The following is a 72,089-nucleotide window of genomic DNA, read 5'->3' on the forward strand; positions in this document are numbered from 1 at the left end:
GTGCTTGTCCTCTCTTTACTTCCCTATATTTTTCTCTCCTTCCAGTTCAAGCAAACAGCCATGCTTTGCTTTCCCTTTGTCAGAGGAGTTTTGTAGTTGGTTTAGTTTAAAAGCAAAAGTTGCATATACTCAAGCTGTTTCCATCTTTTGTAAAAGTCAGTATTCATTACAGACATTACAGTGGCAACCACATTGGGGAGGGGAGGAAGGGTGGGCAGAAAGAGAAGTATCAACTGGGCAGGCTAGATCAGAGCTTCCAGACTGCTCTGAGTGTTACTGGTTAGAGTTGAGACCACAGTCAAGATAAGATGTTACTTCCAGGCTCATTCTACCAAAGTTGTAAGTTAATAACCCATGGAGTCCTTATTGAGACTTCTGCTTTCTCTTTTAGTATTCATGTTATCTATTGCTGCATAAAAACTCCCCCAAAGGTTAGTGGCTTTAAACAACTATAATTTTATTATGTCTGATGATTTTATATGTGGTAAGTTCAAAAAGGGATGGCCAGGAGATTCTTCTGCTCCATATGGCTTTGATTAGACAGCCATTTGGTAGTACTCAGCTGATGGCTGAGCTGGGCTGGAGAGTCAAAAACAATGTAACTCACCCACCTGTGTCTTGATATGGATACCTAAAGGCTGGGTTTAGGTGGGCCCCTCTCCCAGGTAGTCTGTCCTGCACAATATTCAGACTTCTTACATGGATGCTCAGAGCTCCAAAAGGCAGCGTTTCAAGAGGCCCAGACAGAAGCCCCTAGGCTTTTTGTGACCTAGTCTCAGGAGTTCCAGAATATCACTTCCACCATATTCCATTGGTCAAGCAAGTCACTAAGACCAGTCAAGATTCAAGATGAGGAGGTATTAGGCCCCTCCTCTCAATGAGGAGAATGTCAAAGTATTTGTAGCCATCTTTAATCCACCACAGTTGAGCTCTGCTTGTTGTGTCAACTGATAGCCCTATCTATACTATGCTGATCCTCCAGACCTTAGTTTCCCAGGAAATCATGTTCTTATACATCTTTTCATGTTTCATATTTACCAAATTTTTACTGTTTGTTCATATCCTGCCTTATTCCAAACATTATTTTATGCCTGTTACCAAACAAATTGTCTTGGTTTTATTCCTTTTTAAACTTTAACTCTCTTATTGTTGGTCATTATTTACAAAAGTTTCACCTGGGACAATAGCAATAGATTTGATCTCTAAATTCTTATTTATATTTTATAAGAAGGAAAAAGTAGTTATTATTCACATTTTACAGGTGATTAAAGTAGGTGTGGAGAGGAAATTATCTAGCCTTAAACCGTATGTTAAATCTGTTAGAAAGACAAACTAGATAGAGTACAACTGCCCCCACATCTCCCACCTGAACCATTATCACCCTTATCACCTGGTGGCCTTAATAACATGTACCATTTTTTCCTCAAATGGGATCTGTAGACCATCTGCAGCAAAAGTCATGGTGCTTTTCTGCTCCAAAACCAAGGATTCAGATTCAGGAGATGGAGCTCAGTCAGGAATCTAACTTTTAACAACTCACAAGGTCACTCTTTGGTACAATAAACTTAAAAAAAAAAAGCCACTGTACTAGCTCTACTTCCCAACACAGTGAAGGAATTAGTCCTTTCTTTGCATGTATTCTATGTCTGGTGTTATGTGTTATTTTTACATAGGCATTACTACATGATTTAATTCTATAAAAACCTGTTGAGATAGGTTTTTTAAAAATCAGTTTTATAGCAGAGAAACTGAGGTTTGAGTTAGAAAACTTCCCAGTTGGTTACTGGAAGAAACAGTCTGGAAGGGTCCATGTCTGACTCCATCACCCTGGATTTTAAAAATTATGACATGCTACATGTTTTAAATTTAGCATAAATACCTGTTAGACATAATAAATGTTACCATATATTTGGGATTATATTAATCTCATAGTGTACTGTAAACTATGACAAATTGATTAAACTCATTGATGTGTGTCTTTAATTGAGGTATAATTGACATACAACAGATTAGTTTCAGGTGTACAACAAAATCATCTGAAATTTGTATACTTTGCCAAATGATCACCACAATAAATTTAATTAACATCCATCACCACACGCAGTTATAAATTGTTTTCTTGTGATGAGAACTTTTAAGATCTACACTCTCTTAGCAACTTTCAAATATATAATAGAGTATTATTAGATATATTCACCATGCTGTGCATTATATCCCCAAGACATTTATTTTATAAGGGAAAGTTTGACCTTTTGACCACCTTCATCCATTTTATCCATCCCGCAACCACCAATCTGTTCTCAATGAATTCAATTTTCTTTTATTTTTTTTTAGATTTCACATATAAGTGAGATATTTGTCTTTCTTTGTTTGACTTATTTCACTTAGCTTGTCCTCAAGGTCCATGTTGTTGCAAATGGCAGGATTTCCTTCTTTTTTATTGCTGAATAATATTTTATCCATATCCATTTTATCCATATGCCACAATTTCTCTATTTATCTATTGATGGACACATAGATTGTTTCCATATCATGGTTATTATAAATAATGCTGCAGTGAACATGGGAGTACATGTGTGTTTTTGAGTTAGTGTTTTCATTTTCTTTACACAGAAGTAGAATTGCTATATCATATGGTAGTTATTTCTAATTTCTGGGGGACTCTCCACGATGTTATTCCATAGTGGCTGCTCCAATTTACACTCCTGCCAACAGTGCACAAGGATTGCTCTTTCTTCACATTCTTGCCAACACTGGTTATTTCTTGTCTTTTTGATACTAGCCATTCTAACAGGGTTGAGATAATATCTCATTGTAGATTTGATTTAAATTTCCCTGATGATTAGTGATGTTGAGCACCTGTTGGCCTTCTGTATGTCTTCTCTGGAAAAATGATTATTCAGATGATCCTCTGCCCATTTTTTAAATAGGTTTGGGGGTTTTGTGCTATTGAGTTGTGTGAGCTCTAGGTATGTTTTGAATATTGACCCTTTATCAGATATATGATTTACAAATAATTTCTTGGTAGGTTGCCTTTTTGTCTTAATGATGTTTTCCTTTTCTATGCCGAATATTTTTAGTTTGATGTAGCCCCACTTGTTTATTTTTGCTTTTGTTGCCTTTGCTTTTGATGTCAAATCCAAAAAATCATGTCGAGACAAAGTCAAGGAGCTTACCAATTGTGTGTTTTTCTAGTTTTATGGTTAGGTCTTATGTTCAAATTTAGTCCATTTTGAGTTGATTTTTATGTATGGTCTAAGAGAGTACTCCAGTTTCATTCTTTTGCATGTGGCTGTCCAGCTTTTCCAACTCCATTTATTGAGAGACTATTTAATTCCCTATTATATAATCTTGGCTCCTTTGTCATGAATTAATTAACAGTATATGCATGGGTTTATTTCTGTGCTGTCTATTCTGTTCCATTGATCTATGTCTGTCCTTATGCCAATACCATACTATTTTCATTACTATAACTTTATAATATAGTTTAAAACCAGGGAGTGTGATGCCATCAGCTTTGTTCTTCTTTCTCAAGATTACTTTGGTGTGAGAGTCATGATTTTACCTCTCTTTGCAAATTATCTTTCAACATAAGAAATTGTGTAATCAAACATAATGAAAAAAAATTGAAAATTATGAATATGCTAATGATGCCATAAAATCATGATCAGATGCTCATAAAAATTTACAATGAAGTGTTCTGGGTGGGGCATGCCACTCCCTCCTTTTTTTTTGCTTCCTAGACTGTGAATGCAATAGATGGAGGTAAAGCAGCCACCCTCTAATCATAAATTAGAGACTGAATACTGAGGATGGTTAAGAAGAGCTATATATATATATATATGTGTGTGTGTGTGTGTGTGTGTGTGTGTGTATTTTATATATAAAATATATATGTATATGAATAAATATATAAATATAAATATATAAATGTGTATCTATATAATACCAGCTCTGAACTGCTTTCTGGGTTGTATATGAGAAAGAAACTTCTCTTTTATTTAAACCCTTTAATTCGGGCTTTCTGTCTCTCACTGTTGAACCTAATCCTGAACAATAATTACTTCTGATATAAAACTTTATCACAATAAATTCTAATGATTGTAAAAGTTAATAAAGCTGTATTTGGCATCATTTCAAAAACCTAAGTCAACAATGAGAATGCAGTATTTTATGACAGTTAATACATATATTGCCATTTTCTTAGTTATAATTATTAAATGTCAGCTTTGTGGTTAGCAATCCAACATAAGAATTGTTTGTAGTACACTTCAAATTTAAAATAAACTCAAGATGAAAATGATATAGCTCCATTGTTAAAATAATTATTTTTGATTCAACAGTAACCTTTTAGAGACAGCTTTGCTGTGTCAAAAATAAAATTTGAGTTTTATAGGATGAGTAATATGTTGGGACAACAGAGGCACTCTCTCTTTTCCCAAAGTTTCCAACCAAGTTCCTGGCTCTGTTACATCAAGCCAAATGTTCCATATCCGTATAAAGTATTCTAGCAGATTTAGGATTGAAATGCCAAAATCACATTGTAATACTGGATAAAACTGGGGCTAATGGGAAGAAATATGAACTCTTGGAAAAAGTTCAAGTATCAATTAAGTTAGTCAAGGAATTATAGTTTATCACTTTAACTGGTACTTAGAAAAATGTCTTCTGAAGAATGAAGGTGAAAACCCTGCATTCCGTTTTCTAGAAGTTGACTCATTCTACCTTATTCTGTTATAGTAGAATTTATTTTTTGTCTGTTTAATTTTTGTCATTTTTGTCACCATTCCCTTCCCAGAGGGGCAGCATCACATAAGTAGGAGGTTGTATTGTTGTTTTAAATCTATATCCATTGTATGTTTAGGGGGTGGGGAAGTAAAGGAGGATTGGATTTAGGAATCCATAGAGAACATGAAGAATTTGATTTAAAAAGGGAAAATTGAGTGTTTTATAACTAAGGTAGCAAATTTTAAGCAGTTCCGCTTTCTTGTTATTATTCTTGAATGCAAGATACATTGAACAAGGCGCAAGCAGGCAATTGAGAAATGGACTTAATGCAGGGCTAATTTCTGCATTTAGAATAGATACTACTATTTTCCTTGGTGTTCAGGTTTAAAAAAATACATGTAACTTTAATTTCATGAATCTAATAAGTTGGATTTCCCCCTTTTTAACATAAATTCACTGGACAATCTAGAGGTACTCTCTGAATCTACTAAAACTATTGCAAATCACCTCACAAGGATTCCATTTTAAGATCTCACCTAAAGGACAAATTAAATGAAAGCTCAATTCTCATTTTCCTCCTATATAATGCCATAAGACCAAACTGACCCTGTTGGGATTTGATCTTTTAGCTCAGTGACTTCTCACCTGAGATTTGGACCATTTAATCATGCTTTGAATACTTTAGCATGGCATTCTTACACTGCATTTCTAATCAGGGAAACATAAAACAAGATCTGTCCTTAAACTGTTTTACTTTGCTTTATAATGACCTCCATTTCCTTTCATGGGGCATTATCTTGATAAATTGCCTATTTTAAAGATCACTTTTGTCTGGAAAGTGTGCGATAGATCAGGCACAGAAGGTTCTTGTAGGGGTTGAGATTTTGGCCACATGTTGTATAACCTTACTGCGTGTTGTATGAATAGCCCATGATATTCCTGATTTTGCTCTTTGTTGCTAATTTGTGTACTGGCCATTTTAGCAAATTACACTGGGTGGCTTCTCTCAATGGTAAACAAAAGACTAAAAAGCATACAAGAATGTTATCATACTCAGAAAAATCCGTAGAGTACTGAAATTCTGTTTAAAAAAAGAAGAAAGACATAGAACAGTCCTAAGTCAGGTCACATTCCCTGAATTCAAATGTTAATTATTCCCAGTGAAAATTACCATGGTAATTGATTTATAGAGGTATATAGAATTTGAATCACTTACCTACATTCATCCCTAGAAATCTAGCAGTACTTTAAAGAAAACTTACATGGTAATTTGTCTGTACTTATTACACTTGGAGGATCACTTAAAAAACACTACACATAAACAAAATACAAAGAGGCACATCACTGTGGAGTACAAGTTCCTTAGAGTGACAATAACAATTAGTATAAAAAGAGCAGTGTTGGCTCCGCTGAGGATTACCATTTCCTCAAAAGCAAAGGAGCAATTTAGAGGAAAGCTATTGGAATTAGTCACCATATCAGTGAGTTGATTGTTAAATTATGCCCTGAGCTGACTGTGAAATAGCACATGGGTAGAGCAATGCTACATGCAAATGGTAAACAAACATTTTCTGAATTCACTTATATATACCTGGCCTTTCTTTTTGTCAAGTAAGCTTTTTTACCACAAACTCAAGAAAGCACCTGTCCCTCTGTTAATTTTCTATAGGATTAGGTTTATACCTTCAATAGAGGATTAAGAGACTACTTTGTAATTATCAAGCACAAATCTCAAATTCATATTTAAAAATAAAGTTAGTCATGCCCAAAGTCATGGAGAAATTTAGAAGTGGTGTTTAAAATAGAAATTTAGACTACTGACTTGAAATCCTATGCTCTGACCACCAGACCACATGCCTGCCCATGGACACTTAGATTTTTTACTGAGATATTCTTCTTTGTAATTAGATGCAGTGATTAGAGTGTCTTTTGCATTAGTCTGCATTTTTCTTTTAAGTCAGGATTGTAAGCCACATAGGGCACTGTCCGTTACAAAACTAAACAAGGGATTTTCAGTCTTGCAATACAATCTCTCCATATTTGTTTATAGGGTTCACACATCAAAAAAACAATGAAATCTGTAATTTTTCAAATTACAATCTTCTCATTCTCTAAGTTATGTGCCTATGAGAATTTGCAAATCTTTTGAAGAGAATGTAATCTTTATGCTTACAAAATGTAGGTTTTCATATTTGGGTACAATTACAAATGAAGGCCTTTTTTTCCCCATAATAATCAGTTTCTCAAAGTTGTGGGTTTTCCTTATTTGAAAATAAATTAATGGGAATTAAAAAGTATAATTCATCTAGTTATTAAATCTCTTCAATCCTTAAAATTAGAAACTATTTCTGTTCTCAGTTTCCAAAGAAGCAGTGGCAGAAAATGACTTATATTATCATATTATAATTGATTTTTGTGATTGAAAAAATAAAAATAAGCAGCTAAAACCAGTTTAACTTACATTTAAAAATGCAGAAAACTTTTATGTGACTACTTATTGTTTTACTTTTTTTCATAAGAAGTATATATCATGTGCTTAAAAATTGAGTTTTCCTCTATCAAGTACCTGTCAAGAGAGAAAGTCAATTTTGGAACAGTAAACACAGGTGGTTCTCTAAAGGAATTCAAATGAGATAGTATTCAATGTTGCAAAACCAATGATAACTTTTATAGCTCTAAACATTCGTTTTTTTTAAATTATAATTCATATATAGGGGAACTAATTTTGCATCATCACTCATTTTAAAATAAGACATCATAGTCACTAAATTAGTTTTTTACAGTAGTTTTATGTAGAGACTTACACATTTTTCTGAATGCTGTCATGTAATTATTTAGAAATTTCATTGTCAAAGCCATGAGCTTTGGACCGAGGATACATTTTTTTTCTGTTAATACTTTATTTTGAGATAAAAGTACAGTCATTTCCATTTTTTCTGGCCCTTCCTGGAGCAATCTGCAGGACAGGGATTTGAGAGTTAGGGAAGTGGGCTGGCAATAGAAGAACATAAAAGTTGTTAACCCTTATAGAAGAACCATGGGCTGTTTGTGAGGGTGTGGAGTTTCCTAGCAGGAAAATAAAGTGCAATCAGGAATATCAGGCCCAAAGAGGTAGTGTTCCTCATGATGGTTATCTCTTTGTCAAAACTAGAAAATAGGTTCAGAGAGCAGGTTCTTTGTCTAATTTGTGCAACACCTCTGGTGTCTAGACAAATAATATTTGTTGAATTAATGAATGAATGAGTAGTGATTCTCTTGGACACCTTTAAATTGAATTGCCAAATGAACATTAATAATCATGGATAAACTGAAGGGTAATCTCACTGATCAGTGAGTGGTGTATATTCTCTGATACATACTTACTGTATAGTAAGTATACAGTACTAAAGATAGCTGAGAGAACAGAACCATGGCTGGGATCAGGAATTCTTGATTCTGAGGATGAATGGCCACTTTGGTGAGCTGAACTTTCCCAAAGCAGATGTAAATCATGGAAAAAACAGTAATCTACTGATATGAAACCTCCTCTTAAATTTATGGATGAAAAATGATAGCTGGGCTTTCCTTTAAAATCATAGGGTAGGGTGGACAGGATGGGAAAAATAGATGGGGTATAGATGAAATAAAATTATCTACATGTTAGTAATTATTGAAGCTTGGTATATTGGATCTATTGTACTCTTCTCTACTTTTATGTTTGAAATTTTCTATAAAAGTCAACAAACACACAACCTCCAATTAAGAATTTGATGTAATAAACATTTTTACTGCCTGATGTGTAGATAGTCTAATCTTAGAAGACCCTCCTTATGCAACAAATTATGATAGAAATTGTTTCAATGTCACTGATACCAAGTTTTTAATAATCTTGGAGAAAAGCTAAGGAGCCATGCAGACTTATCTTTACCAAAGCCCAAGTTATCCTCAACAGATATTCACACTCACTTGGATGAGGGCCAAGGAAGTCAAGGAGATTACTGGAAAAAGTAACCAAATCATCAAGGTAACCTTGATAATGCACCTGTTGCTTCCCATCTGCAGAAAAGATGTCGGCATGGCCCTTTCCTCAGGTGCTGGAATTTATTACTGTATAGTGATTTTATTTGTTGGTTCTCACTGCTTCATCATGAGCCAGATTTATTTATCAAATAATATTAATCTTAGATTCTGGCCTAACAACCCTGCATTAGTCCATCCTGGCTGCTATAACAAAATACTGCAGACTAGATAGCTTGTAAACAACAGAAATTTCTTTCTTTCTGAAGGATGCAAGTACAAGATCGGAGTGCCAGCATGGTTGGGTTTTGGTGAAGGCCCTTTCCCAGATTGCAGACTTCTCTCTGTATCATTTTATAAGGGCACTTGGGGTCTCTTTCATAAGGGCACTAATCCCATTCATGTATTCCACCACCTCCCAAAGGCCCCACCTCCTCATGCTATTACCTTGGGCATTAGGTTTTCAACATATGAATTTAGAGGGGATACAAACATTCAGACCATAGCAAACCATTTAATGATTTTTCCCTTTCTCTTAAAGTTTAATTTCTTAACAAAAGACATAGGTATTTCCATGCCTCTTTGAAGAATTTTTTCATGTCTTTTTCAGCTCAGTGACTTGTGACTGCATAAATAAACAATCTAATATATACATTAAGTAATGAAGGTAAAGTGAGTTTGAATTCTCACTTTATCTTTATGCAGCATCACAAGTGATATGATATGTTCAAATAAGAGTTGTTGAGAGGAAATGAGGTGATTTTTCTAGCCCAATCCCCATGCTTTCCTAGTCAAAGGATATTTTCACTAAGTTTGATTTGTGAATCTTTGGCTTGAAAACTTAAAAAAAAAAAGCCCAGCTATATATTACGGAGTCCTAGATGGCTGGGATTATCTCTCCACAAATACCTTTTCCATTTTTTCTTTGTACCTAATAATTCTGTTGCAACTAGACCCCAATATCTTTGCAACTATTACTATCACTATCACTGAACAGCCTGACATGAAAATAATGATTCCAATTTTAATAATGTATAGCTGACATTTTTAAAGCTTATCTTGTTACTGAATTAAGAAAACATACAATGATATCAGTACTAAGATTGAAAAGTCATTACAGTAACAGAACAAGGTCAAAATTAAGTGAGCTGTTCACTTCAAATTGTACTTTAACTCTAGTATTTATACGACTTATTGCAGTTTCCAGATGACCCCTCACATTTATTTACAAGAAGACAAGTTTATAATTCAAATACTGTGGGAAGAGGAAATCTAATTTTGACCTTGAGTCAAATTGATGCCAAGGAGACTTTATGGTTTTCTTTAGTTTATAAGCTGTAATTGCAAATACAGTTTCCTTCATCTGAAAAACTATTCCACCCTGAAATTTTCAAACAAAAATAGTTTGCAGAAACATTGGCAAAAGACATCTTCAAAGGAAACTAGTTTAAGTTAGAAAGAGAGGGAGAGAGAGATGGTGAATATTTTTAAAGGGATTATGTTTTCAATATTTTGGGCACTTGTCTAATTTCTGTTGCTTTTTTAAAAAGCATTTCTCATTTAAAATTTAAAAGTAGATTAGTAATTTAAATGTGCTTAATTTGTAAATAAGATAAAAATAACATGTATATGACTGTAAGAAAAAACATAATATGAAAATTTTTTCTTTCAATATTAAATAGAAACAAAGTTGTCATCAGTAAATGCCATAAAATACTAAGCTATGTGGTTCCATATTACAGCACTAATAAAGATATAGATATAGTATGAAATTCATTTACCAAAAATATTTTATTTTTGTCAGAATATTTTATACTATAACTTCATGTTTAATAGCAATAAATAAATGATGTTGGTTGTCCCCACGCTGTTCATTATAGTGTGTATCATAGGTTAAATTTAAAACCTTGCCTGTCTTTGAGATGAGCTGACTCATCACCTTTGCCACAACTATTGCCTAATGTTCAACATAAGACATGTCAGGATTCTGGCTTTAGGAAATCAGTATATTATTTCAGTTTGTGGGGGTAAGAGGTTAGCATTAAGTAAAAGTGTTGTTCCCTTTTCACTTCCTATTGCAGCATGTTCTAGGTCCTTACCCTTCTCAGCTCTTGTAAATAGCTAACCTCTCTCTCTCTGTGTATTTTTAATTCCCACACTCAAGTATTTTTGATCTCAGTAAATTCTGAACATGGAATTCCATTACCAAAACCATGTTTGACAAAGGTAGCACAAAGGAACCCATGAAATTAGTCTCAACTGTTAGGTTTACCTTTGAATTAAATGTGTCAAAGACTTAAATGATCATTACAGTAATGAAAATGGGAGATAACTGAATCATTGAGAGTACCTAAATATTGGACTAATGTAGTTAATTTATCTGATAAATGACCAATCTCATATTAAAGAGAAAGTTTAGAGTTTATCATTTGTTTGTAGAAAGAGATAATTAGATATAGTAAAAACAAAGAAGCTAGAAAAGACCCAGAGAAGCATCATATCTCCCCAACAATGGTCTTCTGTGTCCAGTCAGGCTAATATGGTAAGTTTAGAAAGATAAAGCCATTTCCTAAAGTAATAGCACCCTCCCCACTGAGAAAAAAGAAAACCTGCTAGATTAATCAAGCCAAATAAACTATACCAAAACAACAATAATCAGAAAATAGAATAGTAGAAGTAGAATTTAGGAGCTGTCCTCTGAAATTCAAAGGAAATTTTTACAAGTAAAATGAAATTTTTCTGCAGAGATGTGGTATATATGAAAAATAAATGGTATTAAGAAGAGTTAAAAAACTTAACAGATAATACTTTTACCATCTGTCACTAGGAGATGAAGTTAGAGATGGTCTTATTAGATCCCTAGACTGTGCAGGGCACCACGATTCAAATTGTCCCATTGGTAACCACTCTCAGAAAGAGAGCATGGAGCCTGGGCTGTTCTCCTGCTCAACAGGAATTCACAGAATCTTAACCTATTAAGCTGGATATGTCATTATAGGATACCTCATCCTGCTCCCTCATTTTACAGATATGGGAACTGGGGTTTAGAGAGCCTGAGTCACTTATCCAGTGTTATGTATACACTTTGTGACAGGCTGGAATAAAATACAGCTTCTTGATCTCTGGCGGAAAGTAATTTGCACTATGCGATACTGACTAATCAGGGACATCACTATATCCACAGAAAGCCACAAATGTCCTATTCACAGCATTGATTGATTTGTACAGAGGTAATGTCTGTCAAAGAGAACTAAATTTGATTATAATTAGTGTTGTTAGATTTCACTGCCCTGAGACACCTGCTGCAGCTGTATTTTAAGCCACACAGGCAGCCAAAGTAGACTCTGTCCTGTAACATAAAATAATTACTTTGGAGTCAAAACAATTATGTGAAAACTCTTGCAGGAACAGTTCTCTTTTTAAACCTGTGCCTTCTCCCATTTCCCAAAGTAATGGTACATTATCTTGGAGAAGAATGGAGGTTGGATACCCATTTGCACTGGGCTAACCTAGTTGGCAATTCTTGGTGTTTCCATTGGAATAGATGAACAAAGGAGATGATCATGTAACAAAGTATGTTGGTATGTGGCTTCGCTAAATTTATCTCAGAGAGAAACGAAGGCAATTATGTATTGAGATGGAACAAAGAAGAACTATAACCAATTAAACATTTTGACTATAAAATTAGATTTTAATTACATCTGTTAGTAGAAATGCTGTTTCCATATCAGTGATCCCATATAGGCTCCCTGTACCACTCTTAGCATTTGATACTCTGGGTAGTTTGTGCTCAGTATTTTCTTTCAAGTCGAAAAGAAAACTTAATGTGTTTGAAAAAGAAAGAAACTTCAAATCTATTATGTTTTACAGCATCACCTTTCCATTTTACTCTCCTTTCAAATTTAGAACAGAAGTATATAAATACATATTTAGGTCAAATGTCAAATGGCTTAGTGTTATACCAATGATTTTTAGAGGCTGAAGCTAGTTATCATTATAGAATGAACTTTTTGGATATAAGAAGAAATGTGAAATGTAATTGCAATTACAGTTTTCCAATTAAAAAACCCATTAATAAAATTTTTAAAGTTTGATTGGTATAGGAACAAATATTCATATTATTCTCAATCTATTTCCCTAGTTCTCAGTTTAATATCTTAAAGATTCTTGTTTTCTGTATAAAATTATTAGCTCTCACACAATCTTCCCTAATTTTGTAACACTTTGCTCTTCCAGTACATCATACAAGAAAGTTTTAATTCCAAGTTATGTCTGTACATTCAAAGTGAACATTCAGATATCAGCCAGTACTTTAAAATGGCCTTCCTTGCTGGCATTATGCCCCTGCTTTGCTAATGACACATGATACAGTCATGATGACGACACAGGTATGTGGCTATTTGACTTTCCAAAGGCCAGAGGGGAGGCTGTAGTTGAAGCCAGATAGTTGGCTAAATTCAAAAGTGAAAGTAAAGAAAATCCAAGAAAGTCTTCACTAAATCCCTAATTCAGAGTTTGATAGAACATTTCAATAAGCAAAGAATGTTCTAATTTTTATAGTTTTCCATTTTTCCTTTTTTTCTGGAGAAATAACTAGACATTTTAAACTGAAACCAATGAATTCCTCTAAAATCCACAAGATGGTGCTATGAAGTGGCATTTAGAAAAAAAATTTAAAACCATATACCTTATAGGAGCAATTTTTAGGCAGGACCAAATAAGTACCATTTAATAAACATCAACTACAGATAAATGCTATTTTTAAAAAGTAATATAAATGAGATTAGTTCATAAGGGAGGCATATCTTTCCTCCTAATATTGCTTTTTAATACTTTATCCCATAAACTACTTCTATTAACTCTGTATTGATCTAAGGTTTTAAGATATTTTGTGAGAAGACTTAAGAATTAAACTTGGACTCAGCAGGGCTGAATCATAATGGAAAATGTGTGGGACTGAAACACAGACCAGAGTTCTATTCTCAGCCTTCCACTTGAATTGCTGCATTCACCATCCTTTCATCTATCCCAGCTATTCTCAACCAATGTAGATTGTGCCTTTGGAGGACATTTAACAATGGAGACTTTTTGACTGTCACAGCTGAGTGTGGTAGGGGAGGTGCTACTGGCATCTAGTAGGTAGAGGTCAGGAATGCTGCTAAACGTCCTGTAATGCACAAGAGTGACCCCACAGCAAAGAGTTATCCCACCCAAGACACTGAGAGTGCCGAGGTGGAGAAACTTGACCTGCTCATTTACTCCTTTGTTGATTTGTCTCTTCATTCACACAGTCATTCTGCTGTGCATGTACTTATGACCCCATCTGTCCATTCATTCATCCCTTCAACAAATTTTTATGAAGTCTCTACTATGGTTCAAGACTGGACTAAATTTTAGGGATTACAAAGACAAGAATTATCCTATTCCCATTCAATCTAACAGGGAAGATAGACGTGTAAGAAATAATAAAACGATATTATGTGATCTGTGTATCTCAACATATAAGATGTTCTGTGATCACAGAAAAGAGTATGAATTCCAGAGAAAAGGACAGAATTCAGAAGGCCTTCATAGAGGTGGAGGTTGTTTATTGGGAGTGTGGAGGGTGGTCATAGAATGAAATTTCGAGCAAAGCACAAGCAAAGTCAGAGACACATAGCTGTCCAGAGTGTGTTTGGTGAGCAGTATACTGTTGTTGTATGAGATTAGGATGAGGAGGAGGGTGGGAAAAGGGAAGGGGAAATTTTAAAAAATAGAATGGATCCCCACTGGGAAGGGCCTTGGATTTTATCCTCCATGCATTTAAAATTTAAAAAAGAAGAGTGATATTGTACATGTGGCAATAACTTAATTTCTCTAGGCTTGGGTTTCATACTCTTAAAGTGTTTGATGAGATACATTTCAGGTTCCTTTAGCTTTAAAACTATTTTGTAATTGTAAAAAAATGTTTTGCAACTATAAAGTCAATCCATTAGATCTATTAAATATTGAATATTCTTAGATTTATAACTGTCAATAAAAATCATAATATCTATGAAGAAAATATTTTGTCCATAACAAAAATCATGTCACAGATATTTACTTTCATTATGATGAACAAAATATATTCCTATTAATATATTTAGTGTTCAAGGATGGACCTACTTAAGAAGACCAAGTTATTCTTTAGAATATACAGTCTTCCAATTGGTTTAGTCCAATGTCAACAGCTATTTTAGGGTGCACTTAGGGTCAGTTTTTACAATATATTATCCTCAACCTTCTCTACTATTTGTGTTTTTATCAGTAAGTTTTAGACAGTCTAATCATATCTCAGTAGTTTAACAGGTTTTATAATTTTGAATAATTACTTCAAGAATATCAGTATCTTAGGGAAATAAAACATTGGGGCCTTTTATGTCTTACATTAATAAATGAAGAAAACACAAAGAGTAAGAACTGTTTGAAATTGCTGAAATTACCGCTACAGACCAGTTCTATTTTTATTCATAATTTAAGCCCACAGATCACATGACATAACATGAGATAAGAGAAAAAAACATTGGATGGGGGTGCAGAAAAGAAAAATTGGCCCCATATCTCAATAAAATATAGAAATCTCCTATGAGGAGACTGCAATCCTTTTGCCCCAAATAGAGAAATAAAAAAACTAATGTTAGAAGTGACAGAGGCACGGGGAAGGGCAGGGCTGTTGTTCAGTCCACCCAGCTGGTTAGTAACACTGTGCTTAGATGCTTTCAGCCTTGCCTGTTATCTGTCTGTAATTATCTATTCTTGTGACTACAGATTTTTGAATCCTTTTTTCTCTTTCCCTCAAATCTTTGTCCTTCTAGTTTCTATACTACATTTCCTTTAATATTAATTAAAGCCTTTGATGGATTGTTTTAGACTTGAATATCCATTCATATCTGTTTTCCTCCACGGAAATTATTAAAACCCATCCAATAATTTGAAAAGTAGTTGCTTGCATTTTGAGGCAGCATCATGTACTCATTTCAAGATAAAGTGTCAATCTTCAAAAGATGAGAACTTTTTATGATGTTATAAAAAGGGTTTTTTCAAACCTCAGAATAGTGGTTGAACTAGTTGGTGGTTTTCAAAGACACCTCCAGGTTCCGAGAGGGGCCAAGGAAGCAGCAGCGGGACAGAGCGCAGGACTACAGGGACACCCCATCCCACCTCAGCCCCGGCTCTGTTTCCACCTCTACTGCCTCATGGTTCCAGGTCCAGCACTGTTTCAACCAGGTTACGAGGAGGTACATGATGATCCCTAAGGTCCCTCTGACCTAGCAGCTATGAATTTTTATTTCCAATCATTTCCAAGAACAGAACTTCAAGCTAAAAGAGTTGTGTAATAACAGAGGCACGTGGTAGGATAAAGAAAACATGAAATACAACAGCATAAAAAATTAATCTTTCCTATGTTTTCCTAAGAAATTAGACATTTCTAATTAAATAGAATGAAAAATACATTTAAACAGTTAAACCCCTTCAAACACTGAGATATACAGTAAAAGACAAATCAGCAGGAAAAATTATTCAAACCTTGTCCCAGAGAGACAGAGCTTGGAGATCTGCTTAACAGCAGAAGCACTGATTTTCTCCGAAAGGGCCCCTTTTCAAAGCAAGGGAAGGCTCAGAACATAAATGTGAATTAGGATATGTAGACATCACATGACTGCTTCTGTTCAGGACTTTGGTTCCTGTGCATACAGGAGGTTACCCTTTTGGTGTCAGTAAGAGTTGACAATCACCTGCATCTATGTAGGAAATCAAACAATAGCAGTACGGAGGTGGCTACAAGAGCATAGAGCATGACTGGCTACTATTGCACTGTCACAGATGTGCCATCTTTCTCAATGAAATTTGGCAGCCATCATCCACTGGTTGGAATTTTTAAATACTTATTCATAAAAGCTTATAACACAACAAATATTCATGTTCCTTAGGGGAAAATGTTTCTAAACATTCTCAACATTTTTCTGGATATAATAAGATATGTTTTGTGAATTATAACAGCTTTAGAAATAATTGTACTATAGTCCCATAAGTTGAAACAAATTTTTAGCAAAATATTTTTTCAGTGTATTTTAGGAATTGCTTTTCATCTGCAATGTAACAGCTATAGAAGAACAGCTTGTGGAGAGGCTCTAGGAGACACTTCATTCAATGCCTAGGTTCCATAATCAAAGAATGCACAACTGAATGACCATGGAAGGTATAAAAAGGCAAGGAATGAATTAAGGGGTGGGTGGATCATAGACTTAACTTTTGCCTAGTTACGTGAGATATTCTGAGTGTGAAAGAATAGAATGCAAAAAAGTGATTTCCAATTTAAGTTAATGACTATGCTTACATTCTAGTCTACTGGTCTTTCATGATAAAGAGATAAGCCAATTAAAGAGGAAGAATTCAATCCATATTGTGTAAAGGGGAAGACATTTCTCAAATACTAAGGTTAAAAAAAGTTAATTCTCAAAATTTTGCAGGTGTTTTTCCTTCTTCATTAAGACAAAAGTGGCTAGAGATCATTTTCCATAATTAAGGCAGAGATGTTTGGGCAATGGAGGTATTTCTGTTAGTGGCTGTAACTTCTTCCTGTACATCAAGCTCCTTTACTTCATTTAAAGTAATTGAATAGCATAGCTTCCCCCATTCCAAACTAAAAATGGCATCAATGAAACTCATTTCCTATTTTAGAAAATGACTAATAGAATACATATTTCCTATCACATGATTCAAATAATTTAATACAAGTAATTAAAACCACTTCTGCAGTTGTCCTAGAATGACAACTAACATACTTCGTTGATCGTTCATTTATCAGACCACATATATATGAAAGAAAGAAAATCTTTTCATGTTTCATGAAGAGGGAGGAAGATAAAACAAGATCTTACACAGTGTAAAAATATGGTGAAAGTGAATTCTCCAAAGAAAATACTGCATTAGGAATTAGACTTGTGTCCTTCTGAGGGCGATTCTCTACTCACATTTTCTTGAACACAGTTAAGTGCTATAACATGAAAATATAAAACAGATCCACAGCATTTATTAAAATGCTCTTTAAAATATTTTTTCAAAATTCCACATAATAGGAAACTTTCTAACTTCCATATTCTGAAATGTATTAGGTAAGTAGGTAATGAAAGGTATTAACTTAATAGAGTTGATTCTTTTGCCTGTTCTAATAAGGATTTGCTTTATGTTGAGATAAGTTGGCAAAGTCTTCTCTACATGGAAGTCTAGGAAACTCCTGAACAGACTGTAAATTATGTATCCACTGACCAGGAAATTTTACCCTTGACATTTCTGGTTTTGTTGCCCATTTTGGGGGCCTGAAGAGAGGATGCAGGCAGGGCAGAGCAGTGCAGTGTCCTCTCAACCCTACAATCAGGAAGATTCTGGCACAAAGGGGAATGCAACCACCAGGCAGGGATCAGGGTGGGGCGAGTGAGACTGAGCTAGGCAAGTGCAGGGGAAGGGCCTGTCCTCACTTCAAATTGCGTTATTTTGTACACCGTCTGATTTCTTATTTTGCATTAATTTTGACTTTCTAAAATATTGCACTACCACGGTTTTTGTCACTCAGTTGAATTCCGCACCTGTGGTGAGTGCCTCATTCACTCACCCTACTCTGGTCACCATGCTCTAGCAGCATGTGGGCAGGTCTGTGGAACCACCTGGAGTGTGACCTGCCTCAGTCCTGATGGGCCAGGGAAGGGTCATACAAGAACTGCATTCACCCTTCTTGCAAAAATGAAAATGAATGTACAGACAAGAGTCCTCTTTGTCTCATAGGGAACCAACAGGAATGTCAGGAAAAAGGTGTCATTGATAGAACTGACTCGGGACTTTTAGCTGTGCTCTCTTCAGTGTTTGTTTCTGAACAGGAGCCATAATGAGCAAAGGAACTAATGCCCAAACGTGGAGATGACAGGAAAAATGAGTCACAATAACACATTCACCTCACAAGTCTCAAAATCCCTCCAAAGCGTAAGTACGTCGACGTACATACATTGTAAATGGGACATAAAGCCCCCTTTAAATCATGAAATGGGCAGGATTACATGTGACTGAGCTAAGCTAACAGCAAGGGTACGTTTCCATTCTTAGAAAACAAAATAAGACTTTCAATCTTACTGCTAAACTTCTCCTCAGACTTTCTGGTATCTGTCTCCTTGCCTTTTCACAAAAGACATACTTAGAGTACTCAGGCAAGGGCTGAGGCTGACCCTCTGCATGAAGAAAGCTGGGGCCCTGCTTTTTCTCCATTCTTGTTTGACATCAGTAGAGAGGAGAAAGGGATGAACCTTAGATCCTGAGCAGCTTTGGATGTTGATGATTTCAGAAACGTAATCTTAAAGTCTCCCGCAGCCCTGTGACAGAGTCTCACAGAGAGGATGAGGAGTCAGTGAGGAAGAAGTTTTAGTTCTTGGCTGTTGCTATTTAGAACCATGAAGCCCCTTGGAGTCACACTGCTTTCTCTGAAGGGATACGATAAGACTAGAGGTAATATTACTAGTCTGTCTTTCATTTCAGCAGGTAGTTTCATTGTAAGATTGTTTGGAAAGATGAACTAGAGAAGCTTCAGGTCCATTGTCCAACATGGAAGGAGACGTTGGGCTCTGTAGTCCTTTTTTTTTTTTTTTTTTTTGGAAACTGGGAGCAAAAGCTATAGGCAATAAAAGCTCTCAAAAGGAAAGAAGAGAGGGACATCAATCTGGTTAAAACCTCTCGAAATTATCTGCTGACATTAGGTGGGGATTTAGATGGGGATTGGTTTTTTAGGCATTAGCCTGGGCATATATCTATTTTATGTACTTCTATGCAGATTCAGTAGAAAAAAATACCTAAATATATATTTAATTCCATAGGATCCCAAAGCACTTTAAGGATTTAAACTGATAAGCCAACCTCAAAGGGACTGATTCTTGCAACTAAAACACAGACACCTCTGGGGTGAAATGTGGCAACAGTTTGACAGGCATAGCAGTAGCTTAGGCCAGAAAGGATTTATCCAATTAAAATTATGGGATGAATTTTGGCTGGCAGAATGTAATTACCAGCCTTGGAATGAATCCAGGATCCTGAGGTTAACACCCCTCCTCTTGCCAACAACCCTCCTACCTGCCAACACTCCGAGATGGAGAAGGCTGGATCTGACACAATCGCACATAATACTGTTGTGACATCTAAGTACAATGATGATGATGTGAGAAGCATCATGAACCTGATTTTTTTTAACACTCATTATGTTACTTATTTTTATGCCACATTAGGCTAGAAACCAAATGTCCACATAAATGTTAATTTCCTCAAATCTGTGTTTAAAAAGTATAATTAGAAAATAAAAAATAGATTTAAAAATTAATTTATTCCGTCAAAATAGTTACTTAGTGATTATTTCACTTCAGGAACAAAATTGGATCAAATGGTGACATTTAATCCTTGCTATATTAAAAAAAAAGCAGGTCCTGATTTTCTGGAAGAGAAATGTGTTCTCAAGGTTCACTAGCCTAGAAAAAAGGGAGATGCTTAATGTCTGGTTCATATTGGTTGTAACTTCGGCTAAACGGGCATGTGCAAGTACTGGTTTGGTCCTGGGGTGGGTCCAGTTCATATTCACAAGTGCTCACGGGCACTTTCTCAGGGGGGAATTTAGTAGGGGGAGTGTGTGTGTAAACAAGAGAAAAGAGCCCCCTGCTGGCGTACGTTCAATGGGTAATGACCTCATCGTTAGATTCTACTGCCCTTTAAAAAAGTCACTCATTTACATGGGGACTGTGGAGAGTTTGAATATAAAGCCGAGGAGGCGAGAAAGCAATTCTAAACTCAACGCCAAGCCTCCAGGGTCGCAGGCCCGCGGGGTGGGATCCGGGTCGGGTCGGGGTCTGGGAGGGACCTGCAGAACGGACTCCCCCAGCGCGCGGCGGCTGGAGCGCGCCCGGGGCGCCGGAGAGGCGGGGCCGGCGGCGGAAGCTGCGCGCCGGTCACGCGCGACAACTCGGCCGGGCGCCGTGCTATCTGCCGCTGCTCCGTGCGCTCAGGTCGGTTCCCCTCCCAAGCTGCGGAGCGGCCGGCGCAGCCGCTGTCCCAAAAGCCGGGACCGGGGCAGCGTCGCCGCCGGTCGCCCCTCGCTCCCCGTTCCTGCCGCTCGCAGATGCTACTCCCGGCGGGCCTCGTGGGGCAGCCGGGGGCCTCCGGGGCTCTCGCCGAGACCCTCGCTTTACTCTTGGCCCACGTGGCCCTGGGACAGTCCACGGCGGACGCGCACACGGAGACCCAGCGGCGGCTTCCAGCCCCGAACACGCGCTACCGCGGCGGGTCTATTGGCGACCCCTAAAGTGCCAACGGTGGTGCGCGCACACGAGGCAGGTGACCCGGCGGAACGGTCCGGAGCCGCCTCGCTCCCCGCGGGTGGAGAGGCAGGTTTTTGGTCTATTGCCGGAAGTAGTCGAATGGTGACCGAAAGAATGGGCGGACTAGGATCGCATTCTCGCAAACCAAGGTGTTTGGGGGGTTTGCTCTGGGTCACTTTCTTAGCGAAGGAGGGAGAGAAATACTTACCCTTTGTACTAACAAGCTTGACTCTCCAAAAGCTTGGTTGCCGCTAATTTCCGCTTTTGCTGTGAAGGTAGATTTTTCTAACACCATCTTTGTGTGATTTAGCTGTCCACAGGGAATCAAAATGTGGAATGAGAGGATGAAACTAATCCTTTCTTTTGCACTGTTAGGGGTTGCCATAAACACCATTTGTTAAAAAGCATAATTATGTTGGGAAAGTGCCTGATGAGACAATTAAGCTACATAAACACTGAAAACAAATGAAAGCCAGAAGACGCCCACACCCCTTGTGTAAAGCAATTTTTTGTTTACATAGAAACGAGAGCGGACTGAGCTGCTTTATTACAACAATGTTATTAATGGCTGGAAAAACCTAATGACCTTATTTTTATGAATTTTCAATTATGAGATGATGGTCACAATATGAAAGCCTGCCTACAAACCTGAAATAGCCACGAAGCCCTGCATTCTCTCTAGGTTAGGATTAGGCCAATGAACAATCTTAACGAACAGAAGAGCCAGAGAATTTATGCTTCCAGAGCACTATTATTTGCACCAGCATAGTTTAGCTTAAATTTAGAAGCTTAACGTTTGTCCCACAGTTGGACACCATTCACTGCAGTATCGTGGAGACCATTACGTGACACAAAATGCCCTTATCAAGTATTTGTTGAATCAATTCATGAGGACCACATTCATTTTTCGTTACATTTAAAAGTGGTCAAAATAGGAAGGTGTAACCTTGAAAAGGGAAATTATTTTTATTATTTTGAAATATTTAAATTTCTGTAGTTCATAGTATCATTCAAAGTTGAAAATGTTTAGACCTGAAAAATGCCGTTCTGAAGTACTAAAAAGGAAGCAACCTCCAAAACCTTTGTAATTAATCCATTTTTGACGATCAGTCAGTCACATTTCTGGCATTGAGTAACATAACTATGTGTCAGATTTCAGTTCAAAGAACAAAGTCCTGTGAAAAGGTTATAAACCGATTTAGAAACTTTGGAGGTCAAAATACAAGAAGAACTCAGACAAGTAGTTGTCATGTAAAACACCCAACAAGTCACTTTTGTTTATACTGCCTATGGCATTACCCATAGAGATACCTTTTCTTTTTTGCTGGAAGAATAGTTTTTATAAGAATCAGTACGTTCAATAATCTCCCTCATTCCTCTTTTCTGCGCTTCCCCAATAAGTCTGATTTAACAAAAGGATCATGCTTAGTTGTTAAACAGTACAGAAAATCAGGGATAAGCTACGGAAGACGATGCTTAAAAGGGAATAACATATACTTCAGTGCAAAAGTTTCACTTACATGACAGAATTCAGGCTGCGTAACTTGCCTTACACTGTCTTGTATTGTTACTGTGTTCATATGTGCCCATGTGCATAACCTCATATACATGGTTTTCTGGTTGAATCAATCTGAGGATTTTAATCTCTTAGGTGTTCTCTAGAAGTGAAATGGTCAAGTGTTCATAACTGACTGGTTTTCAAAAAGCTGTGGGGTTTTTTGTTGATGAACATGAAAATATGAGTGAGGTGTACAAACTGAAATAAAGAATCATTTTTCTTCTATTCTAGAAAAATCATGTCTTCCTCTAGACTGGGACTCCGTTTGGCTGCCTGTTTACTAAACATTTCTGAAGCCAGAAGAAAATACATTGTTGAGAACATAGCAAGAGCAGCTCTTCTTGAAAAAAAATGGTAGGAATAACAGACAAGTGAAGCAAATATGTAGTGTTTAGATAATACAGTAATTTTTGTACTTGGCAGGCATTATCTGTAAAACATTCTTTCTTCCTAGATTTTCCCTGTTCTTATGTGCTGAACAGCACAGTTCTTCACATGGGAGTGTGAGTTTCTAAGATGCCCATTGTTCAGGATTTCATGCTCCTGAGGAGGATATATTTGCATAAAGGTTCAATGTTACCTTCAGGGGCTGTTTATTTGATCATTAATGAATGAGCATAATTGTACATTATGCTTTTTATTCAGCAGATTAAATAGAAAATAAAGTTGCCAAATACCAACTACTTTTCAAAGCACTCCTGCCAGCAAAACCCATACTATTAATTACAACATTGTTATTTCTACTCTATTTACTCCCGGTAGACTTGGGAATTGCGTTTAAGTGATGTACATAAGATCCCTCAACAACTCAGAAGACTGAACCTCAAGCTTTCTTACTCCCTGGGCCAGTATTAACTAGTGATACTACTCTATTTTGCCCTTGTTAAAATGTTCATGTGATGACATACAGTTCCAGATGTCATTTGTTTTTACTTTCATACACATGCAAAACACAAGAGGAATTTACAGACTTCCAATCATTTAAGTAAACAAGCTTCGTCATTAAATAAACAACTTTTTGGCAACAGGTGAATATTAGGGTCACAGCCCTGAAGCATGTGAGACAGTATATTTTTAATTTTTGATTGTCCTTTTTGATTTGGTTACTGCTTTTCATGAGAAAGAAGTGTTTTCTCTCAGCCAATTTCTAACGATGAACACATTGAAGTTACTGTCTTGCAACTTTGCAGGAACTGGAAATGTCTGAAAATTCCTGATAATTGCTGATAAGAAAATTTCTCTGGAGTCAGTATGCACCTGTGCTTTTGCCTTCTCTTTGCGGGAAGAGCTAGTCTGGCCCTTCATTGTCAGATACGGTACCCCTAACGGGATTGGGTTACCTGTGTCTGTGAGTGAGTGAGTCTGCAGAGACATTTGTGGAAGCCATACACTGATGAATGCTTGGGTCTGAACTCAAAGTTTTTATCAGCTTATTAGTGGCAGCAGCCCAATGGAATTATAGCTATTATACTCCATTACAAATACCAAACAATTTACTTCTGCTGAGATTCACAATGACAGCTCCTCCTGCCAGCAGTAATTTTTTTCTGTATGTATACTTAAGGAATTCCAGGAGAGAGTGTCTCATTCTTTCAGCATTTTATTCAATTGAATTATATGAAACTAAGAATAAAAGCTTTTCAGAAGAAGATTTAGGATGAAAAAATAATATAAAGTCATGCATGTCTTTTCTTCCAGAAGCTAGAGTATGTTGAAAAAAATTCATAAAACAGGAGGTTGTATGATCTTGTTCTTGCTTCATCTTTTATAGTTCTAAAAATGCAGGGAAGGTAGCACTGGTTAAGAAAATGACCTGTTGTTTTACAAATATTTTTAAAGGCATTTATTTTTGAGTGCAATACAACCTATGTCACTCATATTTTTTTCTAATTAAGCAATGTTAAAACATTCAGTGGCCTAGAAGGTCTGAGGTAAAGGAACCTGTGTTACAAACTTTGGGCCCACACCAGGGCAGGGCTACAGATGCTCATTTGGCTATGAGTGAGTGACATGTGTTTATCCTTTCACATTATTAAAATTAATAGTGTAGGGCTGCTGTAAATGCTATAGTTCTTGCATGTAGCTTATTTTTCCTCTCTGAAAAGATTAATTGTTAAGCTGCCAGGGGACAGGGTGACAAAGGTATAATAGCATAGCTAACGGTTTAATTACCCCTGAAAACTTTTGTCCTTCACTTTGAATTTGCTTTTGTAAGCTTAAGGGGGACTTTTAAGGAGCCTGAACCAGCCTTGTAAACTTTAAAAATAACTTTGGGGTTATGTGTGGCTGCCATACAAGGGTATGGCAGCTTTCTCCTGCAGGTTACCCATTCAGTTGAGTCACAGTCCACTGAAAGCTGGAAGTCATTAACATCTGAAGGCTGTTGGTGGCCTCTGAAAAGGAGATGGTGGAGTCAGAACAGTTTCTAATAGACAGGTGCAGGCATCCCAGAAACCTCTGCTTCAGGCACTAATTGGTTTATCCTACTTTTTCCAGATGTCAGATTTTGCTCCAGACAGTTGATTTCTGAGTTTGGAAGGAAAAATTGGCAAGGCCTACAGGTTGAGATTGATAAGGAGCAGAGTTCAGAGTGATACATTTGACAATTGAAAGAAGAGGCTACTAACTTAGACTGAATTAAGAGAACTTCGGCAAACTCAGTAGCAAGTCCAGGAAAAGATTTCACGTAGACAAAAAGGCTGGTTTATGAGCTGAGCCATCTGGTTATACAGTAAGATGCTATAACAAGTGAGTATTATCCCTCATGAATTTCATGATTAGCCAAAGTCACTTCAAAGGTAAAATCCAGAATTTTTCTATTAAACTAAATTTACTTGTATCTGAAGAAGTAAAGTATTAGGATTGCATCACACACACACACACAAATTCTTGCATTTGTTTGTTATTTTCTTTACAGGGCAGCACCATCCTGAAGTATCAGTGCTCAATATATTTTCTGATCAAGACTACAACAGATCAGTCATTACCATAGCAGCTTCTGTTGATAAATTAGGTAAGATTTCAGGTTCTTTCTTTACAAATAAACTTGGTTTCAACTTAGCATATAATCGTCTTTCAAAAGGTATATCTGTTTGGAGAGCAAAGAACTTACTGATAACTACTGGTCAACATTGGACAGATTGTCTTTAATGTTAATCATAAAATGTGAAGTTTTCTTTTGTTTATTTCTAAAATGGTCATACTACACTGCCAATGAAAACTCAGAGTAATAACATAAAACTCTTCGGTGTCTAATATGCACTTAGATATAATAATTTGATGAAAAATCTAGTTACTGAACAAGAGCAAAATTTATATACTTATGCTTAAAAAGGTATGTTTGTGTGTATACTTTTATATAATTATAAAATGTTCTGAAAATAATTTTATCAACTTGATAAAATTGAAAAAATTCAAAGTAAGCAGTTATAAAAAATATAAAGTTGTTTAAGTCTGATTAACATTACACAATGCCTCCACTTTTGGGAATAAATTGCTGGAAGAAATGTGAAACTTTGTGACAGTTGGGAGGTGGGGGTATGGAAAAATGTTGGATCTTTTTTCTCCCTTTATTTTGGATGAAAGAACAACCTATGCAGATTACAAAAGAAAAACAAGTAGTGGGACAGTAAAATTAGAGCTGCTCCTTTAGATGTGATTGAAAGTTTTGTGATTATTATTTACAATTTTACATTTTAAGGCGATTCTGTTCTGGCTGCTTGCAGTGAGGCCTTTGAGTCTATTGACATGGAGGATCACGAAGGGATCCACCCTTGCCTGGGAGCAGTAGACCTGATCCCTATTTACCCTCGCTCTCGTGTTGGAATGGAAGAGTGTGGAGCTGTGGCCAGATGTAAGCAAGGTTGGGGTCATGTGTTATTCCTTAGTGGAAACTGTTTTTACAAATGAGAACAGCTTGTGACAATGTAATCATTCCTCACCTCCTTGGGAAAACGCGATTGTGGAGGCTTTATCAGCAGTAAGGCTGCGTGGGTCGCTGTGGCACACCATGTCTTTGTGGCTCATTCTTCCACTACCCGCTCAACACGATGGAGCAGTAAGTGATGTGGGATGCAGATCAACCATTCTGTCCCTTACAAATTCACGACAGATCCTGAGGAAACAGCAGTAGTTTCTAATGAGTTCCTTAGACTCTTCAGGGCAAAACAACGGTGTTCTGCCCATCTGTGTCCTATTTTCTTGAGCAGGAGTAATGATGAGGTTGAAAAACCACTTAAATGTTAACTCCTACCCCTTTTTCCTCTGATTTTTTTCCTTTTTTCCCTATGCACAACTCTTTTTAAGATTTGCTTTAGAACTGAACTGTCACATGCTTGATTTCAGCTCCAGGGGTTAGTTTAATTTGGAAAGTTTGAGCTATGTCACTTGAGGTGTGTTTGAATTAGGCAAATTGGGAGAAAAGAAAGACCTTGTGCCTGGACTGTCTAGCTGCACTATGGTTAATTATGAGATGCAGAGGCTCATAACCTTTGGGGAAAAGCCTGCCTTAGGATAATTGCATTCTTCTCTGTGTGACCTCAGAAATCCCGCTATGATGTTGCCTCATTTTTATTTAATAGTGAATTGTCCAGCATTTGGTATGTATACTTGGACTCTAGCTGAGCTACATCAAGTACTAGAAATACGAAATAAGACTTGTTTCCAAAGGCGTACTTCACTGCTTGTGTTGCATTTTAATGTGACCTGACAATCTACGGAATATTTCCCAGGGAAATCTTGGCCCCAAAATTGCTTTACTTTTTATCTGAGAAAGAGTTAAAATTCAGCATGAGGGAAAATATATTTCACACAAAAAGGAAGAGTTCAGAATTGTCCACACCAGAATAATGATTTTGTCTTCAAAACAATTATGTTCAATTACATTAAGTCTCAAATTAGCGAGTACATGAAGTTCTTCATTACATCAGCACTAGTCCACCCCAGATGTTCTTCCTGTGTAGGAGACGGTTGACAATCGGAGGGTCTGGCCACAGTATTTCTCCCTTCCCTTGCCCTTTTGCTTCATTGGCAGCTACTGTACCTCATGATTTAAACATGGACATTTCTAATTAAATGAGAGCTCAGCTGCATTCTTGAACTAATTTATAACATTTGATTTGAAATGTAATAGCTTCAATCTTCATCTGATTAAAAACAGTCATGTACTGTACATGGTTACTATTTTGATGCTCCAACATGCAGTTTTTATTTTTACATTCCCCTTTCTACACAGCTGTTCATCTAATATCATCCAAATTAAAAAAAAATTTTTTTTTGTACAGCATGCCCAGGCATTCTTATGAGACAGAAGTATTCAAATTCTAGGATCTCGCTGTCCTCAGAACAGTGAAGGGATGTTTTCATAGGATAATCCCTTCTCAGGGAAACCAACTTTCAGATGATAATCTAACTAACTATCTTTGGGAAAAAGGATGATGAAAAATGTTCTAGTGATATAGAGATAGTTAATATCAGTATGCAGAATTCATACATGCTTTGTATGCAAAAATTCTGAATAATGTATTTCAGAACTTGTTGATAGCTTGCTTGTACGTACCTTAAGGTAGTAGTTCTTCAAATGAGGCTCAAAATTGCTGTTCAGATCACTTATAAATAATGTCAAAATCATTTGCAAGTTTTTATGGGTATGCATTTGTGAATGCATGCATAGCCATACACACTCACTGTATAATTATAGTGTAGGAGCAACTAGAATGAAGGGTACAGCAATGCAGAGATACAAAGGTAAGAGCAGCCTGTGCTTGGGACCTATCAGGGTGGTGGCCAGAACTTAGCGATGTGGTGGAGTAGGAAAGGCATTGCTGGGAATGTTAAGAAAGAAAGTTCCCAAGGTTAGATCATGAAGTCTTACATACCACGTTAAGTAATTCACACATTATCCTAAAGACAAGGGGAACTACTGGAGAGTTTTAAGCAAGAAAGTAGTATGATTGGCTTTGAATTTTAGAAAGATTACTCTTCCTGCATGTTGGAGAATAGACAGGAAGCAGGCAGACCAGTTAGGAAGGGTAATGGTGGCCTCAGATAACAGAGAATACAGGGAATGGAGAGACTCCATAGGATGTTGGGGGATGGGAACAAAGCAGTGGTATGAAAATGTCATCACCGATGATGGAAGAAAGGGGATTTGGGTGGAATGATTTTTTTTTTTAACCTGCTGTCACATGGCAGTTAGATATATAAAATTGAGAGCTAGGAGACACATAGATGTAGTTCATATTTATTTAAACTTTGTAATTTAAAAAACTGTTTTAGACTTCAGTTTTCATTTTCTATAAAAACCGTATTTGATCTATTAGGCTGCATCTCATTTTCATCTCTGTTGTTCTTCTAAAATTTTCCTCCCTTTTCCCCTTTCTCCATCCTTCCCTCCCTTCTTTCCTCCCTTTCTTTATTTAGATTGTTATCAGAATGATACGTGCATGAGGCTGAAAGTCAAATACTGCAGTGTTTGTTACCCAAACTCTAAATACCTATGTAACTTCCCTTTCCCCCTCACCATACACACACTTCAATTTCCTTCTCCCAAAGACAAGTACTTTCAACTCTTTTATTATTTGGAACTCAACTGCAGCTATCTACCTGTCACACTTATATTGGTACTTCCTGGTTTTTCAGTGTTAGGAATTGTCTGTTGACTTCTCACTACAGAAAATGAGAATTTAGCTTCTTTTCTCCCCACCCCTAACCCCCAACACACTCTCTCTCTCTCTCTCTCTCTCTCTCTCTCTCTCTCTCTCTCTCTCTCTCTCTCTCTCTCTCTGTGTCTCACTTCCCAACCCTTTCTCCCAGTATAGTTGTATCAAAAATTGAGTCTGGATTTCTTTAGGACAACTGCCATCATGGGATCTCCCTTTATCATCATCTCTTTATCTTTCTCTATGTTGGATACCCTGCCTGGTGCCTGAATACTGTATCTTCTTTTTTTCTCCCCATAGTTATATCCTGTTTGCTGGAACATGTCTTTTGCTAGCTTTCTAAAAAAAAGGGGAGAAAGTACATTTTGAGACCTTGCATATATGAAAATGTTATTATTCAATCTTCACACTTAATTTTTAGTTTGGCTAGGTATAGAATTCTAGTTTAGAAATAATTTTCCTTTACTTTGAAGATACTGTATTATTGAATTCTCATTTCCATGTTGCTATTGAGACTTCTGAAGCCATTATGATTCTTGACATTTGTATGTGATCTGTCATTTCTCTCTGGTAGCTGGTAGGATCTTCACTTTGTTCTCAGTGGTGCGATATTTTTGTGACATGCATTTGTATAGTTCTGTTTTCACCCATAATATTGGATATAGGATAGGTCCTTTGAGTCCTTGAAACTCTTGTCCTTCAGATTCTAATAATTCTCTTGAATTATTACATTGGGGTTTTCTTCCATTTTCTTAATTCTTTCTGGAAGCCCCATTATTTGAATATTGGAACTGTCAAACTGGTCTCTAATTTATTTTCTCTTTTTTCCATTTCTCTAATTTACATTATGCTTTCTGACAAATTTCCTTGAGAGCACAAGTTTTCAGTAAGTTTTCCTTTCTTCTGTATTAGTTTCTTCCAGTAGTTTCTTCCAGTATTAGTTACTCTCTAAATGTACCTTTTATTTTATTTTATTTTTAACTTTCTAGTCATGTCTCATAAATGCACTATGAAGGATAATCTTCTTCTTCCTACATGGTGTGTATTCTCCACCTACCCACCCCACATCCCCCCTATCCCCACGCTGAGCTTTTTCTTGTTTGTTTTAAAGGTTCTCCTTGGATGTCTGATGATCCTTGGCTGGCTGCTTACTCAAAAAGGATAATAAAAGGCTGAGTGGATACTTTGAATTTGTAGGTGGGGTTTGTCAGCTGTAGGCTGATCTGTCTTGGTCATTTCTTTGGGGAACTCCTGTTTCAGTGTTTTGCTGGTCTCTTGGGCTGTTCAGGTTCCCCAGAGATCTTCCAGTCTTCAGCCTGGAGCATAGACACAGCTGTGCATGTTTCAGGAGCTGAGTTGTTCAAGAATGCTGGAAGAATCTCAGCAGTTAGGTTGTAAATATTCTCTTAATTGCCTTCTTTTCATTAATTATCCCTGCCCTAAAGGTGCCCAATATTCTCCAGCCCAGACAACATGAGTTTTACGTCTTGTGTCTTCTGTCAGGATGGGAGCAGGGCAGTTGCCTGCCTGTGTGGAGGAGGGGTGAGATCTAACTGCTGCTTAAACAGACCCCCACCTCCAGATAGTCTCCCTCATTTGAACCTTGCCTGTACCTTCCATCACAAAGTGAGGCTGCCAGTTCTGGTTGTTTTCAAGTACCTGTGGTATAAGTCAGATTGCTCTCTGCTGTCCCTCCTGCTGCCATGGGTCTGCTAAATCACCTACCATTCTTACATTATCTGCTCTCCAAGTTCCAGTGCTGTTGCTTTCTTTTCCATTTCTATGTGAGTGAGTCAATGCTTTTAAAAACTCTCTCTTTACCATCTTTTTCCTGAGGTTTTTGGAAGAAGTGAAAATAAACATAGCAATCTGCATTCCATCTTTACTTGAAGTCCCTACTTCCTAACTCTTCTTTATGATTTTTAATTATCTTGGATCCTTTAATAACAATGAATTCACTCACCTTGGAATCAGTGGTAAATTTACAGGAATATTATTCTTTAGTCCAACATCTAACTCAGTATTGAAGATTTTAGTCTCAATTTCTGGACTTCTATAGGTGTCTGATAGACAGTTCCTCTGAAGGGTCTCTATGGGTCACAGTGCTTCCTCTACTTTTTTCACTTCTTCTTACTCAGTGTTTTCAGTGTATCTCTGAAACATGACCCTTCATGAGAAGCATTGAGTGAAAATGGAAGGGAGTAGTCAGGACAGAAGGTGCTCATGCAAATTCTCCCAATGATTTGCCAGTGAAAATGGGCTTACCTAACATGTAGGTTCATAATACTCAGCTTTAAAAGTCTGGAGCACAGCTGTGAATATTGTAAATGGTATCAAAACTTGCTTTTTTGTTTTATGTGATTAAGCAAATGAAATAATGTTTGTGCAATACCATGTAAATTTATGTTATTTAGAAGACTGGAAAGATTAAATACTAGCTAAGTAAGTCATATGAGTAAAGAAATAGCTTTTACATGATTGATTTTTAAATTTATCTTAAAATAAGAAAAATTAATGAATTTGATTAAAATTATCAGCCTTATTAGATGTTTTTTCGACTGTTTTTATGACTTGGAGGACATGTGCCATGGCACATTCACACAACATCAACACTTGCGTCATAGTCTTGAGACCCTTTGATTATCTTATGCAGATTGTCATAACTTGGGCCGATGTGGCAAATCAGGAACACTTCATGAATTTTCTACTCTGACTCTCTAGTTGCTATGGAGATTGTCTTATGATAAAACAGCCTTGGATTTGGTTGAGATTAGTCACTTTAGATTCTGGGTTCTGACAGAGTTCGTGCCACCATCAGCACTACCCTCATTGCCATAGCATAAAAGCAATGGTTGATTTTACCAGCATATGTTAACATAGTTTTAGGACATAGAATTTTATTCAGAAATTATAGGATGGTGCTACTATATAAAAAGCAGAAAAAAACCAAAAGCATTGTGCTTTGGGAAAGTACTTAAGATTGATCTCCCATGACTTTAGTACATTTCAACTACAATGTAGAGTTACCAGGTTATCCATAAATATATATTGTTACAGGCTTAATAAATTCAACAGGATTAGATCTACCATTGTGAAACAGAGGTACTAATGAGGAAAGAAAAGGCCAATGGGAGAACTGGGATAAACTAATCTATTCTTCCATGACCAGCAATTACAGATGAACCCAACTATACTTGAAAAAGCTATGCTCTTTTCTCTCATGTTGGCTCTGCTGTAACCTGAAGTCCAAACAAGTTAACACCTCATGGGACAACACTTAACCAGTGGAGAGGACCTGAGCTGGTAGATAAATGCTCTCATCTTTTGTCCCTGAGATGGATAATTCTGAGGCCCATTCCAGCAAGATCAAGCCCCGGTTGCTCACAGTAATGACTAGCTTGATAACACACTCTTGTATTGGCTTTCCTTCCCTCCCTATTTCACTATGAATGTATATTGAGGAGGGTTTCTTGAAAATACTGACAAGAATAAATGCACAAAAGAGTCTTCTAGTTGGAATGAATAGGTGGAGTGCATGAAATCTTTGCTGCCTGACTGTACACTTGTAATTCTTTCCTAGTCTAGAAGTCACAAGATTTATAGTTAAAATTTGGGAGACCCCCCTCTGCATTGCCACTTCACCTAGGGAAAGGGTTTCTTAGAATACTCAGGATTAAGCCATCCATCACTGTGGGAGACATTAACAGTCACTCCTTACTAGCAAAGGCAGTCCTGGGGGCCTTAAACTTTAGGGGCTCTAGGTTTCTAATTTTGAGTAGTTATCTACTTTGAGTTCTGTTTTCACCCATAATATTAATTTTATATGATTAAGTTTATATGATTGCTGATGATTTTTTAGAGAATGTGAATGTAATAGGTGACTTATAGCTGATGACTGTTACCATGCTTTTTTTTAGCCCAGGTCGCCTGTGCTTTTCCTGAATTCCTTTTTCTTTGTATCCTTGCTTCCTGGCATTTGCAGTGACTTCCAGTGTCAAGGCCACTGGGATTAGAAAATTCTGAAGAAATGACATAGTAATAATAGTGGCATTGATGATCCTGTAACATTAAGTGCATCGACCCAAGTCTTGCCACACACTCAATGCACCCACTAGCCCATCCACCTTGTCTCCGCTGGTCATGTGAGGGTGTGCTGCTTCAGGGAGAAGAGAGTATGTTATGATGATAATACAACAACATATGTTCTAACATCATTGTTAGATTAATTATTGTGTATTATTTCTGTCTAAATTGCATATGTTAGATAACTCATTCTCCAATTTTAATTAACCAAAATATATAGTAAGATAATATGGAGAGATATGAATTGTTGCATGTTTCTTTCCCCCATAGCCCATGTGTGACTGTTTCCTAGATGGTCTGAGTTATCTGCTACCTTGAGGGGCATAGTGAATTGTTATAGTGAGAATGAGGAAGTGATAATCAGTGTTCATTTTGAGTTTTTGACAACCAAAAGGAGAGGCCTTGGAAAGCAGGGCACAAAGTTTATTCTATAGCATTAGAATAGAGAAGGAGGCCTTCCCATCCCTGCCCTGTAAAGATAAGGACTGGGGGTATGGTTTGAGAGGAGGGCATTATAAACAGTATACTCCTTCCTTTCCCAGATTTTGAACCACTGGGACAGGACAGAAAGGCAATGAGAAATGAAAATACTAACTTAACTACTGGCGAAACTGAAACTGACAGCTGAGTTTATCCAACCACAGAATTAGACAGACTCATCCAGGCGGTCACAAGCAGCATCAGACAGGCAGGCCTGCACGGGGAAAGCTCGGGGCGGAGAGGAGTGTACAGAATGTGTGTTCCCTGCTGACAGCTAGTTCCTAAGAAGGAAGAGGGAGGAAGGGGTAGGCCTATGCAAATCCAGCTTCTTTTCCAAACTTCCTATCAGAAAAAAATGAATGTTGGGAGGGATCAAGGCCAGCGATTTAATTTCCTAGAGCTGGGTGGTTTAAACACCAGAAATTCATTGTCTTGCAGTTCTGGAGGCTAGAAGTCTGTGACCAGGGTGTCAGCATTGTTGCTCCTGTGTCCCCGTAGGGGAAGGATCTGTTCCATTTTGACTTGTAGATAGATGGCTCTTTCCATGTTTCCATGCATTCTCCCTGTATATTGTCTGGGTCTCAATTTCCCCTTTCTATGAAGACCCCAGTCATACTGGATTTACACCCTACCTTACTCCATTATATGACCTTACCTTCACTAATTATATCTGCAGTGACCCTATTCCCAAATAAGGTCACATTCTGAGGTCTTGGCTATATCTTCAACATATGGCAGGGAGGGGACACAATTTAACCCATAATGGCCAGCAGGAAGCATTTTTCCTAAAAGGAGATTCAAAGAAGTGAGCATGGGGTATGTGGAAATGGGCATCCCCTGCGAGAGGCAAAGAGGACAGAGAATGAGGAAAGCGAAATGGAGGGCTTGACCTGTGTGGGGCAGGTGGCGAGAGTTAGGCCTAAGCCTGAGGCTACACGAGGGTGTTGAACATCATTTGAAGTCAGTGGCCATGAATATGTGTGGGACACAAACACACACAAGGGAACCAAACCAACTCATGCAAACTATTTGTTTGCCATTTGGGAATCACCAGTTGGGTGAAGAGCCGAGTTAACTCTTGGGTGCTGTGGGAAATGGGCTTTATATTGAAGGCTATTTAAACATCACTGATACGTTGGGTAGCAGAAGGCTCCATCCCCAAGGCTTTGTCATGTCCAATCTGACCTACTCTTCTGGGCAGCCCTGAAAAAGAGCAAGAGGTCCTTACTAAGGGGGAGCACCATACAGGGGTGACAGACCCAATAGGAATCCCACCCACCCATTACACGTGCCGTGTATGTGCCTGTGAATTTTTGATCAGCATGAACTAAACAGTTACATCACATTGAGTGGCTAAATAGGGGAGCCAAAGGTAGGTAGGCAAAATAAAATAAACGTTTTGGAACTAGATAAACCGGACTTCACCTCCCAGATCTGCTGCTTACTTGCCAGCTGACTTCAGGAAATTTTTTTGGTCTCTTTTACAGTCTTTTTTGTTTTTGAATCTATATAATGGGGAATAATATCACCCTGTCAGGTTGATTATGAGAAATAATGCTTGTAGGTAAAGCATACAGGTCCTCTGTCTTGCACTAGTGAATAGCTGTCACTATTTTATGTGATCCTCTGTGGCCTTATGGAGGAGGGTGCCAAGCACCTGGGGACCAGGCTGTTCCCCTGCATCATAAAAGGAGTGGATTCCTCATCTCTGTTTTATGTTACCAAGATTCCAAGTAAGGTGCGTTTTGAGAAAAGGGATTTCGTGACAGGATATTTGAAAACCACTTGAGCAGAAGATCTCTGAAGTGCTTTCAGCTCTAAAAGTTTAAGTTCTATAGCAGACAGCTTTTCCCTTATCGGCTCTTCATTTGGAAAATGATATTCAGTACCTATTTCAGAGAAATACTGTGCAGATAAGTGAAGAGTTATGGGTGAACATCTAAACAGTATTGGAGTGCCTGTTGTATTTCCATTTACCATGGTAAGCACTATTGTGACTTTCAAAGAGGTATAAAAGAGTGCCTCCCTGCAAGAAAGCTGGGGCCATGAAATCTGTACCTGAAACAATTAGAGAGCACCTAGGACACAATAAAGTATTTTTTATTACTGAATACAGTATAAGTTACATATGTTAGGTCACTCAGGAAAGTGTAATTCTTCAAATGAATGATAACATGTCTGCACAAAGTGGTAATTATATCAGCATATGCACTGCAAGGGAATAACAAGCTCTTTGTATACACAGCTCCATGCAAGTATGTTACAGATAATAAAATAATAAGATTCTTGGATATGAAGAGATACATCTAATGTGTCCCAAACTATTAATGTGTCTTCATGGATACCTATATTTCCATTGAAGTGTATGGTATATTAAGAGTTTGGGGGTACATAATTCTTATATTTATAATGAGGATAGAGGTAAGTGAATTTTTTCATTGCATAGATGGAAAACAGACCTAGAAACATTAAGAAACTTACTCATAGTTTTCTATCAGGAGAGTAGCAGAACAAAGGATCTTCATAATTATTTATTTATTAGAACTTGCCTGGAACTTTTTATTCTCTTTTTCAAAATTTCAAATATTACAGGTAAGATAGAAATTCACCTCTGACCATCACTCCTATTCCTGGTTCCCTGAACCTGCCAAGTCATGGTATGAGTATGCTCATAGAATTTTCTCTGTGCTTTTACTTATGTTTCTGTATCTGTAACTTACAAATCCAATATAGTACTGCTTGTATGTGTTTATAATATAAATCCTGTTATACTATCATTTTTTTCATTCAGCAAGACATCTTGAAAATCTGTCCATGTATTACATAGAGTTGTAGTTCATTCCTTTTAATTGTGCTGTTATCATAGTATAAATATATTACATTTTATCTATTCCCCTATTTGTGGACATTCAGATTGTTTCCCATTTTTTCTACTGCAAATAATGCAGCAGTGAACATTCTTGAGTATTCTTTTTTGTGCACAAATGCAAGACTCTGTGGAGCAAAAAGAAAGGAATCATTAGGTACAAGTATTTAAAAATATTTTTTCAGATTTTTATATAAAAATCAATCAAGTACTTATCTTTGTTTCACTATGACCTCATTTCCATAATCTGTAACAAGTTTTTTCTTTGCATTTCATTTTTCACCACCATGCCAATGATAAACTCAAAGACAAAGTGAAATCACTTTTTCTTAGCAAGTCTTGTTCATTTTGAATCATAGATGCTGTTATCAGCAAATCATTTTTTGTAATGACTTTTTTGTCCTTTAGAAATGAAGGACAGTGTAAACAGTAGCATCCCATGATGTGTAGTAGAGTTTTGTTTTCCCCCTTTATATTGTTTTCTGCTATCTCAAGGAAGAACAGGCAACAGAATGTGTCAGTAGAAATGAAATTTAGGAACTGCACTTGATCTTGTTTTTCAGCCTAATGTTTCTGTTCTTTCATCATAAAGATCAGCTGCATTTTATTTTTTTCCAGTCCCTTAGAATAACATCCAGTTCTAGTCAGCATGTTTAATGCACTCCTCAATGATGTTCTAGCACAATAAATTTTTGTATCTCGTGCATGTGTACATACGGTAAAAATTTCTTCAAGTTCTAGCCATGTGGGGGATGAATATTGTGGTTGCTTTGTTAATGCAGTGTTTGTGTTGGAGCGGTTACGGCCCCGTGCTTTAACTTGCAGCACTGGGCATAATGAGATGGCTCTGATGGTGGCGTAAGAGTCTAGTGGGATGGTCACAGCTTCACACTTCAAAGCCGAGCATATGGGGTGAATACTGGGTAGCTTTATGCTCTTTGGGGATGGTTGGGAGACAGTCCTTAACAGCTCTGTTTAATGAAGACATTGGAAAAGAAATGCTCTATCTTTAAAATAATTTTGAATTGCAAAGAGAGAAATTTCCACCACCTCCCCCCTCCATAGACTGAACCAAGAATAATTTTTCTTAGTCTGCACTTAATTAGAGGCAGTGCAGGATCACACTACTAAACTGTATTTTCAAATGTCTTCTTTTTCAAAGTACTGTAGCAAGATGAATCGGCCAGTTTTATTTTAGGTATGTGTATGAGTTTAGGCAAAAACTTTTAGGGCTATCTGTTTTACCATCTGAAAGATTTTTATGGCTTCTGGTAGAGAATCTTTTTTTCTTTCCCTTTGCATTAAAAAATACTTAAATAAGAAAATCAACTAAACTAAAAACTTGGCTGTATTAAAAGAGCTATACTAAAGCTAGAGGATGCTTGTAATATTTGAAGTCTAGCACTCAGTTTAATTTTTACATTCTGTGCTTTTTTCCCTCTACTTGCTGTTGAGTATGAAGCGATGGTTTGGAAAACACTTTTTGATTGCTGTATACTTAGGAAAAAAGTTGATACTCTTTTGGGTTCATTAGAGGTCTGATTTAGTAATAATAATAATAATAAGCCACACATTCATACTATGGGTCAGAGGAAAGAGAGTTTATTCCTAGAGAAAATGGAATGACAGATTTGAGTTTTTTTCTCTACTTATGCCTTTGGCTGCTATTGAATGTAACAAAACTGAGCTTATCAGTTATGTTTCTTGATCTGCTGAAATGCAATTAAATTACATTAAATTTCATCTTCATTTATGCTAGCAGTCCTAAAATGCTCCTGAAAGAAACAAAAGCAGAGGGGGAGAGGATTATGTTAAATACCACTGTAGAAGTATGTGTTGTATAAGGCAGGCTTATACATTTAATTAAGCAGATTCTTAAATGCTGTCTTCATACACTACTTTAACTATTATATAGTCTCAATAAAATAGGACATTTTGGCCATGCTTATGTCTGTTATAGGCTCAGGGAAAACATTTTGTTAAGAATATGAAGCTTTAAACTTCTCATTGCACAGAGAAATATCTCATTGCATTCATCTTCCTATTGCAAAGAGGAATTAAGAGTGATAAGCAGACATGTATAAAAACAGCTAAAAATCAGTTTTAAGTAAATAAAAATCATTAAGGTTTTAATGTATTTTAAAATATTGTCACTAAAACAACCTTTTCAGAATGTGACTAGTGAAAATGGAACGATCAGAACTATTAATAATAGTGGTAAACCAAAAAAAAAATGCTCTTTTACTAAAAGCAGTTTGGGAAGCTGCAGGGTTTTGCTTTGCCTGTCTCAGTATGGCATGATGGCATCATACTCTTTCTGTACAAGGTGATTTGGGTGTTTGCCTTGTCTAACAACACTAACTGGCTCAGGTAGCCTACAGGTACAGGTGGCTTTGATGGCTACAGATGGGACAACTGTTCGTAGAACCGCTCATAAAACATAAAGACAGTGATAGAAACTTGACCCCATGGTTTTTCTCACTAGGGATACATTCTACATTGTACTGTCACTGGTGTTAAACCCAGTTCTCATTTTGTTAGCAGACTGACCCCTTACTTTCATTTGTAGGTTTGGAGTAGACATCACTATTCCTGGTATATAATACCGTACAAAGTACAGCAGGCTGTAAAGTGCTTAGGAACCAAATCAACTCATTCAGCGGAGCAAACATTGATTAACTACAAGACACTGCCATCAGGGAGCATAAAACCTAGATGGAGGAGCAAAAGTCCGCAATCAGTTGAATAATACGAGAAGATTAGGTTTGATGTTATATCCAACAGAAGCTGTAAAATACTATGGCAACGTGAGGGAGAGAAATGCTTGTCAGTGGAGGGAGAGCACAGATAGGAAGCAGGGATTATCAGTGGGATGTTCTGGTTTCTTGGCCACTTACTGAAAATGCTGAAAGTCCCTACTCTGGAAACGTTGGATACCACTGTAGAGGGAATGGTGCCTTTTCAGGAAATGCACACAGAATGGTTGCTTAAAATAATAATAATGCTACTTACCTGAAAACTGAGGCTTCATTTCAATAGGCCTGAGCTTGAAGTATTTGAAATTTTCATCTTCTTTAAGAGGCCTATTTTATTTACATGATGTGAGCATTTGAAGTTACATGGGATGGTTTTTACATAGATTAATTGTGAAAATAAAATGATAAAATTAAAACTAGCTCTTTTGAATATGCAATTTATGTCATAAATAAAAAGCTTGTAAGTATTCTTCTGACTAAATTTGAGACACTTTTTTGAAAGGCAGGAAATTAAATTTATTTCAACAAAACTACAAATACCTACCTGCCATAGACCCTTAAGTTAAAATAATTAGAAACACAATTATCATTTCTCTATGAAGAATACAATATACTCACTCTCTCTATTACTAAATATATTATCTTTGGTTATTTTTCACTGTATTTGAACAATGAAATAGTTCCTTTTCTGGTATCATAAGAGAAGAAAAATTCAGTTGGTTTTATGTAGAAGAAGTAGTAGACGAAGAGGGTTGTTAAAATATATCCAGATTTCTTGTTAAGTGGGACATACAAGTTCAAGGAGGTATACAGAATTTTCAGAATTCAGAGCAGTTGTATAGACTTACAAGGGAAAAGGAAACTAGCTTTTACTGGGTGTACCGTGTACCAGGCATTGTGCTAGATCCTTTTCTTAGTTTATCTAATCTTAATCTCTCCATCCAGTTATGGAATCCATTTCCTTTCTTTCTTTTTTCTTTACTTCCTTTATTTTTCTCTCCTTTCCTCCCCTTGCCTCTGCCTCTTTTTTCCTTTGGTTTTACTAAAGTATTTTAAAGCAAGTTCCAAAGACAATGTTGTTTCACCCCTACATATTAAATATGTATCTCTAAGCAAAGTGGACATTGTTAAATAACCCCAATGCCAGTACCCCACCCATCAAAATGGTAATTCTTTGGTACTGTCTAGTACTTAGTATATAATCTGGGCAAATGTCTTTCCATGATGGGCTTATTTAAATCTGAATCTGTGCATGGCTCATATACTGCATTGATTATTGTATCTCTATTTCTTTTGCTCTAGATCATTCCCCCCACTCTCCTCCCTCCCTGCCTTTTTTTTGTGCAATTCACTGGTTGCAGAAACTGGGTTACTTGTCCTATAGAATCCCCACATTTTGGACCTGTTTGTTCCCTTGTGATATCATTTCATTCATATCTTCATACTTCACATTTCCTATAAACTTGAAGTTAGCTCTAGAGGCTTGATTGGTTTGAAGTTCTGTATTTGGGGCAGAAATTCTTCAAAGGTGAGCAGTGTGCTTCACACTGCATCATATCCAGAGGCCACAGTGGTTGGTTGTCTCACTTCTGGTAATGCAAAGATGAATTAACTTTGTTCCTAATGGACTTTTTGTGAGGGTGTCATCCATTGATGATCTTTGCTAAAACAGTTATTTTCTAGGTGCTGCAAAAGGGTGATTTTCTAATTGTTTCTTTACTTCCACATTTATTAGTTGGATTTTTTTCTGTTAAAAAAATTTCTCTCATCATTTTGGGCTATATGACTTCCCTGAAATACAGTTTATACAGGAATGGCAGGATAAATGCTTATTTTCTTTTTAATTGCCAAATTTCTAGATAAGGAGGTGGTCTTTAGAGGAAGGTTTTTTTTAAAAAATTTTTTTAATTTTCAAGGTAGAGAAGTTGAGGCTCAGAGATGTCAAATAATTTGTTCAAGATTCCAAGTAGCTATTAAGGAGCAGAAATGGTATTCAAACCATATCTTCTGGCCTCAAAAGTATGTATTATTTCTGCTAAACCAAAATGCACCCCTGCCCTTGGACTCCCGACTGCTGATGGCTCGGGGTTGCTACTGCAAATATCTCCCACTGCTTTGCCCGTTAAGAACTCGTCTCCATGAATCTTCCTCACAGGCACTCTGGGCTTTATAAACTTGTACAGTACTGTAGAACAATAGCTCCAAATGGAGACGCTGGCCTGGATAGGCAGAGAGCTGGGCAAAGCCAGAAAATACTCACACTATTCAGCAGAAAGACTTCAGGCATCACAGTTTATGCTTTAGGCTCCTGCAGCAGCCAAACTGTGAGTCACTCTAAATTATCGGGGGCAGATACTGGTGATCAGAGCAATTTGGAGAGTTACCAGATGTTAAGATGTCTCAACATCCTAACTCTCCTAAACGTTGGCCCCTATCTTCTGCCACCCTCCCCACCCCCACCATTCCACATTTGAGGGGGGAAGTTAGCTAACTGACCCAACATTATTTTATAGTTCCTAAACCTCAGCTGACCTGCCCCCACCCCCAGAACTGTGATCCTTAATGTCTTATGTAGTATTAAAGAAACAGAGGCCACTTAGTGAATTTGGGAGACTTCCTTGGCCATATCCCATGGCCACATCCCACCTCTTTATTTTCACTTTTGTTGCTTTTGCTTTCAGTGTCAGATTCAAATGATCATCACTAATACCTACGTCAAGGAACTTACTCCCTATGTTTTCTTCTGAGAGTTTTATAGTTTCCGGTCTTATGGTCAAGTCTTTAATCTATTTTGAATTAATTTTTGTGTATAGGGTAAGATGGTGGCCCGTTTTCATTCTTTTGCATGTGGCTGTCCAATTTTGGGCACTCATTTGAAAAGATATCTGCACCCCCATGTTCATTGCAGCATTATTTACAATAGCCAAGGTATGGCAACGACCTTGGTGCCCATTGATGGATGAATAGATAAAAAAATTGTGGCATATATGTTTACAGTGTATATTATTCAGCCATAAAAGGAAATCTTGCCTTTTTTTGACAACATGGATGGAGTTTGAGGGCATTTTGCTAAGTAAATAAGTCAGATAGATAGAGATACCAAGAACACCGTTTATTGAAGAAACTGTCCTTTTCCTGTTGTATATTCTTGGCTCCTGTATCAGAAATTCATGACCATATGTGCTTGGGTGTTTTTCCTGGGTGCTCTCTTCTGTTCCATTGATCTGTGTATCTGTTTTTATGTCAATATCAGACTGTTTTAATTACTACAGCTTTGTAATAGTTTGAAATCAGGGAGCATGATGCTTCTAGCTTTGTTCTTTCTCAGGATCACTTCGGCTATTCAGTTTTTTGTAGTTCCACACTAACTTTAGGATTGTTTGTCCTATTTCTTTGAAAAATGTCATTGGAATTTTCATAGGGATTGCAATTAAACTATGGATTGCTTTGGTTATGGAAATTTTAACAATATTGATTCTTCCAATCTATGTATATGGTATATCTTTCCAGTTATTTGTATCTTTTTCAATTTCTTTCTTTAATGTTTTGTAGTTCCCAACGTACAGGTCTTTCAACTGCTTGATTAAGTTTATTCCTAGGCATTTAATTCTTTTTGGTGCAATAGTAAATGGGATTGTTTTCTTTATTTTTCTTTCTGATGGTTCATTATTAGTGTACAGAAATGCCACAGACTTTTGGGTTTTGGGTTTTTTTTTTTTTTGGCTTCTCAATCGCAGTGTCTGGCATTTATACTTGATTCTGGGTGCAGGGATAGACTTTTGGGTTTTGATTTTGTATCCTGCAGCATTACTGAATTCATTCTAACAGTTTTTTTTATGGAGTGTTTAGGGTGTTCTATATATAACATCAATTCATCCACAAATAGTGACAGTTCTACTTCTTCCTTTCCAATTAACTTAATTGATTAAAATTAAAACTTAACAGCATATTGAACAGTGCAGGTCTGGCCTTTGCACTCTCAGCTTTTTATTTCTCTTAACAGTATACACAATTTGGGGCTGTTATAAAATTGTTCAAAAATTGAAGGCACCAGTTTCATTAATCTCAGTGATGAATTTTCCTTATGAAATTGTATTGGTAATGGGTTAAAGATTTTAGCCTACTTGCACAAGGACAACTTTTATTATGAGGCTTGCTTAAAGGGGAAATTAATTTTACTCAAACTTTGATTTTTAAAATTTGTATAAATTCTATGCTTTAGTGATGATGGTTACACAATGATGGGAAAGTACTTAATGCCACTGAACTGTATACTTAAGATCATTAAAATGGTAAATTTTATGTTAAATCCATTTTACCACAATACAAATTATATGCTTTATTGTCTTTAATTGGGCCTGATTTTAATTTAATTTTCTTAAAATTTCCCGTTGACCATAGGCCTTGCTGAGAATCTGGTCCTGTGTGTTCCTAGCTGTAGTGTGTTTCTCTTTGGTGAGGCTGACCTGCCTGAGAAGCGCTGTCTTGTCCAGAGAAGGAAGCAGCTGGGTTGGTTTGTAAGGAGGGATTTCAGCACCCTTGAACCTGACCTGGGAGCTGCACCCGCCTGGAGATGTGGTTTAACAGGTCCTTGGTATAATTACACTCTGCTTTTGTTTTTAAATTTGATGATAGAATCCTGAGGTCCCATTCATTCGGTGCCTCCCATGTAATGCAGGAGGGTTGCAGCTGGGGCTCCTTTTGGAATCAGGTGAGTGTCTCCTCTCGGCTTACACTCTCATCCATGCCCTCATAACTGACCAGAGAAGCTAGAAGCGCCCAAGTGTGATATTCAAGACAGATGGTGAGCCGTGCAGCATGGCCACTGGCCATGAGAATGTGCAGCCCTGGCGCTTGGGCAGGACCCTGGAGGCGCTGCTGCTGTGCCAGGCACGAAGACATGGGGGGTAGGGACCTGTGTAGGTGTTACTGTTAGTTCATAGGAAAGTTTTTCAATACTTGAGCATCCAGTGTGGCCAAGTTGATACTCAGCTAAAAATCAGTTCTAGAGGCACCCTGGGGAAAAGCTTTTCTAGACAGCAGGCTTTGAGAACAGAGAACGAACACCAGGGGTGGTATTCTCCCCTTCGCCTGGATCTCACCAGCTCTTGCCTGTCTCTGCTACCCCAACCCTTCCCTATGCTTAGGTCATACCCTAGGAAAAGACTGTAATGTCCTTCTCCAAAACCCAACCCCAGTCCCTGCAGGTCACCATCCTAAGGCCACTTTTGAGTCTTAATTCTTTCATTCTCTAAGAGCTTCCAAGGGAGTCAGAAATTAAACCATATTAGGTAACATTTTAGTAGTCTGTTAACACTGAGCAGTTACTAAAATACTGTATACTCAAGGAACAAAAGGTGGGCAGGCATAAGAAACATATTTCCTCATGGCACAGCTTTCTGCAGTTACACATAGTCCTTTGGTGCAGGATTCTGTTATCATGCAAATGATATCTATAGTCATGTAGTGCAATGAATAAAGAACAGGCTTTGAGACTAGTTCAAATCCTGGCCTTGCTGTTTATTGGCTGTGTGACCCCAGAGAGCTCCTTAATTCATTAAGCCTCAATTTACGTATCTGTAAAATGGACATAATAATTGTATCTCCCTCATAAGACAAGTTAAACTAGTGTCTATTAAAAGTGCCAAGAACAATACTAAAGGACCATTTTTTTCTTCCCCTTAGAGAGATTTGTAAAAGTAACTATAAATGTGTCAGTATTTAGTTGTAGACAAAAGGAAGAAACTGATTTTTCCTTGCCAGCCGAATCTCACCTTTTCCCATCATTTGTCTCACAAATGTACAAGCGTAATTTTTGTGACTAAATTTTCATAAATCTGTCCTGGCTTCTGATCCGAGCCTCCCTGAAGGCACCATACCACAGACCCAGTCAGGACAGTGCCAGGTGATTGCGATTCCAGACAGTGGGCAGGACTAGGAACAGGGAGAGTGTTAGAGCACAAAAGAACTGGCTGTAGTATAGGTTAGGCAAACGCTTAAAAAACTTAATTCTCATTTTTGCAGTGCTGTGAGAATGAATGGGTATTTGGGAATAGCTTTAAACTGATACTAAAAGCATATCTCATTTAAGATCAAATATTCATATTATCACTAGTTATATTTAGTCTTCTTAGAACAAATTCATTTGTAACTGTTTAAACCAAACCGAGTACTGCTTCCCAATCTCATCTGATGAGTACCTGTGGTTGGGATAATTCCACCTATTTTACACTGTTTGTGTACAACCTATTGGTATTTCTAATTTCCTGTCTTTACTCCACATGGAGATCTGTGATTTACATGGAGAATTTCATCAACATCTGAAAAATCCAAAGTTAAGACTTTAAAATGCCAATATTGATATAAAAATGTTTAAAGATATTTAAAGGCTAATATTTGATACTGATAAAGGTATAGTTAGAGAAATTTGTGTTGCTAATGGTAGTATCAATTGGTATAAATTTTTTGGAAGTGAATCAGTAGTATGTATCAAAAGCTCTAAAAATGCCTTGCAGGAATTCTAATTCCAACAATAAATCCTGAGGAAAAAAAGAAAGGTGCATGCATTTATGTACAAGTATGCTTATCAAAGCATTATCTATAAAGCAAATGCTGGAAATAATATAAATATTCAGTATTTGAGAATAATTTTTAAACAGTGGCATATGTAAGTGAAGACATGCAAGTATCAAATTTTGGAAGAATTTTTAGAGACATGGAAAATACAATACATCATAGAGAGAATTTGTATTTAATTAATGAATGCAACAAATATTTATTAAGTACCTGGTATGTGCCAAGCACTATCATCAGTAAGCAAAACAGAATTTATATGCCCTCAAAAAATTTATATTCCATTGGGGAGTCGGGTGAGGAGACACACAGTAAATAACAAGCTTAATAAGTGATGAATTATATAGTAGTATGTTAGAAAATGCTAAGTGCTATAGCCAAAAATGCTAAACAAGAAATAAACAACAAGGGGCGTGATGAGTTTGGAGATGGGGGTGAATTAGGGTTTTAAATAGGGTAATCCAAAGTAGGCCTCACTGTGAAGGCAACATTAGGGGCAGAGACTCAGTAGGTGAAGCTGTAGCCATGCAGAAAAGTGGAGAATAGTCTCAGGCAGGGGGAATAGCCAATGTCAAAAGCCAAAGGATATCATGTAATATAAAAAGTATGACTTCACAATGTTGTACAATATATATACATCTATTTTATTATCTCCTGTATATTTATGAGAAAAACTTTTTTCAATTCCTAAGCTTCCAACTTTCCCAATTTCTGTTAATTGATTTTGTGATTATTTTCCATCATATTTCATGAAGGATAATAATTAAGGTTTTTCAGTGGTTAGTTTTATAGATATTGGGTTCCAATGCATTCATTTAGGTTGGATTCAGTGGAAGATTCAAATAAAAAGGGAAAAATAACACAACTTTTCCCCATAATATGTCTTTCTGTCTAGTATCTCCTGACAAGTGGTAAAAACCTTAGATGTGCAAAAAACATGAAAATTACTAGAGTTGCCAAGGTTAGGCATATAACTTCATCAAGAGACCCCTCATTTAATAGGCTCAAAGTAGATGTTAATGGCAGAAAAATAAAATGTTTCAAGGAGGAACAGTAAATAAGAGATGTGGATAAACAATTCATTTCAAATATTTCACGAACCAGATTTTAATTCAAGTTAAGACATGATCAACTGACATCTTAGGTTACCTTACTTGTGCAGATTATCCCTTTAAAAACATTTATGTAGGAAGGAATACAATTCTTTCATTTATTGAAGCAAAATTTATAGCACCTTTGTCATTAGGGTGCAAATGTTACTCATATAATATTTAAATGATTTTAGTTTCCAATGATGGCAATTTCCCTCATTTTTAGATTTAGCAGCTTTATATATTTTCCTAACATTTTTTAGTTATATCAATATTTCTCAACATATTTTTCCACTCTTCCCATCAAAATAGAAAAGCCTCAGCACATTGTTGCTATGTTTATTTCTTTTCCTTAAAAAATTAAATAGAAATGATGGGTGCTATCAACCGAACACTTACAGTTAACTTTTCAGTGACAAATTTATCTACAGAGGAAGCAGAATCTATAAGGGAACAGGTTTCTGTTTTGAAGTTCACTAAGAATATTATAAACAGAAGAGGGAAAAAAAAGTGAGCTCAGAAATGATTAACACCCTTACTCAGTGCCAAACACACAAAATCGTTTAAACGAAATTCCTTTTAAAAGTTTGTAGTTGGTCAGCTCATGGGGAACATAAATAAGGGCAAAGCAGTAATAGTTGATACTTTTAGATGTATAAATAAATACTTTATACATATATATTTTAAAACCCTAAACATTTATGGGGTAATTTAAACACTGCTGGCTTATATGTTGTATGAATGGCCTGCATATATTCATCATTGTTTAAAAATAACAGGGACAATTCTTTGAACTATAGTTTCACATGATGCCTTAAGAATCAGAGATGAAGGTAATTGGTACATCTTAGAATCAGGGACTTCCGTTTAGTTATTTAAATGGGTAAATGAAAGCTGCCCCTGCTTACTTCTCTCTCTGTAAGTAAGAAGTAAAGCATCAAGCACTCTCCTTGACTTTGAATAACCCAATTTACACCAAAAATTTTACCTAGCCGTGGAAAAATAAATTTCAGTTTTAGAATAGATCTTGTTTTAAGGAACCCATTTTCATAATTTTCTGTTTGTAAATCTTATAAATTTTCTATGCTTGTAAATCTAATTAGGGTGACAGAAGGTGAAAATCTCAATGTGTAATTAAGTATGTAACATGTAAGTGAAACATGAAGGGTTTAGGTGCTGCCTCTGCATGAACTGATGAAGGGCACTGTTCTGCTGTGGAAAGCCTGGGAGCAGGCCCGTCACCTGAGGCTCCCCTCACCTGAGCCACTTCCACGACGATGTTAATGTGCACCTACCTCTGTAATTTCTCCTCTGAATTATTGCTACACTGAAAGATTCGAAGTTGAGAAATTGAGGCTCACAATTGTTCAGCAGTGGGGAAACATCATAGCCATTTTGCAGAAAGAGGTAGTATCCTGAAGAGGCAGAACTTGAACTCAGACCCACGGGGGGGCATTCTCAGCCCTGTGCCTCATGATTCTCACTTAACTTTCTTTTCTGTGGATTTGGCCACATGCCTAAGAGACCTGCATTTTTCCTGTCACAGGAGCATTGGACTTAGCAATTATGTTTTGAGTTTTACTGCTTTAGTCATCAAATGTCCTGTTTCAGCTATGGCTTCTCTATCATACATGTTCTAAAAAATTTAAAGTACCAATAGGTAATGATGAGTAATTGCTTTTGGTATAATAACTGTATTTTTGAATCTGAGTTCTGAGTCGGTTGCCTTGCTTTGTTACTCTGAAACAAAGACCACATTTAGGCTAGATTTTATCTTATTTTAACATTTTTCATGTTTTCATACCCAGCAACCTGCATGGTTCCTGGCACTCAGCAGGCTTTCAGTAAAAACATGTTTCATGAGGCAGTTGCATATTGGTCCATTCGAATCTCTTATTTGTTCAAACTGTAATGTAATCCACAAATTTGAAGCTCTCTCTTCAGATATAAAAATGCCAAATATCCCAAAACACCACCTCAGTTCTCTCCTTGTATATAAAATATGAGCCACTGAAGAGGAGCTTAATGTAGTAAACAGAACTTCTAATGACATCACTGAGCAAGTTCTGACCCCCTAAAATGAAACTCCTTCTGTAGAGGAAAATCTATAGAATCTTTTCACCTTTAATTGATTGAAGATGATGGTGCCTGGAACTATATTTTAGAATAATTTTGATTTAAAGGGGGAAAAAATGCATATGTTTCTTCAGTGCTGCTTTTTCATTTTTCTAATGGGTTCTTCACTATTGTTTTGTCTGAATGCAGCTTTTTATTTGTTATTCCAGACGTGGTCCTACCACAAGCATCTTTAAACCAGACATTAATAGCATAGTTCGCAGTCATTACTGCCAGTGCTCAAACACAAATATTGCATTTGTGTTTGCTAAAGCTACACATCAGATGTTAATTAAGTGCATTTGAGTTTTTTTCTGCTTAAACAATCTGGCATAAAGAGTTTACATCTATATCAGTTCACCATAAGGTCTCTACAATATCTAAATCACCAGCCGCACAGTATATGATAAATACAGTGTTTCCACACAAGAAAATAACAGAATTGTCAGGAAAACATCAGGCCTGTTACATTTTCCTGTGAAATAATAGCAACTCAATCTCAGTTTCTTTTTCTTTTTTGATAAAAAAAAAAGTATTTAACTAGGAGTAAACACCAATATTTAGAATGATAAATTTTTCATTAAAGAACACATGGGAAGTGAAATCATATCAAAGATTTTTTTCCTTGTTTTTAGCTTGCTTCAGGGCGTTTTGACAGTTGCATTGGAATAAAATTGGAATTTCAGCTTTGCAGTGAGGAGATTCATGCTGCCGCCAGAGCAGCTGAGTGCCAATCTGTGGAAGGCAGGAGCGAGCAAAACCGCAAACTGAGAAGCAAACTTTCACATCAGGTTTCTAATTTTAGACCAAAAAATGGAATTACTTTAATTATATGACATTTAACTAGAAATATGATTTTTCTGGGATTAATTATCTCCCTTATTTAAAAATTCTTACTAAGTTTAAAATAACAGGAAAAATAAAATTCAACATTTGAATGAAGTCAATGAGACTGCTGGATTTAAACAGAATTTGATAGAATTGGATCACCATATTGGTGCTGGATTTGGGAAGGATTAAATGGAGGAAATTGGAAAAGCATGAGGTTGGGCAGAAAGCAGCTTTTTTGCTTCCTCCCTCCCTCCCTCCCTTCTCATGGCAGAGCTGAGTTGTGGCCTCATAACCCTAAAGGGAGGACACAACTCACCTGCTAAAGTCAGAAACTGTCAGATTTATTGAGTGTCTTTGTTTATTCATTGCTTGAATGAGATATGACGATAAAACAAAACGAATTATTGTGTAACTAAAGTAAATACAAGAATTTAAAATACACATTAACAAGGGCATATACACAAAATGAACATTCTGTGTTAAGTGGTTACCTCTTACTTAAAAGAGAATATAAAAGTTCTTCTGGCGCTTTTTTTATTTTCCTAAGAAATAATTATCTTTGAAGGAATTTTTAAAATAGTATTTTATTTGAATTAATTTATTTTAATAAAGTAATTTATTTCAGTAAGTAGTAGGACAGGTGTATTCCTTATGAAACTCCTGTACTTAACATCTAAACTTTTTTCTATCTTTAATAATTTACTTAGGGAATAAATTCATTTATTAGCAAGAATGATCACCATTGGAAATTCTATTAAAAATGGGACAATTATTAGGAACAGGATAAAAGGTGCCTTGGAATTTGCAGAGTGGGGGATTCAGGAAAAGGCCGATGGCTCTAGGGATGGGAGGGCAATGCCACCGTAGTGGTGGAGGAAGAGCCCTCGGTCTCTGTGGAGGAGCTTCCATTGAAAGGACTTACTCCCTCAAGTTGATGAATTACATGTGAATATCTGAATGTTGACTGAGCATACCGAAGTTTTGGAATAGCCAAACACAGTAAGCCCAATACGTATTTTGAAAAGTTGTACTAACTATAACCCAGTTGTGTGTGTGTTTGTGTACGTATATAGGTGTGTGTGTGTATACATTCTTCAGCAAAATCTGAGTGTAATTAGCTTGTTGGAACGATGATAAAGATGAGGCCACTTGCATCAGAATAGGGTATATATATATATATATCAGTTTTGAAAAAATAGGACTAATTTGTCACATTACCTGTTGAGGGGCAGGGGAGAGTGAAAACATGCTTGAATGTCTTTTAATAAATGACATTAGCACTGACAAATAAAATTTCCATTTGTACTCTGTGAAATTTTAAAACTAGTATAATTCTCAGAGATATTTAGGGTAAGTGATTGAGATTGGTGTATGAGATTATGAGAGAGAGATGTATTGACTGTTAGGAAATTTAACTTTTATGAAATCATCATTATGGACAAAAATACTGTAATCTGATTCATTCCTACAGCATTCCCAATAGGAAGAGGCCCAGCCTTGGGAGTTGAAATGTTTCATAATTACATGTGTGGGAAAAGATGAAACATGGTTTCCATGTGCTGATTTCCTGTAAAGCGTCTATTAGTGTGAGAGTACCCAGGCCAAGCAGCAAAACCCCCAAACCACGGCAGTCTTGGGGAAAGGGAACTCAGCAGGGTATCTCTGATATTATGAGAGATACTGACATTATGAGTAATAAGTTTGAAAGTAGCAAAAAAAGTACTGACACTAAAATAATGTTGAAATAATAGCTAAAAAATTGTCATATGCTGAATATGAAGTCAGCCTTTTATCCCCTATCAATGCCTAGTCAACTTTGTTTTGGAAATCTAAGGTTCCCCAAAAATAAAGAATTGCAAACCTAAGCTATTTATACCAATGCTAATTTAACCAAGTTGTCCATCTTACAATGTAACCTAATTAGAGCAAGCCTATTTATGTAATCTGAGCTGCACCATGCTTGAGGCAGGGAAAAGCGGGACATTTGCCCCTGGGTTCTAGACTAACAGTGCTCTAGATGCCGATGGCAGTCCCAGTCCCTTGGAATGCTGGTGATGGAAGGAAGGGGTGCCTCCAACAGATTATACCAGAGAAGATGTACACAGTGCTCCACACCCCACCAAACCCACATCGCTGTGAGACGCAGGTGCCATGTCCTTCCCAGCTCCAAGGCTGTTTGTCCTTTTTTAGTGACCTCCTGTGCTGATAAAGACTGTTGCTGAGGTCATTTGAACTGGATGTTAATCTAACTCAAGTGATTTCCAGTGTGTGTTTGAGGAGGAAGGGATGGGTACAGCGTATGATTTACTCCTATCTCCCTGGCACTTAGGTTTGGCACTGAGGGCAGTAACCCTGTGGAGATGGTCTTGGAAATGAGTCAAAGGCCAGTGCTTTTTGCTGCTGTTGATATTTAATTCTCAGGTGTGCTTTCCTTTTTCTGTTTATATTTTGGAAAGTCTGGACTCATGTTAACTATTCTAGAAAAAGCTTTTAGAGTGGATAAAAGTATCTTTTGGTAGCTCACATAGCTCTGTTGTAGATATAAAACCTTGAGAGAAAATTCCAGAGTTGACAATTAGGAATATATGTATTATTTTTAAATAAAAGCAATTAAAGGAAACTCTCCTTGGATTAAAATTGGCTAAAGAATAAAATCTTCAGCACTAGGCTTTTGCTTTACTTAATTAACATGCTTTTCTAATGATTTAGGCATCAGAGCCAGCCCATATTTGATGAACTGCAACGTTACTATAGACTCTCAAGATTTGGCTTTGGGAAGAGAGATCGCAAGTGCCATTTGGGGCTAAAATGTGAATGGATTGAAGGGTGTTCAAGCAATGGCTTTTCCCCATGAAGGGAAAGTTGAAATAGCTTGCAATGTAGAGAGTTTTGAAGACCAAAAATCTACAGAAACCTCTGAAGACTCTCAATACATGGCTTACAGTGTCCTTGGGGACCACTTTTCTCATGTATCTCCTCATTACTAGAAACTCAAGTTAAAAAGTTGACAGATGATTGGGGAGTTGGTACTATAGGGAGAGCATTAATTGGATTTATACCCCAAGAATGCAAGAACTGTGCTAAATATGCTATCAAGGAAGGTATTGGGGAATTCTGGAAGATACGGGGAGGTGTCTTCATGTGATCCGATCTAAGGTTCACTGAAATTTTAAGGACAACTATCCATCATTACAAAGTGTTCTTTTGGCCAATGAAGATGAGGGGAAGATACAAAGAGCTTACTTGCAGCCGTGTATTGGAAAACTAGAAACATACTAAGTTCAACAAATACAAATGTTTATAGAATGTCTGTCATTGTCCTATAGTTCTAGTAGTCACTAGAACTTCATGAGAACCTACTGTGTAAAAGTTTTTGCACTTGCATGTATTAGAAGCCTTCTTAGATCAGCTGGATAAAACGGCCGTGGAAGTGAACCACTTCTAATTATTGTGAACAAAACTAGAAGTGGACTTGATTTATTTTGTTTTCCTGAACTCTTTATTCCCAAGTCCTGTAATCAACCCTCATTTCTCAAGTAATCATTTATTTTTAAACGTGCACTTTAAAAGATCAAGTACTAAGTAACTAAAAAGCAGGGAGAATCATAAAATAAAATTACTCTTTCAAAGCATGATTGTTCTTTTCTTGCCTCCCCACTTTTAAGATGACCTATTGTTCATTCCAGAGATAACTCCAAAAGCCAGATTTGTCTAACTTTTTAATGTTTATATAGGGAGATGGAATGGTGATGTTGGGCATGACTTCAAGGAATTGTTTATCCTTTGGGGTATTTAAACGGAAAGTCTGAAGGTTTAGGGAATGTATTGCTTTTGAGCAAAGAGAAGGGTATCAGAGGAAGAACTTTGTTTGAAAGAAATCAAAATATGCAGCCTCTTTGTCAATTAAAAGAAGCCAATGTTGGGGTAATTTTATGTAAATCTTTAGTATTTATATTGCTTTAGTACAAGGTGCTTTCTGTTCATAAAGCACAAAGAAATGAATTTTTCGTAGGTTTTGTTGAGCAAGAAAGATTAGGTCTTGTCTAATAAGAGCACATAATATGAAATTTATTTTAAGGAATGAAAAATAAAAAAGAGGCTGAACTCAGTCTTTTCATAGGATCCAGTGATCTCTCCTGATATTCTTTTACTTACATTTGACTCTTGAATCTGATTGTATTAATTTTGTTCCAGAATTGTGATCTTGTGGGTATTTTCTTTTTGATGTCTATATATACAACAAAGATAGAGAAATGATAGAGTAGATGTGGTTTTTAGGTAGGAAGTTTAGTTGCCATAGTGAAGAGAGAAAACGCTGTCCAGTCAGACCCAGTGGGCCAGTGCCTCAGGGTGAGCGCCGCCGAGAAGCAGCAGTGCCTCGCTCTCCTCTTGCTTTGGCAGAGGCCGCGTGGCCTCGCACAGTGGGCCTGGATGCTGGGCTGGAGGACTGGAGCCCTGGTCCTTGCTCTTTCCTTTCATGTTGCCATAGTTCTGTTAGCTATTAAATTAGGAAAATAGATCCTTTCCTGACCTAGCACACCAAGGGATTAAATGGAAGTACTTGGTAAACCATAACGTACAAATGAAATATATTATGAATACTCTTTCTAGATCTGTTCTAAAGCTTTGTTCCATTTTTGGGCATCATTATTAAATGGAGGAAAGAGGATCAAAGCCTGTGATGCCAGTGGGTCATTTGATGTCATAGGAAGGCTGATTCACTTGCCGGTTACCTGCATTAACCTCTCCAGGCTCATATCATCGCTTGCCAGACTGCGGGCTTTGATCAAGACCTATTTAAAACCAAATATCTATTTAATGGGTGCAGAGTTTCAGTTTTGGAAGATCAAAAAAATTCTGGAGGTCGATGAGGGTGATGGTTGCACAAAATGTGCAATAATTAATGCCACTGAACTGTATACTTAAAAATAGTTAATATGGTAAATTTTATGTATATTTACCACAGTTATTAAAAAGTATATATTTCACAAAATTTAGGAAAAAAACTAACCATAAGAATAAGATAATTTCACTAATCCCATGCTTTCTAAATAAAATGTTGGCAAATTTCTAATATTCATTATAAAGTATATAAACATGGAAGGCCTGTTTTTCCCTTTTTAATCTATTATGATGGACTCTGGCACTGTCTATGAGGTTCAGTTGATGGTTTAAAATAGAGTTGATTAAATTTGGCCTTTGATTCAGTTGTCTATTTAAAAACAATAATTTACTATTTTTGCTGTAAATTATTTTCAAAACCACAATACACTTCTTAACCTCACTCATATTCTTAATTCCCCTTTTCCTTGTACTGTCTTGCTCTCCCTCGCTCCACCATGGCTTTTTAGAAAATCTGAAACAGCTGTAAGTTGCTGACGGTTTATCCCATGGACGGATACCATATCATCAGCTCTTTCTATGCATAAGCTGGCAGAAGTAGCTGGGATGGATCTACAGCAATTAAGGATTATCAAATTGGGTTGAGAAAATCTGACAAAATGAACTAACAAATACCCTGACTCATATTAACCTTTTCTCCTATTGGTCTCTTAAAAACAAACCAACAGTTTGTGCAAATGTTCCTGCAGTGTTTTTTTTCCACAGAACCACAAAGTGGACATTGTACAGAATGTGGCTTCATAGCTCATTTAACCTCCACCTCCTGCCAGATGACTTTGCCCATGACTTGTACCAGTTGTGGGTAGGACAGAATCAATGTGGACAGAGTGCGTTTTATCAACTCTAGTGTTTTTGCTCTATCCTACTTTAAACTTCAACTTTTAGTTTCTTTGAAGAGAGACAAGGAAAGCAAAATGCTAGGCAATGGGGGTGACAGGGACTTTTGTTTTTATGGGGGGTTGTCATCTGTATCCAACCTGTATTTGGGTTTGACGCAACAATAAATTAAAACTACTTCAGCATAAGTGGGGAAGGACAGGCTAAGTAAAATGTAACTGCAAAGTAAAACAAAATGGGGAGTAACATTTTCATTCCTCACCATAATGAAAAGCCTTAGTCTGAAATTGGTTTGTATTGTCTTGGAAGTGGCGTCCGTGGTCCACAAAGGCCCCCTTCTGAGAGATCTGCAAGGAATTTATCATTCCCTCTGGCTGAGCCAAAGCAGGCTTGATATACAGTTTTGTTTAGTATAAATATTCTCATGTTACTGTTTACTCTGTGGGGATATGCGGATCTCACTGACAGGGTACGTGCTCCACTGCCTTGCTTTTAAAAGACATTTATTTGACTCTGTTGTTTGTACTTGCTCAGAAACTTATGAGAACAGCCTAGGCACTCGTTTGATAAGCATCCAGACCATGCTCCCGGAGTGTGTTGTGCTCGGGGCTTAGAAAAGCTTATTGTTTTAAGCAAGCCTGCACATGGCTTAGAAGGAGCCCATTTTTCATAGGTAAGAACAATTAGGACACTAACAGCAGTCTCTCTGAAAGCTTCTCTAAGGTGTAAGGAAATGCTCTGGGGAGGCGTGGCTCTGGTTGCACTCAGCCTGACGTTGGTTTACTCTGCCATTTCTTTTGTCCCTATTTGCAGTATTTTGAGGCAAATTAGTTGGTCATAAATTAAGATTTTGAGTCAGAGACCTAAACATGGGATGAATTTCTCTTTCTAAATATGCTGTATGTATGTCATCCAGCTATTGTCTCCCAGCCCCACACCAACCCTTCTATACAATGCTTTATGCCACTGGGACTCAGCAAACCACATTTCTTCATTGCCAGCTGGTTCCTTGTTAGGCTCTGCCAATCTGGGGTACCAAATGGGAAGGCTACAGGGCTGGAGGAGTAGAGGGCCTTGCTCTTTGCTGTTTGCATCCTGTTTCCAGCAGCCCTAATAAGAGCAGTGGCTCTTATCCTGACAGTGGCTCTTGGTTTCAGGCTCTAGCTTTTTTTCTGACACTTGCAGACCTGGCCTCATCATGCTTCTAGGAGCACCAGCAGCAGCTGAGCCCCGGCTCTGCAAGGCCTCTCTAGCTCCTGGGCTCTGAGAACCTGAACCTCCTGCCCTTGTTCCTTCAGCCTTAGGGTGTAGTGCTCCCTGCAGTTCCACCGCCGTGATACTGTGTCCTCTCTGCTCTTTCGGTTCTCTGACAGCTGTTGATCAATTTTTTGTTATCTCTTTTGAAATACTTAATGTGGTTTCTGTTTTCCTGCCTAGATCCTGTCAGAAATACATATTAGCAGACCAACTGAAGGAAGGGAAAATACTGCAGAAAATACTTAGTTTGAATATAGGTCCTAATGAAAACAGCCTGTTGATTACTCACCTTTTGCTCTCATTAGCATTTTATTCTCTTAACTTTGGTTTCTTATTATCAAATGCTATGTTCTCTTTGATAGTCTTGCTATTCTTTAAGCTAATAGGAAGTCTGAGTGTTGTTGACTTGGGGTAAAGATGAGAAATATGGTAAACCATTGGATGTTTTCCAATGAATGTCTTTCATGAAGTGGTTTTTTTCCCACCAGTTAAAATGTAAACTAGTAAAATTTTAAAAATTAAAGTCTTTTCAATCTTACAATACTTACATGTAGCCATCTTCACCTGCCAAGTAGATGATGCTTCTGAGCCAGTCGTTGACTCCCAACCAGACACCTTTCCCACACCTTCTGTGTGCCATTTACTAACATTTTTTTTTCCTCAGGAAAAAAGTAGCCAGTCACTGTTCCCAAACTTTTTAAGTACTTATATCATCCTGAAGATCAACTGCTTTGATAAAGCAAGCCTTGTTATTGATGTGGTCCAGCAACGACCCATTGTTATGAAACTGTATTGTTTGTAATAAGTGTAAAGAAATTTTGGTGATTGATAAGTATTACTCTGTATCCACTCCAGAATTATGTTCGGTAGTTCATCTTCATGATACTGATTCCAATATTTCACAAGGATAAAAGGAGGGTAAAATAGCAAGAGACAGGGAAAGAAGTCTTCACTGAACCCTTTTAACATCACTAATTGTGGCCACCTTTCACTGAATTCCAGCTGAACGTCAGGCACTGTTATATGATTCTCCTAACAATCATCTGGAGTAGGTGACTATAAAGTAATAAAATTCCCGAAGTTTTAGCCCACTGGTCAACCAGGACCCTCCTCCCACCATATCCCATATCCTGTAGACTTCCACCACTGCTGTAACCCTAAGCAGTGCCTTAGGACCACATCTTCAGAAGTCTAGGCCTTTCCTCCTAGGCCTGGTCTCTACTTTCTTGAGACCCTGTCGGAAATTACACATACAGTTAGATGTCTCCCCTCAATGGCCGTTCTAGAGGATGGCCTACCTCAGAATCCTAAAATTTCTTCCAGACCTTAGACCTCTCTCTAATACTTCTGTACTCTTCTCGCCTTTAAAATTTCTTCCATATCTGTCTTTTACACAGTTACCATATACCAAATTCTTGACCATTTATTCCTGCCTGCACCTGGAAGATCCATCAGCGTCTAGTTTCATGGCTCCCTGCCCAGACTGTCCATGCCCCCTCGACAGGACTTCCTCTGTGCTGCTAGGCACAGCCCTAGAGCCTACATGAAATGAGGAAGTGCAGGATGAATCCTCACATCCCCACATTGCTCCCAGACAAATTTCCATGAATTGAGCCCCCAAACTTGCTCCAATTAATTGGGAGATTTCTTGGCAACACTCCCACCGTCCTGAAAGCCCCAAGTTGCCCACAGGTCTCGGAAGGGCTCCCACCAGTGTTTAAGTCAGGGATGAACATCACCACCAGATGGTGCCAAAACTGCAGCTCGGACCAGGGTGGATTTGGACCGTGCAGCCAATACCCCAGCTCCTGGCTGGCCGGCTGGCTAGTCACTTGGGTTATTTCTTTAGCTTTCAACTCACATCCCCACATTTTATGCAGTTATATTTTTGGGGGGCTTAACACTGAGTTGTGGGAGAACTTTATTGATCTCTTAACTACCTTGCTGGCTAGACTGAAAAGTCTCTTAGGATAAGGCTCTCTTCTCGAGTATTTATTGAGAACCTAGTGTATTTTAGTGGGGCAGATTCCCCATGATACGCTAATGAAACTTTAGTTGCAGATGCCCTCATTGCATGGAGCCCTTGCCAGACCTGGGACAGACCCTGGTAATAAGCTCATAGGGTTATATAATTTTGTAAAACTTGCAAAAGTGGGATATTTAGCCACAATTTGTTGAAACTGTTGTCTTTCCCCATTTATACTTCTTCATGAAACTTCCCTTCATGACAGGTGGTGTTGGAGTGGCCAGGGTCAGCCTCGTGGGCTTGCCACCTGTGCAACAGCCAAGGGTCCTATGCTTGGGCCAGTGCTCTCCTGCCACTGAGATTCTGAACAATTTTTAAGGCAGAAGACCCCCATTGTCATTTGCTTTGGGCCCCACAAATTATGTAGTTAGTTCTGGGAGTGGCAATGCATATTTTTGGACCCAGTTAAAGGGGAAGTTGAGTTGGGGATAATTGGGATTTAGGAAGATAGATTTCTGTGGTTCATAGTCCTTTCTTTCCGTGTGCAGTTATTAAGTTATTGCCAACTCTTCCTGTGACAGGAATGGCCTCCATGAATTCTCTCCTTACCTCCTGTGGTGTATCACCCAGTGTTGTGACACACAAAGCAGGGACAGAGGATTGTCCCAAACGAATGTGTCCTCTGGTGCCCAATACCAGAAACATGTAAGTGGTGGAGGAAATACAAGGTGGAAGAGGTATGGAGCCAGAAGCTGTCAAAAATCTTTCTAATCATTAGTAGCATAAAATCGTAAGCAAAGGATGTGATTCTTAATGAAACCCCATCTTGAATGAATATATGTGTCAATGTAATACATATAATTAAATACACCAGATTCTTACTTTTTTTCATGATAATCCTCTGAAATAGAATTGATCAAAATTCCTGGGTTTTTTGGGGGGAAACAAATGTCTGGTACAACCCCAAAAAGCAAGTTTGTGTGGGAAGTTGCCTCCCAAACATTAATAATTATAAACAGATTTCTATCAACTGTCTAGAAAAAATAATGAATTGGTTTTATGTTCTCTTTTTATAAAATGACAAATCATTGTCATTTGATCAAAGAGTATGCAGCCATAAAAATGTATAAAACGTGTAAAAAAGAATTATGGAGATAATTAATGAAAGACATGCTATTTTCAGGAATTTACAACAATAATAAAAATATTTCTCCACTTTTAAAAATGTGTAATTTGTTGTGATTTATTTTCTCATTCTAAATTTACTTATGAGCTTATTTTTTTACTTTTTTATTGATTTTTAGTTGAGGTATAACTAACATGACATTAGTTTCAGGTGTACAACATAATGATTTGCTATTTTTATATATTGCAAAATGATCACAGTAAGTCCAGTCAACATCTGTCACCATGTGATTATATTTCTTAAAGATGTTACTCAAAGTTGTGTAAGTTTCAGACTTCACAGAACCTGGATATTCCCTTGTGTGCTGAACATACGTGAGCTTTTGACCCATAAATTATGTCATTTAATGATCCTGACACTCAGCTGAGATTGATATTACCCCACTCTACAGGTGCAGAAACTGAGGCTCAGGGAAGTTAAGTAACTTCCTTGAGGTCATACAGCTGGTGAGTTGCAGGACCAGGTTTCCATTTAGGTTTGTTCCTTCTGAGTTTCATGCATTTCACCCATTGCTCTGTAGCTACGGGACGTCTTAAGAGCAGCAGGTTACGTGATACGCTCCATGATGCCTCTCCTTTCTTTCATAGCTCATGTCACAGTGAATATCACCATCATGCTTCATCCTCCATGGAAGAAGCTGTTTTATTTACAGTACAGAGGCTCAGCATGTATAGTCAGTGGGTTAGTTCCTTTAGGTCCACTTGTTCTCAGGGGCACCTGGGAGCAGCTTCTTGTTCCAAGCACTTTCTTTCTCACCTTTCCCCCTCCCAGGCAGTGGGAGGTCTGGGACTGCAAAGCAGTGGGCTCAGAATAACACCAGAGAGCTTTAGAGTCGTACAGTTGGAGATGCTATCATTTATTCATTCACACCTTCATCAGGATGCCTGGTACCCATTTCCAGAGGGTGGGGGTGGTAGCCGTTCACGCCGTCAGTGTGTCTGTTTCATAGTTTTGTATTTACGTAAACTGAGTCATCTTAAAATGGGGGAACACCTGTGTCCAATTTTCCCTGGAATGTACAACTGAGTTCTCTTATACTCCTCATTTCAGATGAGGTTTTCTGGATGACACCATCTGGGAACTGTCACTTTGATTAAAGTAAATATGCAGCATAGTTAACACTGGGAGCCTGTTTGAATTTCCCGAAGTAGCCACATCTTACAGAAGCAGAAGGCAGCGGGCCCTTTGGGCTGGGAGAGCTTGAGAGTGTTGCATTCCACGCTTTGGTGTCAGTCGAATGGCGGTGTGTGGCCAACTGAGCTCTGAAGGGTTTTGTGTATTTTTCTTTTCTTACCATTGGGCTTTTTTTTTTTCTTTTTCAGTTTATTTTGACACTAAGGAGAAAATATATAAAAATAAAAAACTTAGCTTTATGATTGCCAAGTTTTTCTTCCAAACTAAGAAAAGAAACCAGTTGTTGAAAAATATGATGAATGGTATCCTTTGTTTTATTTTCCATGTAGCACATGAGGGCCCTGCTGTTGGAATGAGGCCAAATTCCCCAGGCAGGAGGGAGCAGTGGGCTGAAAGGAGACCTACGGATTTGTGGGGGAGAGGAGTCAGGTGATGTGGCAGGATTTTCTCTCAGCTCTTGCAAACATCTTTTTCCTTTCTCACATGCTACCCCTCCTATCGTTCTGTCATTCTTTGTGTTTTCAGCACTTGCTACTGATGAGGATGTCATCTATTTGTAAGAACACAGCACTGGTAAAATTGAGGCTTTCAGCCTTGAGGTTGTGGTTTTCCCCACTTCCCAGCTACTGACTTATCTGAGTGTGGGATCATGTACGGTTGAGGGCAATAGTCAGTTGTTAATGTGGAAGCAAACCCTACAATTGTTAGCACCATTCCTCTTTATTGTTGTCTTGTCACCAAGGGGTCTCAGAGAGCCATAGGGCAGAGAATCTTGAGTTCAAGTCTCTACAAGTCAACCTCAGAGCAATCTGCTTCTGATCTCTCTGCCCCCATCACGCGGCATGGAGAGGAAGGATGGATGGGAGGGTCACACTTCACCCTCAAAGAAGCAAGGAAAATGTCTCACATGACTTTAAGACACCCACATGTTTCCTGAGAAGTCAAATCTAAAATGGTCCTGGGGATGTGGGTAACTGTGACTCAGGACCTGCAGCACTTCCCCATTCAGAAGTCACCTCTGAAAACTACGTACCCTGGCTGGTGTATTTAGCTCCTTTATTATAGATTTTGTTTGCAAGGGTGTTCTCACTAGACTGTGAGCTCTTTGAGAACAGAGACTGTTTTATTCACCTTGGTAATTCCAATGCCTGGCACCAGAAGATCTTTGTTGAATAAGTTAATGTACAAATAACTGATTTCAGAGCCCTGGTGTTGGGTCAGAACTAGACAACTCTAGGCAAAGATGGCTTAATAATTTATCAATTGACATCAGGTTTTGTTGCATGAAGTTGAGTTACATTGAGGAGGTACATTTGAAGGAACTTCTTAATTTAAATTAAACTTCTAGGGAACAGAAAGTTGTCACTGCTTAGGTGTGAGCCTGGAGAAACAGGATGGAGACACCAAGATTCTTCATAAAGACAGAAAAATGACTCCATCTGACTAACTTCCCATGGAAACATCAGCAGAGGGCAAAGTATTAGTTTGAGTGCCTCACACCTCTTCCTATTGTCTCTACTCTTAAGTTCAGGCTGTCTTTTAATGCCCCATGATCCACTTGTAAACTCTTTAAGCAAAAATGATCCAGGTTCTGTTCTGTGGCTACCCGATTGGAGGCTTTCTCTGCCTGCTTCATTCAGTTAACTGAGCTGTGCTGGAAGGTTCAGTGATTTATTCTATGTAGTCTTTCTGTACAAACAATCTCAGGCTGAGGGAAAGAGACTTAGTTAAATCTCTCAAACACTAAAAATGCAGAATTCATGTTTTGGAAAACACCAGTGAGCCAGTGTCCTCAAATGTCATCAATAAAAGACAGTCTCCATCATCAGCTTTTCATTAACTGAGCTCAGAATTGTCTCCTTTTATTGCTTTTTACGGGTTTACAGTATCTCATTTTTCCTTGATTCTGAATTTTTCACACCATATGGCCACTTCTTTAAGTCATTTTTCAGCTGCTCTATTAAATAGTAAAATGAGATTCAGAACAGATTTCTTTGATTTTAAAATAGCATTTTGGGTGTGTGACTTTTGTAAATAAAAAAAGAACTAAAGCACTCAAAAGCATGAAATTTCAGGTATTCCTACCCAGACAGTAGAATATTTAACTTTCTACTTACTTAGAGTAAATATATCTTTTATCTCATGGAATTTCACCTGTAATATAAATTGAGTCATACATCCTGCAAATTGAAATTCATGTCTACTTAGATAAGATTTAGCCTCCAGTATTGCTAATGAACATAGACTGAAAATGGAATTTAAAGTATATCTTGTCTAACTATTCAATATTATATTTCTCATTAGAAATGATTGCTATAGCTTATGAGCATACATACTCCATATCAATAATGTTCTATTGCTATAACGTTATGATTCTAATATTTAATAAAACAAAATGTAGGATTCATTTGTTTTTTACTTTTTATCTGGAATATTTAGTGTCAGTTCCTTGAGAAACTGCAGAGGGAAGAGTTGTTGCTAACATCTCAACAATGCAGAGCTGGTCAATGGGGCCTTAAAACATATAGTCTTGCAATTTAATACAATTTACTTTGTGAATTAGACATTTAAGAGGCTACTAAATATTTGCTACTTGTTTTCTGAGCCAGAGAGGGAATTTTGATGTAAGCTGATTGCATTTTTTTTAAAGGATAGTACTTAACAAAAAAGAAACCGCTGTGAATTTTGTAATATGAGTACATTTGCCATTGATCCAGACTTTTGCAGCAAGGACTGTGTCCATCACAGTTAATCAGCTCATGAGTATGTGATCTGAAATCTTCAATTACCCATTAAAATCTGGACATTGACTTGAATAAATGACTGAGCTTGAGTTGATTGTTTATAAAGTTAAAACCTAGTGCACTCAATATCCAGAAAGTCAATAGTCTCTTAATTATAATTGAATAAAGTCAATTTTAAGCAGTATACAGTTTGTGAGTGTTATAAATACAGTTCACATGTCTTAACTAGGGATGGTTCTATTCACTAGACAAATACACTTCAATTGAGGATAAGTCCATTGAATTAGTATATTTTGATTTCTATTGATATTTTTTAGTTCATTGTTTATCATGAAAGTAGCATTCTGGAGAGCAACCATTCTAATAATTCAGGTAAAATTCTGCTTTTCCTGAATTACTTGGTATATTCATTGTTGTTATTGTCACCATAACAAGCTTACACAGAATTTTTAAATGACAGTAACAAAAAGTAAAAAATGATTTTTAATCCTGTTTAAAATTTTTAAATCACAATCACTTCCTCATGCTCTATGATATCTTTTTCCTAACATAAATCTCTGGAAGACATAGAAGGTATCTCCCAAAGTACGATTTCTAGAATGTAAAGATTATCTTTAAGGGAAGATTAAGAGGGCTACATGTTTTCCACAGAACAAAAGTCACTTCTCAGCATTTACTAAATAAGCATCTGGTGAAGAAAATTACAGAGACAGGGTCTTTTTCCTAAACACTCTGAATTAAGAGAGATGGCACTCAGCCACACTAGTAGAAGAATGAATGACAGCGTGATGTCGACAGTTAACCAGGAGGACACACATTCCTCAAACTGTCGTCATTTTCAGCCTAAAGGTGAGCTCGGATGATCCCCTTCTTTGAAGGACATCCCAGGGATTTGGAAGAGGTATCAGTCCTGGCAGTATGTAGCTTATTCTTCTCAGACAAGTATTTATTCAATAACTATTTGCTGAGGATCTACTGTGTGTCTGGTGAGTTCTAAGAGATAGACAAGCTCCATGCCATCAGGACGTTTGCTTTCTAGGGGTAGTCTACAAATAAACTAGTAAATAGAAAAATTGTCAGATGATGCTAAGCACCACATAGAAATATAAAGCAGAGTAAGGAGGATGTAGGGGTCTGGAGCATGTTCGCATTTTTGTAAGGCTGTGAGAAGACTTCCTAATAAAATGCCTTTTGAACAGAGCAGGATGGAAAGAACAGGGTGTGCTTGTATGGGAAGAGAGGCAAGGCAGTAAGAAAGCTGGAATGAACCAAGCAAAACCCTCATTTCCGGCCACCTTGTATTCAGTGAGCATGTTTGACATAGCATAACAAGTGACAAAGACACAACTTATTCTCGCCAAAGTGTCCCTTCTTTTCCAAAATACTATTTTGGAAAAATAATTTTATCTTTTGCCATTTCTTGGATGACTTGTATAGCAAGCATTGGGTTGGCAATTTGCAATAGTACAGGTTGAAATATTTTTTGATGTCCGTTTATTTAATAAAGAAACTGATGCTTAAGTGAAGTCAAGTGATTTCCTCAGGCCAAATATAGCTTTGAATGGTAGAGCCAGCATGTGACCTCAGATCAGTCTGACTCCAGAGTCCTTCCCTGCCTGCTGTTGCCTCTTCAAAAGGGTAAGGTGCCTGGGGAAATGGCAAAATGGATGGATTATTAAAGTAACTTCAACAATCTAAATGTCCATCGGTAGATGAATGGATGAAGAAAATGTACATATTCACAATGGAATATAACTTAGCCATAAAAAAAGAATGAAGAGACAACATGGATGGGCCTAGAGGGTATTATGCTAAATGAAACAAGTCAGAGAAAGACAAATCCATATGATTTCACTTATATGTGGAATCTAAAAAGAAAAACAAATAAAACAGAAACAGATTCATAAATACAGAGGGCAAACTGGTAGTTGCCAGAGGGAAGGGGGTGTTGGGAGGGTGGGAGAAATAGGTGAAGGCAATTAAGAGGAACAAACTTCCAGTTACAAAATAAATAAATCACAGTGATGAAAAGTGCAGTGCAGGGAATACAGTCAATAATCTTGTAATAATTTTGTATGGTGACAGATGGTAGCTACACTCATGGTAATGTATATAATTGTCAAATCACTATGCTGCACACCTGAAACTAATATGATATGTATAATAATAATATAATATGTTAACTCTACTTCAGTTTAAAAAATAGCTTCAAAATGTGACAAGTATTTGTGTTCTTAACTGAATGACAAAGGCTGAATTGTCTACTGGGAAAAGTCAGAATAGCAAATGGCTGCCAACCTCTAGTGGGCTCCATTAAAGGCAGCAAGATTTTCTACCTCAGAGATGTGGAAACATGAATATTATCTGGTAAATATGGGCTCTTTGGGCCAGGGAGCCACATAATGGTAACTCTTTTCTCCTCTCAAATGAGAAATATTTGCTTTGGTTACAATTATTATTTTTTTTTAACTTCTAGGTACTTTATTAGGAATGCTGGTTTTCTGTGCCAGTAGAGCTAGGCCACTATTGTGAGCAAAAGCCTACCAGTTCCTTTTAGTAGCCTTGGAAATATATTTAAAAATTTGCTACCTCCCAACTTTTCTACAGTCTGTGCTCAAATAGACAATACTAATAAGATTAATATCCATTCTATTCATCTGGAATTAGATATTTTTAGGGCATCTGCGTTTTCAATGATGAGTTTTAGAGATTTCTATTCATCTAAGACACGTGAGCCAGGATACTGATTCATTTGACCATCAATGTATGGGAAAGTGATCTTCTACTGGGATCATTAGAGAGGCAGACCTTACTCTTTATGATGCTCCTTTCTGTAAGGTTTTGGTCCTACACTTTGAACTAACCTTGTGGAGAAAAAAATGATAATGAAGTGGAGTATACATATAATGAGTATCTGTTAAAATAATAGCTCTGGAAAGAAGCTAAAGTTTAATGCAACATGGGAATTTTCTGTACTTCTTTAGCAGACTCACATTACAGCTGATTTAGGTCTTGGCCCAGGTGGTTGTGAGTCCTTGATGTCAAAGCCATATGTTTGGTAGAGTGGGGGGATATCAATCCAATAGGCATTTAGACCCTCCCTCCATTCATGTGTGCTACTATACTGGACTTTGCTTTTTTTTCATGAACATGTCTATATCAAAAAATGGCTTAGAGTTTTAATTGGCTTTGTAATCAAATCATGATCACCTTTGAAGAAAGGATAAGATTTTACTGTAAAGATGCACAAGGACAAATGTATAAATTAATTTCACCAAACTTCAGAATACTTTTATTCTGAATAATACCCTTATTCCCCTCTTTGTTCTCTAGTTTGTTTTTAGTAATTGTTATTATTTTTATTGATGATGAATGTTCATATGTTTTATGTTTCTGTCAGTTGCTTCTCATGTAATTATCTCTCCTCCTCCCTCATCTATTCCCAGGAAATTTTCACCAACTCTCAGAGGGTTTAGATAACAATTATGCCTGGGGTTATTTTTCCTTTACTAATATCTCACCTAATTCATTATATTTTTTAACCTCTTGTATTATTTACATTCCCAATAGACTCATTACGTTTCTAAAGGAGCTTTGGGCATGGAATTGCATGCAGGCAGTTGGAATATCAATTCCATAGGCACACGTGTAGCAATCAAGATCAAGTGCTATCTCTAGTAGGAGGAAGGAACTTGGGTCCTCTTGGAGGAAGATAAAGAAGGGCTCATTTCATCACTTTCCCAGGGCATGCCATTGTGTGAATCCAGAAGCACTTCGAGGTCATTGTCTTTGTGTGTGAGCTGCCTAATCCACCCACTAAATACAAATCAAAATTATAAATTTAATAACATACTTGACAGTACAATCTAGAGAGAGAGAAAAAAATGTGTTCCTTAATTGAACCAGAATTGATGATTAAATTACTCATGCTTGGTACTAGGATATTTGAAAATTTAAAAATATTCCCCATGGCTTCTGTTTAGAATCTTGCTTTGGATATGAAGTATGCACATATGAAGTAATTAGAGAGCAATTTGAAGCAGTGCATGAACACAGGAAGGAGATAAATTTCTATGCTGGGCATAAATGGACTGTCAGAAATTATCAGAGGGAAATACAGGCAGTTTTTACAGGAAACATTGCGGAAGGAGTGAGAATATTAAAGAATGAAATAATATGACCAAGAGCACAGAAAAGTCTAGGAAGACTTCTCAGAGGAGGAGGTAAAATTTGAAGAACAAGGCAGGGACCTGCAAAATGAATAACAGAGTTAGTTGGATAGAAGTGAGATCTCTGGTAAGAAGTAATCTTCCATGTACTTTGTAGTCTAGTATCAGCTATTTCTAAATTTACCAAAAGATCTTGTGGCACAATTGCTTTGGGACTTTCTATCTCAAGTACTTGTGAAAATCAATGACAACTCATCAAGTGTTACATACAGAAAAATTATAATTTTCCTCAAATTTCATCTTACTCCATTTGTAGGTTCTTTCAGGTTTTCCTTTTCAACTAAATCCATAGTGAATTGTTTTTCACATGAAATTATAAGGACAAAAAGGCAAAATCCATCATGGAAATCACTCCACATTATTTCTCTCTCTATTCTTACCTTCTAAAGGGAATAACACAGTTAATTCTTTTGGTACCATTATGGAAATTAATTCACTTAAGTGAGATTTTTAAAAGCTGAAAGCATATACAAATATAGTATATGCTTTATCATATAGCATATACCAATAGGTATAATATATACACATTTACCTACATTTATGTGCATATGTGTGTGTGTGTATAGGTATATATTTGAAAAGGTCACCTGATATTTTCCTATAGTCTGTCTCACCACCTAGTACTGTAGCATCAAAAAATTTTCTTTATACTATTAGTACTTTGGAAACCACAGTCATCAAAGTAAACAAAATAGATGGCCTTGACTGTATAATACTATATGGATTTAACATAAATTTTGCATTATGTACAATGACACTATTAAATGTGTTAATACAACACATAAAATGACCAATTCTCTTTAAATTTTAGTGTTTAGCATATTTGTTTTGATTGTACATGTGGGAGCTGTGAGAACAGCTCTGCAAAAATACTTTGCAAGTTACCATAGTGACTTAACTGTAGTGCTTTATGATGTTGTCTTCCCCTGGGTCTTAATTCAGTTGCATGTTTTTTCAATCACAATCCAATAGGTGATGTTTAAATTTTCCTATTAAAAAGTGTGCCTACACCCATAAAATTTTATAACTTTACATAAATGTATAATCTGATCATATTACACATTCTTAAAGTAAACTCTTCTTTTTCTCCTTTCTTTTTGTTGAGTTCCCATAACCTTTTCCTCTTCCTCTTTCCCATCCCAGAAACCTGTATTACCAAATAGTATGTATCCTTTCATTTTTTTTCTCTACTTTCATACAGCTATCTATAGATCTATATATGCATGTACAAAAATGAAGCAGGATTTCATAGAAATCCTTTCCAAATTAATTAATATTCAATAGTTCCTATTTAGTCCTATTAATGGCTACTTAATATTCCATGTTCTAAATGGGCCATAATTTATTTGACCACTTTGTTTCCATTTTTTCTACTATGAATAATGCTTCAATAAACATCATGATACATATGTCCTCACCTAATGTTGGTGTTCTTATTTCTACAGGATGGGTTCCAAGAAGTGGGAATCACAGGGTCAAAGAATACATTGTATATATTAACTGTTTGTAGGAGTTATCATACATAGTTTTATATCTTCTTTTCCAACTTTTTTGTCAGCTATATTATTTACTTCAAAAATTGCCAAGATGATATTAAGTCATACTGAAGATACTGAGCATATCTGCTAAATTCCTTATTTTAATTAAATTTGTTGTACTGTTTTACCATTTAGGATAATATGTTCTTGATATTTTATAAATACTTCATGTTTTAAGTTGTTTTTTTCTTTGCTATTATTCTTAACATTTTTATAATTGGAGATGACCACTGAATCATTTATTAATATTTTCAGTTGATTTTTCTTCTTCAATGTGTGGATGGAAGGGATTGCATTGATAGATTTCCTAACATTAAACCACTTTGCATCCCTTGATTATTGTTGGTGATATTATTATTATTATTGATGATATTATACTACTACTTTTTTTATACTACTCAAGTTACTTTATTTTTGCTAATGTTTTGTTTAGAATTTACCCATATTCAAAGTGATCTGTAGTTTTTTTCCTTGTATTACTACCTTTAGTGCATTTTGATATTAAGGCTGTGCTTCTTTATGAAATAAATGCAAGAATTTTCCATTTTTTTCTATAGTCTGGAATAATTTAAATAAGTCTGCAACTATAATTAAAGATTGGATAAAACCATATTGCCCTGGTGACCTTTTCAAAATGGTAGCTCTCTTCTGTGATAGTTGACCTACTCAAACTTTCACTTCTCAGTTCAATATTGGTAAATTAAAATCAGGAAATCGTCCATTTCCTTTAGATTTTAAAATTTGTTTTCTATGAAGTTGCATATAATATTCTCACAATTTTTATTCTCTTATATCTGTGGTTATGATGAATACTATTTTACTTTTTTTGCTATCCTTTTATTTATCTTTAATCATGTTTTTTGTTTTAATCCCTTTCTTAAAAAATTACTTTTCAGGTCTTTTTAAAGAATGAACTTTTAATATGTTTATCCCTTCCATTTTATGTCTTCTACATTGTGAATTTTACTTACCCCTTGCCATTTTTTTGCTTCCTAGTTTCTTTAGGTTCATTTTGTGGTTATTTTCCCAATTTGGGGGGAGGGAGCAGTTAATTCTTTAATTTTTTGCCTTTTTCTGTAAAAACAGATAATTAAAAGCCATATATTTTCCTCTGCAAAGATCTCACTATATCTCATAGTCTTTATCTAAACAGTTCCTTATTTCTTTTTTTAGTTCATATTTGGGATTTAAGAGAGTGTTTTTAGATTTCCAAGTCGTTAGGATGATTTTGGCTACCCTTTCACCATTAAGTTTTATTACATTTTGATCATATTTTTTTAATTGCTACTTTAAAAAAGTCCCACCCCCTAGAATTCCTCTTTCCCTTCTCTTCAGCTAGAATGCGGACATTCCAACTGCTGTTCAGGGCCAAGGCAGGGAAGTCCTTGGGGAGGGCAGAGGGACAAGCTGGAGAGAACCTGATCCCTGTGTGAGTAGCCGTCTCGAAGAGGCTGTGTTCCAGCCAGGACCTCGCCCTTTAGCACGACTGTGTGAGAGGCAAATAAGCTTCTATCTTCTTTAAGACATTGCTTGTCTTTTTCTTGCTATACCATCTTAGCCCTTACATATAAAAGATTTTTCTGCAAGCTTGTGTTCACATTACCTTTTCAATGTTTTAGCCATTATTCTTTAATGAGGAAATTAAATTCCTTACATGGAATAAAAATATGCAAAGCTTAAAATTCCAATTTTACATTTAGTGGTAATTTGATGGCATGGTCATCATAGGCACACAAAACAAAATTATGCCCATGGGAAAATATAGATGTCTTCATATATATTTGTATAATTTATTTTTATTTAAATATGAAAATGTTTAAGTTGGCTGTCTGTGACTGTGTACTGTGTTCTGTTCATCTAAGATGCCATTGACTCTAGGTCATAGCATTAATTTTTCTACCATTGAGAAAGGAATTTCTGCCTGTTATTACTAAATGACTCAGTACTTTTTAACTGTATTTTCATGTGTATCTTTATTATTATACTTTTTATCATGTATTTTTAATATTTTAAGTGTATTTTCATGTATATCTTTATTACATATTTTTTCTTTTTTTTCTCCTTTTTTATTTATTTATTTTTTATTTCTTATTTTGTTATCATTAATTTACAATTACATGAAGAACATTATGTTTACTAGGATCACCCCTTCACCAAGTCCCCCCCACAAACCCCATTACAGTCACTGTCCATGAGCG

At 36.9% G+C, this 72,089-nt stretch overlaps 1 protein-coding gene across 1 annotated transcript; it reads left to right on the forward strand.

The window, feature by feature from the left end:
• Positions 1 to 21,049: 21,049 nt before the first annotated feature.
• On the forward strand, positions 21,050 to 60,267 carry FTCDNL1 (formiminotransferase cyclodeaminase N-terminal like). Its single transcript, XM_073218566.1, is given in 7 exon segments — positions 21,050 to 21,235; positions 22,876 to 22,995; positions 25,560 to 25,657; positions 26,345 to 26,497; positions 43,890 to 44,075; positions 52,808 to 53,080; positions 53,083 to 60,267. Coding segments are annotated over 7 exon segments (1,041 nt in total). The 5' UTR covers positions 21,050 to 21,185; the 3' UTR covers positions 53,244 to 60,267.
• Positions 60,268 to 72,089: the final 11,822 nt, after the last annotated feature.

Source organism: Manis javanica, chromosome 12 (assembly GCF_040802235.1).
Source record: "Manis javanica isolate MJ-LG chromosome 12, MJ_LKY, whole genome shotgun sequence".
Lineage (NCBI taxonomy): Eukaryota > Metazoa > Chordata > Mammalia > Pholidota > Manidae > Manis > Manis javanica.